General features: G+C 40.6%; 4 protein-coding genes across 6 annotated transcripts; 2 read left to right on the forward strand and 2 right to left on the reverse strand.

Moving 5' to 3' along the window:
- Window positions 1-1,096: 1,096 nt before the first annotated feature.
- On the reverse strand, window positions 1,097-6,916 carry si:ch211-117n7.7 (Monoacylglycerol lipase ABHD12-like). Its single transcript, XM_056396334.1, has 13 exons — window positions 6,719-6,916; window positions 5,183-5,298; window positions 4,982-5,087; window positions 4,719-4,838; window positions 4,533-4,563; window positions 4,383-4,428; window positions 3,941-4,070; window positions 2,720-2,757; window positions 2,551-2,630; window positions 2,368-2,450; window positions 2,163-2,241; window positions 1,901-2,022; window positions 1,097-1,789 (listed from the first exon to the last, which is right to left on the reverse strand). The coding sequence occupies exons 1-13, from the start codon at window positions 6,814-6,816 to the stop codon at window positions 1,768-1,770; spliced, it is 1,071 nt and encodes a 356-aa protein (XP_056252309.1). The 5' UTR covers window positions 6,817-6,916; the 3' UTR covers window positions 1,097-1,767.
- Window positions 6,917-7,195: 279 nt separating this feature from the next.
- Window positions 7,196-14,153, reverse strand: mocos (molybdenum cofactor sulfurase). 2 transcript variants are annotated; one of them, XM_056394538.1, is made up of 15 exons: window positions 13,772-14,153; window positions 13,604-13,693; window positions 13,435-13,501; window positions 12,682-13,326; window positions 12,487-12,563; window positions 12,142-12,341; window positions 11,922-12,038; window positions 11,457-11,837; window positions 11,181-11,343; window positions 10,967-11,054; window positions 10,433-10,557; window positions 9,159-9,255; window positions 8,870-9,011; window positions 8,669-8,773; window positions 7,196-8,580 (listed from the first exon to the last, which is right to left on the reverse strand). In XM_056394538.1, the coding sequence occupies exons 1-15, from the start codon at window positions 13,881-13,883 to the stop codon at window positions 8,476-8,478; spliced, it is 2,514 nt and encodes an 837-aa protein (XP_056250513.1). In that variant the 5' UTR covers window positions 13,884-14,153; the 3' UTR covers window positions 7,196-8,475. The 2 variants fall into 2 exon arrangements, with proteins under 2 accessions (XP_056250513.1, XP_056250515.1); XM_056394540.1 differs by lacking the exons at window positions 8,870-9,011; window positions 9,159-9,255.
- A 1,963-nt stretch (window positions 14,154-16,116) lies between these two features.
- On the forward strand, window positions 16,117-27,771 carry zgc:110045 (uncharacterized protein LOC664755 homolog). Of its 2 annotated transcripts, none has more exons than XM_056394643.1 (13): window positions 16,117-16,610; window positions 19,572-19,682; window positions 19,848-19,871; window positions 19,997-20,029; window positions 20,141-20,257; window positions 20,985-21,116; window positions 21,541-21,669; window positions 22,817-22,906; window positions 23,500-23,541; window positions 23,954-24,029; window positions 24,984-25,036; window positions 25,950-26,119; window positions 26,478-27,771. In XM_056394643.1, the coding sequence occupies exons 2-13, from the start codon at window positions 19,605-19,607 to the stop codon at window positions 26,836-26,838; spliced, it is 1,305 nt and encodes a 434-aa protein (XP_056250618.1). In that variant the 5' UTR covers window positions 16,117-16,610; window positions 19,572-19,604; the 3' UTR covers window positions 26,839-27,771. The 2 variants fall into 2 exon arrangements, with proteins under 2 accessions (XP_056250618.1, XP_056250619.1); XM_056394644.1 differs by having other exon boundaries at window positions 27,410-27,771.
- A 4,100-nt stretch (window positions 27,772-31,871) lies between these two features.
- vwc2 (von Willebrand factor C domain containing 2) lies at window positions 31,872-56,654 on the forward strand. Its single transcript, XM_056396362.1, has 4 exons — window positions 31,872-32,181; window positions 40,008-40,737; window positions 42,055-42,184; window positions 55,799-56,654. The coding sequence occupies exons 2-4, from the start codon at window positions 40,087-40,089 to the stop codon at window positions 55,948-55,950; spliced, it is 933 nt and encodes a 310-aa protein (XP_056252337.1). The 5' UTR covers window positions 31,872-32,181; window positions 40,008-40,086; the 3' UTR covers window positions 55,951-56,654.
- The last annotated feature ends 14,924 nt before the right edge of the window (window positions 56,655-71,578 follow it).

Genomic DNA, 71,578 nt, shown 5'->3' on the forward strand with positions numbered 1-71,578 from the left:
GTGAATCAAACGGCGAATAAAGAAACTGTGTCGGCGCATCGTCCGCAACCTTCAGCCACGTCATCCGACTGCCAAGACTGGAGCTTCACCTCAGCTCTGACAGAGCTGGTGCATGAAACATGATCCCCGCGCAACACAAACGGGTCTATTCACTTTCTGATGAGTCTCCGAATGAGGACAAAGTTGTCTGAGCAATATGGCACTTCTCATGCATTGACGTGTAGTTTAAAGCATTCACAACAACCCCAGCCTTTCATTTTCTGAGTATTGCCATTTTATGTTACCCGGAGGATAATGCCTACAACTTATACCGCTTGTTAAGACCTAATTTTAACATATCTCTCCTATTGCCAGAAACATTAAGGCTTCAGTTTGTGACCCATTAACAAAGTTGTTTGTACACCCTTTATCAGAACCATAACTCATATAATAAAAATGGCGCATGCTCTTTTGAAGACAATGCAGTAGTCTTTGAGGATATCAGTCTATAAAAAGTGGGTTAATAAACACCTATTGTCTTCCAAAGGAGACAGATTCATCTGTGACTTCTTATACGTGCTCCTGAGCTTTAAAAATTATGAAAACTGATATACATGACTGAAACTGAAATTTGAATAAGATTTGAAGTTATCAAAGTAAAAAATCCATTTGGTGTCAGTATCCAGTATATAAATGTACAAGTGTGATAAATTAATCTGGATGGCTTTATTGAAAGTTACATCCTCTGTTCTATTGAGAAACAGTGCACAGTAGACTACATAATATATTACAAGTTAAAGAGGAAACATGGTTCAATAAGAAATGTTAATTAAGATCCTGACATGAACAGAAATCAGCCCAAGGTAAAAGTTTTTTTTTAATTAAGAGAAAACAGCTTTGTGAATATCTGACATAATCAAATTTGTTGTGGGCAAATTCTCTTGATACTGTAGATTTCCACATAATTCTTTACTTTTCGGATTCATAGATGAACCCAGGTGGTTGAATAGATTCAATGCTGCAACAGTGAAGTGAAGTAGTGTTATGTGAAAAATAAAAACGACACCATTACGTTACTGTGTGTTTTCATGTGACATGAAATGAAAGACAGACGTGATGAGCTGCTGACAGTGGATGTCATCAAATTTATTGTAATAAATTGCAACAACATATGAACTGAGATTATTTAAACTTATATGAATGCATTTTATATTCTATAGTTGAATTGACAGAAATCAGAATTTCTAGAATTTGTGTTTTTTCTAGAACCACATTTGTGATAAGAAGTTCAGAGGACAGATGTTTTCCAGCTGTTCTCCCTGTATTATTCTGAAATGTTACTGACATCTCAATGTCTAAAGCCTTGGATTAACAAACTGATTATCTTGTATTATAGATGAGCATTATCATCACACAACAATGCCCAGCAGAGGGCACCTACTGCAGTAATGTCGCATCTTAAACATTTTTAACCAGTTATTTCTAGTTTTGTTAAATCAGAATAAGTTACATTTACAGATTTAAAAAAATCAATAGTTAACAATTTCATGCATCTTAACTGATTGAAAAATAAAAATTTACCATTACTTTTACTTTTACATTTACTATTAGCCTGAACAACTTTGGCATTTGTCTTTAAAATAACAGATGTTCAACACAGACCTTCTGGATCACATATTTATGCAAGATATATGCAGCAGTAAAGACAAAGTAAAACACTGAAATCAAATCAGTGCTCTAACTCTGAAGTGTGGCACGTTTTTCCTGTTTTCAGTCGTCCACCCCACATTACAAAGACATCACAAACTTCCTGCAGAGGAGAAATGACAAGGTGAGATGTACATGTGCAAATCAAACAGGCACAGAGTTACCAACCCGGGATATAATCACTTTAAGTATTATCTGCAAAATGTTTTCTCACTTTAAGATGTCAGGCAGATGGGGGTCTCTGTATAAGCCGTTGTGCAGGTACCCCAGAGAACCGTCAAAAGACACCAGCTTGACTCGCTCTGCATTCTGGGCGCTCGCTGCCACCTCATACATCTGGGAGAGAAAGGCAAAGAAAAAACTATAGCAAAAAGTTATCCCAGAGAGGATAGACCTAATCAGGTACAGCTGCAAGGAAAACACTGCTTCAGTTTACATTGGATTAGATGAAAAGTAGCTTTCTGTGCCAGTAATACCTGCTGAGCAATCTGAATGGGAACCAAGTGATCGTCTTCTGAATGAAGGAAAAGTATCGGGCTCCTCATTTTCTTCAGACTGCAGAAGCACAAAAAAATAAATCACGTCTGTTGTCCGTTGTATTTTACTGCTAGTAACAATATTATTAGCTGATCAATGTTTGTAGTATTTGACTATTGTGTATAGGTTTTCATTAAAGCTTACTTTTCTTCAGAAGGAAAGACAACCTTGTTTTCTGCCCATGGCTCCGGGAAAAAGTAGCCAGTGCCTGGAAACGTCCAGTAATACTTCAAAGAGAGAGAAATACAACATTGTTTATTATTTATTAGCAGGTGCATGAAATGAACAAATCCGATATCAAAAATGGTTTAAGTTAGATGAGTCTACCCAAGTAAAAGGATGAACTGTAATGCGCTCTCGAACACTATTGAATGCGCCCTCCAGGATCACACCATCCAAAGCCACACCTGGAAACAAGAGGAAATAGATATTTTGAAATCTTGAAATAATTTCCCCTTATTTCTATTTGCCATATTGCACTGGTAGAAAAGCCTACCTTGTCCAATCAGTTTCACTGCAGTGTTAGTGGCCACTCTGCACAGAGATATGAGGAGCAACATCTTCAGTTTCTCTAATTGTGTGTATTATTTGAACAGTTATTATTCGCAATTATTTAAACACTTTTCTCTTCGACTACTTCTGACAGTGGCAGGTTTATTGTAGCTGAGGGCAAATTTCAACAATTCCTGTCAAAATGTATGAAGTATTCTACTGATGATAGAGTCAGTTGTTTGGTATAACTGTTAATCACTGTGCAAGCACATGAATAAAAAGTGGCTGATTATAACTAATCAAATACCTGTAGGTGATTTGTTTTTTTGTCACTTATAGTCATAATTTCTACTATTTATTCTAGAAATTGTACTACTGAATATGGTGAGATCTGTCAGTTTCTATCAGGATCTGCCTGTAACACATTGTATTTTTCATCGGCCCAAACTGTGGACGTGACCTACTCGATTTAACACAAAGAACCCTCTCCTTAACCTGCTCCAATCACGAGCCATGTCAGTGTCATGTCAATATCTAAGACAGTCAATTGTGTAGACATGACTAGCTATGAATTAAAGTATAAATGTCGCAGTCTGTTAATTCAAAGTTCCAAGTTCCAGATTTCAAAGAAGAGTAAACTGTTAATGCAACAGCCTTTTTTTTGGTGATTATTTTATTTATGGTTTTTCACATTCAAACCAACACACCCAATACCCAGTACAATTACACAAATTAACAAAAAGGCAATGATTCATATCCTAAACTCCCAAGAAAAAAGTATCAACAAACAAAAAACAGGCATGATAGGAGACTGCCCTGTCCGCCAGGAGAATCAAAGGTTCCCATAAAACCAACAAAAAAAACAAACTGGAGGACTGCCAGAATATCAGTCAGTGCACAGAATAAAACAGAACTTGCACAGAGTAGAGCCAAAACATAGCAGCAAAGCTCGTGGATTATACAGTTAGGTTTTATCAAGCCATGTCAAAAATGGCTGCTGGAACAGATTTTGTGAATTCAGTTTGCTATAATGAATCTGTTCCATCTTAACAATAGAAGGCATCTCATTGAGCCACCTCTTGGAACAAGAGGACGATGGATACTTCCAGTTTACTAATAGTATTTTTTTTGCCGCGTCAATGCCTGCTTTTAACCTGACCTGAGTCATTTTTACTTTTGTGAGTGTGTGTACAATGTTATAGATTGGGAGTCGTTTCCTACTCACCCAGTGCCAAGAGAGTGTCCCCAGATGACAACCAGGCTGTTTCCACTGTGTGCTTTGACCCAGTTGTACAAGTAGAGTGCATCAGTGGTCAGACCAGCCTCAGTCGGTTCCCCAGTGGAATCTCCAAACCCTGCCAAAGTTTCTCATATCAACTACAGCTCACTGTCAGAACACAGAGCTGCTTCACTCTGCCACAAGGTGGCAGTCACTCAGAGGAAAACCTGCACTAGATTCTGACCTAAAGTTGAACTGCTGGCTTTTAACTGCCTTACAACAAACAACTCATCAAGCACAGCCACTCTACTCTACAGTGATCATATGGCTGCAAATGATATTAAATCAATGTGAGAAGGTTGTTTATTACAATCAATAAGAAGGGGAAGAAGCATAGACGTGGAAAACATGTTCAAAAGAAGAGTCATAAATCTTCATTTGCACCAACCTCTGTAGTCAGGCACCAGCACGTGGTAACCAAGTGCACTCAATACCTGTTGACACATAATGCTTATTTGTCATCAGAATGGCTGCTGAGACTTTCATATCTTTATTAGACCGCCAAAAGATTAATATGTTTGTGTTGGTGATCACTCACTTTTGCCACTCCCACCCGATGAGTGGCTGCCCTGTTGAAATGATTCATAAACAACACAAGTGCCAATAAATTAGTGTTTTTCCAAAAATAAAATAAAAAATAAAAATAAGAACAAATATGTCTAGTGGTGTGGAACTAATATTCTCTGCTTCTTCAACTATAATACCAATGCATTATTTATCATACCTTGTGCCTGTGTTTCCATGAAGATATATGAAAACTGGACTTCCATCGTTTAAAGTGTTCTGGTACCATGCCAAGTCCTTCCCTTGAGACTCTTTCCACAGACTTTCAGGGACAGTGTGCCTTGAACAGTTCAAAACAACAAACCAGCTTAGAGACACAACCGATAATTAGATCATTAAAAAACAGGTATTGTCCTTTTCTCTCAGCCTTTCTACACCTATGCTAGGAAAAGAGAAAAAATGCTGAAGTTGGCTTATACTCACCATACGCCAAGGGAGATTCCTTCCTCTGATGTTAAGTACATGTTGATGGTGTGATTAAGGGAGAGATCAGAAGGTCGACTGAGGTCAACAAAGAACGGCAACCTGACTACAAAGAGGAAAAGAAGAGAGGTGGGTCTCCTTTTTTGTGAGCAACCTGAGGATTTACAGTACTTCCAAGAGACAGGCAGGGTATTCACTTACTTCTGTGAGTGTAAACAAGGTGCTGGATTAATTCTGGGCGTATTCTTAGTGAGAAAGGCACCAAAATGAAAATAACAAGAAAGGCCAATACGCCTGTTTTCAGCGAGCATCGGGACCTGAAAACAGGCAGAGAGAGAAATAAAACAATGTGATTACTGACTACCTAATCATTGTCTTACAGATCTTATATCAATAAAGGCTGAGAACCCTCTATGGGGCCTTCAACAATCTCCATGAGGTCTCAGAGTGACTCAAGTGTTTGTTCTAAGTTTTATTACTGAGCCGAACAAAACGAAGAAAAGACTACAATAGACTGAATCACCATATGTTAATTTAACAACAGTTATTATTGATTATTGGTGATGTTAAATCCCCTCTTCAGAGCCAGATCAGCTCAAACTCCCTAATCAACACCTGTCCAATATGAATAAGAGTCACAACTCGACAACACGACTCTCCTCTTCACCCACTTTACACCTGACCTTGGCTCTACCTCTGCTTCATTTCAGCTGCTTCAGCGTCAGGAAAGGGGAAAGGAGGATGGGGGTGTGGTGGGTGACTTTGTTGAACCACCTGTAGCTGCGTGTAGACAAAACCTGAGAAAAACAAGACTCCTGGGACCTTGTGGACAGCAGTTGCCATGGGGAGGGACTGTGAAAATGATGCAGCAGGTGTACATGGGAATGCACACTCAGGCCCATTGGCATGTACTGAGCAGCTCCGCACAGGTCTGACAAGTCTGAGGTTGCAGCCTTAACATGGAAACATTAATGTGGGAGAGTAGATTTTAATAACCTAATAAGAATAGCAGGCTGTCCTTGGAGTCAGTCTTGGCTCCCTGAAGGCAACAGCAGAAAAGGGGATGCTATTCAGACTATTGCTAATTAATGGACAATACATCCCACCCCCTCCATTAACACTCTAATCAGCTAGAAGAGCCCTTTTAGTCGAAGACTGATTTCTCCACGCTGCTGGAGGGGAACCATAAAGGAGGTCGTTTATTCCAGCAGCCATCAGACTGTCGCCTCATCTCTCAAGAGTTAATTCTTATACTTTAATATTCACTTCCAAATCTTTTCTACAAGAGAGTGAGAAACCTCATATCAGAAGTTTGATGAATGCGCAGCTGCAGCGTGATGTAATACTACCTTTGGTTAACTAGACAACCTTAAGTTTAGGTTTACTGCAGAACAGATGTCTGCTCATTCTGCTCAGTTTTACCAAGTACTGCAACTTCAGAAAGTATTCACAGCCCTTCCCTTTGTCACATTTTGCAAGTTTCCCCTTCAACCTACACTGAATAACTCAAACTGACAAATAGAAAACGTGTTTTATGCCACCCATAGTGCCAACTAGGTAACGTTAATCATTATCTATATCCAAAAAAAATGTAACTTGAAGCGAAAGTTAGTGGTAATGAGCACTAAACTCAGACCTACTTCACCCCAGACTATAACAATATTACAACCACCGCATAAATACTCCTTAACTCCCAACAGTTAGTTAACGGTTAGTGAAGTAAGCTAGCTAACTTACGATGCACTCTGGACTCTGTCAGTACTCTGAGCTTCACTGACTCCGGAAGATGAATTATTCTGTTTAACCACCCTTCTCTTCATCGTGTGGGCTAACATAAGTACAAAGGTAAGATACACATCAGTACACAAGCACTTCTTCTGACACTTAGTTAGTAGCTAACAAGAGCTTTATCAAAGTAGTTGAGTCGCAAGGAAGAGGCGGGACCTGTGATTGTTAAGGTAGCACTGTTTACATATATTCGTTTAGTACAATACATGGTGCAAATGACGCTACCTTAAATAGGGCACAGTATACACGTAATAAGCTAAAGCATACTTAAACTAAACATACTTAAAGTTATGTGACACATAACACAATTATAGTAGATGTTTTATTATACAAATCACATCATAAAATTATACATGGAAATATATATACGACGCAATGTCTTCTGGTGTTTTATTTAATTTAAAATCAAGTACTTTGCAAGGTTCTGGAAATCAATTCATTTTATTTCACACATTAAATGTTCATAGTAAAATATTAATAAATCAAACACACATACATCACTGATTAAAAACAATTAGAAACTTCTCAGCAACAATCATTGTTAGAGTGCACACACTGCTGCACCAGCGCAAGAGTCTGAGGTAGAGAGGTGGCATATTAAAAAAAACAACCAGAGCAGATGAGTCACCGAAGGAGCTGATGAGTATGAAAATTATGTGAATCATATCCGATGGCCTATGAAGTCACCAGATCTCAACCAAATCGGGATTGGGTGGTGACGTGTTAGACAGCACTGTCCACCACTGTCATCGAAATACCACATAACACCACATTAGATAGGCATTTACTTTTACTTAATTTGTCATCCGTCTATATTTTTTGTTCAGCTTTTGTCTAGGAGGCCTCGGGCACACACATACTGACAAACATGCTATTAGCAGTACGAAACATTGGGATACACAGCATCCACCTCGTCTCACTCTTGTAACTGCACCATAGGTGAACATATAGGACCAATTTAACTGCAAGACCTTGACAGATCATTTGAGCACACACGTACTTAATGTACAAACATGTCAAGCTGAACATATAATTTCTGGTGGCGAAGATGTCTAACCTCACTGTTTTTCTCAGGAATTACAAATTTTCTATCTTCTACATCAAATTATTATGGTTTCTGACAAACTATTATGTCCATGTCAGCATCACTTTGGGAGCATACACTGAGCGCTGAGTGTCTGGTAGCCTTTTTTTTTTTCATTACAAGGAGCAATATGTCTCAGATCTCTGGCAGCAGCAACAGTGTTGTGTTTGGAATAAATAGCAATATAAACCTCCATGGGGAGAAACAGTGGAAGAACTGTCTGGGAGGTTAACTTGAACAGTGATTAAAGCATCAAGCCTGACATGTTTTGGCTAAAATAACAGTAACAAATTCAATTTCTAATTTTGTCATGCAATTAATGCTTCACATCTACTTTACTCCACACACTTTAAAAACATCACCATGGGAGAAAAATCCAGAAATCTAATTAATTTCCCATCAAAACAGACTGAGATTGAATAAAATCTGAACACTCAGGCACGAAAAGGATGCTTGAGAGGACAAAAGACATCAGGGCGACACAGACAGAAAAGAGCAGTATCTACAGAAACACCCCACAGTGTATGACAGTTGATCTTTAGGACATGCAGTGCAGAAATGACTGCTACATCAAATATGTTGACAAAATAAATAAAAGAGGATGTTGATGCAGATGACCACTTCAAGAACCCTTTGACTCTGGCTTAATGAGGGAGCCAACAGAGAGGACGCTGGCTGCAGGGGAACCCTTTGGTAGCTGATGGGTCAGGTACACACCAAAGGTCACCTAAAGATCCACAAAATAACAGGTAAAGGGATTATTTTCTTTCATGCTCATGCACCACTACACAAGCACACAAATGTTTTGGACTGACCTTCCCACTGCGGTAAGCTGACAGGGACATCAGTGGCTCTTTTGTTTTGCTCCCAGTTTCCTGGTCTACTCCAACCATCTGGCACCTTCCACACTGACCTGCAACCTTTGGGTTAATCACACAGGGAGCACATTCGTTTTTGAGAAATCCGCTTTTAATGCATCTGAAGATTTCATCATTTATCTCAAAGTGTCAGCTCACCACGAATTGAGTGTTGCCAATAATCAAGTGTGACCAATTATCTTCCTCAAATGGTTCTACTCCAGTGATGACTAAATTGGCTCGGAAGCGGCTAATGACATTCTGTGTGTCAAGGAGCTGATTGCCCTCAGAATAGTCCTGCCTGAGAAAAGGGAATGTGGAAATTGCACGTTAGTTTTCTACCCCGACGTAAATGATCTACTGTAATGTAAATGTACAGGCGTCAACACATCCGGATGTTTCTCTGTGGAGCACTGCTTATTTTGAATAACTCATTATGTGTTCAAACCTGCTGCTCATTTCTTTCTGAATGAGCTCCACACTGGCACGACTGATCATGAGATACTGAGCTTCATTCACCAGGGAGAGGGACGCGGAGGTGGCAGCTAGAAGGGAAAGACTTTATATTACCCCAGCGATTTATTTGTTTTCAGCAAAACATTCTGATCTCTCGTTTTGAACAATGTGCCTCCCCAAAGAGCCTTCAAATTGAGTTTCTACTGTAATACAGAGAGAGAGGAAAATTTGTGACTTCAGTGAATTTATCATTGTTGATGTTCAATGTTCAACATTCAACACACATGAATAACAGTTGAGCGATGGTGGTCCAATCTTCTATCATCAGGTATGTAACTTTCAAGCTGACAAGTGATGAATTGTGTAATTGAATTGAAAAGCTCCACAACGGCTTGATTGGATTATTTTGTCAAATATCAATATACAGTATATTGTGATATAGTAAGTATTCAGGAAATTCAATTTGGAAACAGTTTATGGCAGCTCTGACTTCACAGCTCCTTCAGAGCCAGACAACATTATACAACTTTTTTTACCCATAACACTGAGCTAGATGTATAAATGCGTTGTATAGATGCATTCATGCTATCTATTTTAATTATTAGTATCACTTATCCTTTTTTTTTTTTTACCTTTTTCAACCATTTATTGCTTTAAGTTATTTCAACCATTCAGCCATCACTTATAGCCATATCTACCATGTATCGATTAATGTTAGCTAATTATTTGAACCATTTCCTCATTGATTTTAGCTATTTAAACAATTTAGCCATTACTTTTAGCAAACTGTTCCAACTATTGAGCCATTTTGTTTTACTATAGTAATCATTTAGCCATTAGTTGTAGTCATCTATTGTAACCATTTACCCATTAAGTTAAGACAGCTGTCACAACAGGTGGTGTTCAGGTGTTAAAAGCTGAACCTGTGTAGGGATATTTTAATGAAATTGTCATTTCCAGGAACAAGTAAGAACCACTCCAATATGTCATGTCATATGTCATATGTCATATCAACCAACCTCAGCCTCAAGTTCTCATTTGCTTTTACATCATAAACTATTTCTCGAAAACATCTTAACTTGCAAAAACAGAAAAATATGACATTTCTAATTTCCGAATTACCACCAGCATGGAATGGAAAGTCACAGCCACAAAAAGGACTATTTGCAAGAAATGTGACCTTGTATTGCTCATGTACAGTATAACAGATGACTCCAGGGTAAAGGAAGAAGAGCCAGGCTGAACAGGTACGATGCTTATATATACCTCCGCTAGGCCTCTTCTTGACGTCTCGGGTGAAATAAGGACTTTGTCTTATCAGGCGGCATGGCTGTCCAAGGAAGTCTGATAGCCATGATGCAGCCTCATCCCCACAGTCGACAGTCTCCACCCTGGGGGAAGGAGGAGGATTATATTCAGGAGGCCCCGAGGGAAATCTACTGAGTTTGATGTTGCTTACTATTTGGTGCGACATCTAATCCAAAAATGACTGGATGAATGTTTTTTTTATCCTGTGACTCGTCATGCGGGTATCCGTCAGAGGACATTAATGTCATCTCTTGGTCATTGTTTGTTTTTCCATTTAAAAATGGTAAAAAAAAAACAAAAAAACAGGAATTTCATATGAAATCGAGAGAGAGAGAGAGAGGCCACATAAAGTCATCCACTGTAGAAATGTAGTGTCAAGAACAATGGAGCGAGAGAATGCATTGATATGAGTGAAAAATATGGAACAAATGAAATGTGTGACAGTATTTCCTGCAGCTGCTACTTTTAGATGTTTTAACATTGCCGGCTCACCTGTCACCACAAACTTTACTCTGACACACCCGGTAGCTTGGATGCTTTTGAGCGTTGTTTTCCAAGGGAACAGAAATGGTATCCATCCCTGCAGGGCAATGAAAAAAAATCCTTTCACAAAGAGAATTTATAGCAGAAAAAAAATGACTGACTGAAATTTCGTTTGGTTAAGTGGTGTTTTTATTTTCAGTGCGCCGCTGACAGACAGTCTGACCTGATGCCTGCAGGAGCAATTTGTTTGAGGGCAGGTGGACTTGTGGGCGAATGAGGCATAAACGTGTCTCTCTCTTCTGACTCAGGCACACGCCGTTTCCATTCACCACCATCCAGCCTCTGTCATATAGTAAACCCAGCGGTCCCACTGGCCAGTCGTGGACCTGCATGAAGAACAGCACAGAGTCGAAATCAAAACAGAGAGAGGGAACAAAATAGGAGAGACAGCGATGGAAAAAAAAAGTGATGGAGAGATAGCGTTGTGTTGTGCTCAAACCTCATATGCTGCACATGATTTGATGGGATATATGTAGATATTGGTGAGAGTATAAGCCTCCCCGTGGCTGTTTGAGTCTCGGTGTCCAAATCCCTTCAGTGATGCTGCTGTGGGCTCCTTCTCATCTACTTTACATATTTCTCCATTAGTCAATTTGATAGGAGGATCTTCATTTGAGTCCTCGGATGCTGCTGTTGTTGTTTTTAGCTTCTGGAGTCTCACTTGATCCACCGTGACCGGTTTCTCTACAAAGCACTCAGCAACAAAGTTCAGGAACTTTTGACAGTCTTCAAATGTCGACATGTAGCCAAAGGACACGCGAACAGATCCGGTCGGCTGGCTGTCCACCAGGTCGATGCTGTCTCCACAGACGTGGCCGGCCTTGAAGAGAAGAAGACAATTTTGTGTTTTACCTATCCTGCCCTTAACAGAGTTTGACATTTTTCCTATCCCTTGATCTCATACCTGCAGGTTTCTCTTCATCTGCTGATTGGTGATCCCGAGGAAAGACTGACAGGCCCCGGTGTTGCAGAAGCAGCCCGTGCGCACGTGAATATTGTACAGACTGGCCATTCGGTCCACCTGAGGAAAACAGAGTGATTGTGGGAATATTCACAAGCGTTGCCTAGGCATAAACGAGCAGTGATGAAACTCTTGTGAAATAGAAATAAGTCCCTGAATGTACCTGAGAATACCCAATTATCTGTCCATGAGAATCCATGAGGTTGAAGTTTAGGATTGCGCCCTGTGTGCCTGGACTCTCAAACTGGCCTTCAGTGTAGATTCGAGCCACTGGTCTCCCGTTGCCATGGCAAAGACTTGACAGCAGCATGTAAGTGTAGCGTGCCAAGCCAAAGGTGTGCTGTTGGATGTTGTGCATGCCCCCTGAAGGCAAAAAGGGATAAGGATTGGGGACGCTGCTGATGTTAACCTGAATCAGCTTATCATTATGAACAACCTGCGTATGCATTATGACTACTAAATGGGGGTGTTAAAGTTTTTCTATGAATGAGCATGCTCATTTACATACCTGTGATCTTGTAAAGAGCGTCAAAACTGTGATTTAGAGCAATAATGTCCAAGAAAGAGACAGTCCCATCTTCAAACCTGTATCAGGGAGAACGAAGAAGAAAACATTGCATTTTAGAAGACGGATGCAGGAGCTACACAGCCTCTGTGAGCTGAGAGAATATCTAGGATTTGGCAGGCTTGTACAGTACTTCACCTGTCAGAAATGTTTGCTGAATGCACATAATAATCTTCTCCAGAAAGGTAAGCTGCTGCTGTGCCTCCTCCAAAATAAGTCTTTTTTAGCATGCCTGCTGCGTCGTTACGGACAAGAAGGGCCCCCAGCCCTGTAGGGAAGCCAAACATCTTGTAGAAGGAGATGGGAATGAAATCAGCGGGGCAGTCTTGTAGGTTTAGAGGGGAACAGCTGACATGAGAGGCAGCATCCAGCAGCACAAGCCAGCGGCCTCGGTGGTCACATGCTGGGTAAAGGCGTCTCGCCTGGATGCCTTTCACATGGCTAAGGGGATACTTCCTCCCAGAGAAGTTGCTCTGTGCTGGGTAGCAGAAGAGGTGCGGCGTCTGGCAAATAACATCTTCACCTTGAGCCACATCCTTTGCCCTGTTTTCCACCTCCTGCGGGGAGACAGGCAGCACAACTGCTCCCCGGCTAGAAGTCAGTCCTCGTATGCCAACTGCAGAGGTATGGCAGTCAGTGAGATAGCAGAAGTGACTCCCCGCCTCGCCTTCAGTCTGCCGCCTCCAGGGAAAGCTCTCGGCCACTAATTTGAGAGCGGCTGTACATCCAGAAGTGAAAATCACAGAGTACTCCTCCGAGGGGGCGTTAAAATGCTGCAATACCCTGTAAGAAAATGTTCTGCTTTTTACTCATATGAACCATCAAAGTACAAGTCAAAGTTTTCACAGGGGCCCATTATGAGGGTTTCTGAGGCCATGAATGGACGTTTACCTGTATCTGACCCTCTCTATGGTGTCATGTGTCAGTCTGCTGCTGGGGTTATAGCTGTGAGGATTTCCTATTGGGGAAAATAACAAGACTTATTACAAGGCTTTAAATTTAATGTTTGAATGAAACATAAAGAGCCACATAAAATCACACTCAATGTGACTCCCCTCACCATAAACGTTCCTTGTAATGTCCAAGCTGTAGTCCCTGACGAGAGACTCTGGGTACAGAGTAGTTCCTGCATGATCCAGATATGTTATTCCTGTTTACAATGAAAAGAGCAGCCATTAGCGACCACTAACCCTGTCACTGTCTGCTCAGGGCTGGACATAATCATTACCTTTAATTCGTGTGAACTCCTGCTCGACCACTTCCTCTAAATCCGCCTCATAACCGTAGTGAGTCCAAACCTGCTGGAAAGTTTCAAAAGTGCAGAGTTTTTGGAAATCCATCGACCCTGAGAGCTACAGAGCACACCGCGGGACTGCTGATGCCACAGCCATTTCAACACACACAAACCACCGTCCTGTCCTCATTGATATTTTGCTGGGTCTAAGTCTAAGCTTTATAGTCCTCGTCTGTCTGAAGTCCGGCTGTTTGCTGGTAGGGGGGCGGTTACACGGCCGTGATAGCACATAACAAGTTATAACTTAGTCCTTGACTGACTGAGGACACTCAGCTGGGAGGAAACCACAGAGCTTGTTGAGTCGACTATAGCTGAAACTCAGCTGCTATAAACGTTTTACCGTCATGTGACAAGCTAGTTTTTTTTATTTTTAGCTTTCTCCTCTTGTCAGTGTGTCAGGAATATAAACAGTGAGCTAACAGCAGCTAACATGGCTAAAGAGCATATATGAATAACAACAGATGAAGTTATTTTAAAAAGTTAGTAAGATAACTTATTATTTCACTCATTATTTCTTTATGGACATATATTCTGATAAATATATGTCTCACAAACATTTAATACTTATAAACGTGTCACAGAAATACAATAATATTTAATAAACATATTTAATGCTGTGCAGTATATAGTATTTAACATGTATTGATTTGTTGATTTATTGTTGTGATTTTAAGCATTTTAAAATATGACTATTCATTAGTTTCTAAGGTATGTTGAATTTATTCAGTCTTTAACAGCTGCTCTTGGTCTTAAACCTGAAGACTGACATTTTATTTATCAGTAATTCATTAATTCACATTTGATTCCTTTAATCAAAGAATAACAGGGATTGTATTGAAACCCGGAGAAGTAAATGTATCTGGTGTCTCCAGATGTCTGATAGACATAAAGTTAAGCACAAATGTTGATGAAAGAACCACATGAACATTATATTTATCCTTCACAGCCCTTTAGCATGATTGCATTGTTGCATTGACATTTATACTGCTTTAACTGATTTTATCAAATGTCTTAGTAATCACATCACAGTAACCCCACCACATATAGTCCACATTTTATCCTCATTGACACACAATGTGCATAAAGGAGTTAATTAGGACGGCTGGTGTTCAAAATCTTATTAAAAAATATTGATTAGTTCACATTATTCCAGTGTAATGATTACTTTATGTCAAGCTGCTAGACCTGCTGTGTTATTAAAGCCAAAGACAGATAATGATGAAATAACCATGAGTGTATCACATTTATCCTTCTACATTCTTTGAATTTTGCTAAAAATGTAGTGCAACAATGACTCAGTTTCTTTTCATTTTTCAGGATGTTCCTAATTTGAAATGTACCCTGCTTTCAGTAACAGTAATCGATTACACCAACAGGTAATCACTTCACACTAATCCCATTACATGTAATCCCTGACTCTTTAACCTCACTGACACACAAGGTACATGAAGGGGAGAAAATTAGTCACAAGTGATTTGTATAAAATGCATGATCACCTCATGAGCTCTGAAAGGAGAGTACCGGGTCAGACACCGTGTCACTGACAACTCTGACGGCTTTGTTGTAGTTCTGAGTCTGTTTGCAATTCGGACACAGAAAATCACACTGTTGTACAAGTTTTATTATACTTTTCTGAACTTTTATTGACCTTCATTCCCTAACCTCAAATCCTAACATGACCTAGGCTTAACCCCCGAAAAAGTCCCTTAAAACATGAAGAATACCCACACTTAAAGGGATTATCTTCATCTGTCTGCTTTCATGAAGACATCCAGCCCTTTAAATCACAGAAATACAACTTGGAAGTTGTATTGAAATCCTAGTTGAGAAGTGAATATAATGTGGCCTGCTTAGATGTCTGATAGACAGCCATGAGGCTGACAGCAGCCATCATTGTCTCCGTGCAACGCACTGAATAGTAATTAAATATGCCACTTATGCTTCACTGATTCATTTCCTTCACAATTTCGAAGCTCAGCTGAATACATTTTTCAGTGCAGAAGGGCTGTATTGTATCCAGTATGGCCTCATTACGAGGGCAGAAGGGCTTGGTGTGGGGGAGGGCCGAGGCAGTGACGGGGGGAGAAGCACCCCATGAAGACATTGTGTTTAACATCACTAAATAACTCAAACGCCACATTGTCCTTCCCAGCCCTCAATTAGTCGGGTTCCTTGTACAAAGCACCGATTTCATACAGGGAGATTTATTTTTAGAGAAAATCCGGCCCTGTGCAGGCAGGAAGCTCTCTGAAAATCTAATGAAGAACACAGCAGTCATGCAGAGTTGTTAGTCACAGAGCAACATTGGTTAACAAAGCTTCCCTTCAGTGTCTCTGTGTGTATTTCTGATGACTGCAAAAGGCTAGACCTTCGCGTTTTTTTTGTTGTTGTGGTGGTGGCTGTAACTGTAGCTTGCTCTATCTATGCATGCTGGACAGTGTCCAGGCAAAGAGCCTCTCTGCCCTGCCCTCAGGCCTCTCCAGCTTGTGGATCTCCGTGCGGAGGAACACCTCTTTGGTGGCTGTGACAGGGAGAATTAGGCAAGAGATGCGGGTTCACTTGCCCTGCGTAGGGGCTTATCTTGGGCTAAGCTGAGGGACTAATAGCAAAGCCAGCCTCCGCTCCAGCCAGTCTGAGGGCACAGGGAGCCATCTGTCCACTCCGTGGATAACTAACAAAGGGGGCAAACATTGAAGACGGACCACAAAGTAAAAGGCTGTTCATTTTGGAGATATCAGAAATAAAGAAGAGGAGCAAGTATTCTCTTTATAAGGTCAGTACGTTATACTTATCATGCATTATAGGCCCTTCACTAAGAGAGAGAAGGGTCAGACTGGTCAGTTTCTGTTAACAGTGTTGCTGCAGGACTATAGTAATGTTGGGGTTTAGCCAGACAGGAAGTTCAAGTGTAACTTTTAATACAGCTTTCTTGTTTTGCTTTGTTCATTTAAAGGGAGCTGAACTAGGTGAGGCTTTGTTTTAATACATTACTCCTGACACCCATTAGGTTAAATTAATTTGAGCTGCTTGTTTTTCTGCTGTGTTGTAAACGCACTTTGCTGCGCTCATAAATTCAGAGATCGGTCGGGCTAGAATTAATATTGCATTAAACCAGACATGTGATGTATCTCCAATACTGTAACCCTTGTGTTGAGGGAGGAATGCCATGCTGCAAGGCCCCATGCTTATAGTCTAATATGTGGTGGCTCACAAATAGTTATAAATAGAATAGAATAAATAGTTAGACATAGAACAACAGTTTAGATAATCAAGAAGCAATTAAAATCTATCATTATGTTGAAGGTAAAATATCTGGCATGAAATATATGGAATTTCTTTTTGAATTCATGTCTTTTAAAGAGCATTTTTCCTAAAGCACTATTCTATATGATAATGTACAATACAATAATCTTTGGTGTTAAAAAATTCTTTGTGTTCCCCTCAAATTTGAATATATTTTCAAACGAAACTCCTCAAGTAATCCACTTAGACATTGTTCTCCCGTTCCCTCAAGGATTAATGCCCCGTTTTTTTTTCATTGTCTGAAACACGTTCCTGCCTGTCACTTCTGTGGGAGCTGGGTTCCTGTAGATTATCTGTTTTATCATGTGCACTCTGTGGGTGCTGTTGTGCACCAGTGTTTTGTTCGGAAGTCTTGAGTGGGCGCTGACATGCTAGAGGTGACAGAAATGGGTCAAAAGGGTCTTAGCATTAACTAAACAAATCCTGGCCTATAGGATTAGACAGAGATGTTGCTGTTTATTTGATGTACTCACTGTAACTTTATAATGATACACGGAGAAGGAGAATAGCTGTGGGTCTTGTTAGCAGAGAGACACCCTCCACTTATTCACAATATTGTTTGGATTAAGTCCTTCAGCTCAGTCTGGTATTATCAACACTGGAATGTGCTAGAACAATATCTTATTGTAAACTCAGCTGAGGGAAAGCCATGTTTTATTTGCCCATGATCACACTGATGCTGCCACATGTCATTCGACGACTACTGACAATTGTGTTGTTATCAGAGTTAGCATGCTGGAGGCAAACTCATTCATTTTTGGTCTTTTACCTTTTTTTAGGTGTGGGATGGCGGCAGAGAGTTTTGTATTTATTGATTTGTGTGAGTATCTAAGCTGGGGTCTGTGGGAGGGTCAAAGGTCATGTATTAAAGATGGAGTTCAGCCTTTGAGGAAATAGCTTGTTCGTTTTCTTGCTGAGAGTAAAATGTTATAAGATGTTACAATTTTGTAGTTTAACTTTGTTCAGAGTAGTGTCAGCTTCTCCCCCTGTCTCCAGCCTTTATACTAAGATAAACTAACCGGCTCTCTTTAGCTTCATATTTAGCATATACACATGAGAGTAGTATCTCTCTACCTAACTCTCCATCAGGAAGCAGATAAGTGTGATTTCCCACAATGTTGAACTATTGCTTGAAAAAAATATGTCATAGTGTTAAAACCCTGGAGTAGGATTGAATTAAACTCTGGATTAACTGGAAATACCTCATACACACGCGCCAATAGCGTGTCGCCATGTTCCCTCCTCCCCTTTGAAATCGCCAAGGTTTCAGCAAGTAAATCTAGCATTTGCATGAAGCCAACGTGACCAGCTACTCAGCTGCTACATAATCCGGGCAACCCCTGGTTAAATGATATTTTTTCATTTAGTTTATTGAGTGTATTCATTCATCTGTTTTCTGTGTAAAGTGGCTCTCAAAGACTGAGCTTCATCATTCCTGGTATTAATGAATGTCATCAATGGTAAAAGCATAATCAGAATCATGATGATCTAATAAACAAGGTGACCTTGGTCCTTTATAGTTAAACTCTATAGTTTTCTCTGTCTATTATGGTGCAGTAAGCTGCCTACACTTTTTTTTTTTTGTTCTGCAAATACAACCAATTGGATACGCGGCCACAACAGAGCCGACATTGTGTGGTGTGCTGTTATATTAAGAGACAGTCACACACACATCACTTGATCCTCAGGCCTCCACGGCACCAGTGGCTTCCTTAGTATCTTATCTAATCCGAGGGAGTCACACAACTTGTATTTAGCCGGAACTAAAGACACCGTCCCATGTGAAGATTGCACCTAGTGATAGGCTTATCTTCCCCCGCTCACTACCACACCATCAGAAGACAAACAACTATGGTCTACAACTCTTCAGAGAGCATCAGCCCCCTGATAAATTCTTTAAAAAAAAGACAAATTGGCTCCTTATAGCAGCATAAAAGCAACTGTTCCAACTTTGTAGTATTTTCCAGTTACTTTACATTCTCCATAGTTAAAGTAATGATCCATAACATTTTCAAATAGAGATCTCTTTTATTGCTGCTGCAGCTGCAGCTGCAGACTGGTTTAACAATGATGATGCTGCTAACACGATAGCTTTAACATTTGCAGTGTCTGGGTGCTGTTCCCCAGGAAAATCTTGTTGAGCACAGTGAATAATACATTTCACATTTGTAGCAGTTTGACTGTAAAACACAGAAGAAGAGCAGGCTAGTTAGCATAACAAAAATAAGGCTGCAAGTTTATTTAAACTTTTGAAGTGCAATACTTTCCACTCTTGAGAGTTTGACTTTATAATAAAATTCATTAAAACACACTTGGATCTTGCAGAGAACACGTCTTCAGCTTTACAGATAATTTCCAGAACCACCTGAACTACCAGAGCGGGGGTTATTATGCATGGGGACTGTCTAAGATGATTTCTTTCTTTTTGCAGAGTGTTTGCTTTAAAGCTTGGAGAACAGAGAGGATGTCAGACAAGGAAGAAATGGCTTCAGATGGGAGCCTGAATGTTACACTGACGCTGAGACTGCTAATGCATGGAAAGGTAATTCACAGATGTGGTATTTGTAGTAATAGCCTAATCGTCTGGTAATGGCATGCAGTTGCTGTTAAAAGGATTACATCCTGCTCCAAATGTGAAGAGCTGTTAAGAGAAAATCTTGTGTGTTGCCTCTTGTGTGTTCAAGCATTGTTATCTTTTCATTCACAGGAAGTTGGCAGCATAATTGGGAAGGTAGATTTATTTTACAATCCATCAAAATGTATTTATTCACTCTGCCTTTCTTCTGGTTGTCTATTTTTTTTCTTCTCATAAAACTAATCAGGCCTCCTGTTTTATCATTTCTTACATGATTCCAGAAAGGAGAAACGGTAAAGAAAATGAGGGAGGAGGTGAGAATTCACTTTGACATCCATAATGTGGAATCATATAGAATTTAATGTGCCCTGGCAGATCAATTACAACTAATCAAAGCTGGAGTTATTGTGGGTGTGTGTTTCCAGAGTGGCGCTCGCATCAACATATCAGAGGGATCGTCTCCTGAGAGAATAGTCACCATCACAGGACCTACAGAGGGCATCTTCAGAGCTTTCTCCATGATCGCACAGAAGTTTGAAGAGGTACAACAAAACACAAAAGCAAGATACTCCACAGCAACGTTAAAGGTCCAATATTTTACACTGTGTTTTATTTGAAGTGTTGATCCATAAGAAGATATATTTGTGGTTTTAAGGACCAAAAACCATCTCAATGTAGTTTTACATCTCTCAGGCTTCTCTGAGCTCTAGTAACATAAGCTCAATGAGCCAATCAGAAGAGAGGATCCCAGTTTCTCCTCTTATTGGCTGACTGGTTTGTGAGTGATCTAATAAAAATTTCACGTAAACAGTTAGAGAAACCAAATTGTCTAAGGTTGGATGGTGGGTCCATGTGGGCAGGGCTTGGGGCGTGGTTGAGAGCGGTGACTGCTTTGTTGTGACATCACAAAGTTACAGAAGTCCTGACGGCTGGTTTTAAGGCTCAGTTTCTGAATACAGACTGTGTACATTTCTCTGTGGACTGAGGCTTTGACACTTTCACAGTATTAATATAGAGCCTAGACCTGATGTATAATCAAACAACACAGGTACATCTCACTAAATACAATATGGGTCCTTTAAATCATTAATAAAACTCTATTGTTTTACACAAGAATTTAATAGAGATCCTTTGAAGACATTGTCTGAAATCTGAAGGACAGTGAATGCACCTTTTCCTCAAAAAAGACTTGTCAGATGAAGCTGACATTTTTACACCCTGTGCTTTAAAAAAAACAAAAAAACAACATATTTTTGAATTCTCCCTCAGGACATTACTGCAGCAATGACAAACAGCAACGTGACAAGCAAACCACCTGTGACACTTCGTCTGGTTTTCCCAGGGAGCCAATGTGGCTCACTGATTGGCAAAGGAGGCTCAAAGATCAAAGAGATCAGAGAAGTAAGTGTCCTTTTCCTTTTTTTATTTTCTATCAGGAAGTTGTTTTTCTGCACCCAAACACGCACAGAAACGCTCCTCCTCAGGACCCTGACACCTCAAGTATCAAACACTCCAGTCAAACTTTTCTTATTCCTTGCCGCCTTTAAATGTGTGTGTTTTTTTGGTTGCTGCTCATGAAAATCCCACTGATTATGCCTGTAAAGATCAGAGGAGGCTGAATACCCGTTCTGAATGGACAATATTTGTGTGCACCTCTTCAAATATTGGAGCACACATTGCTATTTGGCTTGCAGCTGCTCCCTGCATGTCAAAATGTGTTTGGGGTAATTTGCGGGTGCTTGAAACAGCATTTCAATTTGGGTGATGGTGCGCTCTTTTCAGCAATAAATAGCCTTTGTTTCTTCTGCTGTCTGGCGATGTGAAGACCACAGGCGCTCAGGTTCAGGTGGCAGGAGACATGCTGCCGGACTCTACAGAGAGGGCTGTCACAATCTCCGGCACTCCACAGGCCATCACTCAGTGTGTAAGACACATCTGTTCTGTCATGCTGGAGGTAAGCACTGTCAGACAGCAGATGATCTTCACATTTAGCAGCTCTGTTTAGGTGTCAAGTATGCCACATTTGTTTAGGCTGTGGTTAAAGGTGTTCAGTAGCACATTTAGGATATTTTAAACCTGAGCAATACTGAGCGGTAATACTTTAACCTAACCTATGTCAACCCTTATTTGCATATAAAATAAAAACATAAATGTAAAAAATATACACGAAACCTATTAGAAGTTGGAACAATTTCATATATTGACATGGACAGTATGTCTAACCCATACAAATATGTATGTTCATGTATGTATGCTTACAGTTTTAGACATAAGTTACATAGGTATATAGAATGTATCTTGTTTTTATAACCTTGCATATATAAATTCAATATAACATAAAACATATATGGACACAACATGTTATACGGTAAAAATATTCATCATATAGATATGTTTTAATATACTATATGTACATATACAAATTTTACTATAGGTTTTTCATATATGTTCTAGACTTATATCTTTAATATATCCAGACGATGAATATATGTGATAATAATATATCCCCTGATATGTGACATATATGGCAACATCCCTCTTGATATCGGGACATATATACCATACATATATATTACATTTCTTTATGGGGATAAACAAACAATCCCGCATTATAACCAGTTTGCAATCCCATTTGGCTGTTTATTTTCCACTAATATGTGGATATATTATTTTAAATAAAATCATAATTACTATTTTTGTAGGTGTAGTTGAGTTACCCGTTGTAATTGTAGAAGCACCACTTGGAAGGGAAAAACTGAAGTATAGTATGCTATAATTTTGTTCATAGTGATTCATATAAACTTGAACATGTAGGTAAAATTAGTTCCTTTATATTAGCATCCTAATACTAACGTTAGAAAAGGAATGTGAATTATGATGCAAGCCCAGTTGACTTCTTTGAAAATTGTCAAAAACTTTCCGGTGTATTCACAGTTGTATCATGAGGTTCTTTAGTCCAAGGTTTCACTGACAATGAATGGGATATAAAAAGATAGTGCAAGTGATATAAAAAGGCATATAAAATAGCAAAGGTTGTTTTCTCAGCTGTAGCAGTGAATAAATTCTTTCTCCCTTTTTGCTTGGCACGACTGTGTCTGTAGTCTCCACCAAAAGGAGCGACTATTCCCTACCGTCCCAAGGCTATACCTGCAGGAGCCCATGCAGTATTAGCACCGCAGCACTCTGCACAGGTAAGTAGACACATGGGGGCTATTTAGCTCTGATTTTAGCCTCTTTCTGAAAAACATAACAATTGAATAGGCTCCTTATTTGGTGGGATCTCAGAGTCACACCACTAGAGGGACACATCTGTGTAATGCTGTGAGCAGAAAGATGAGGTAATGATGTTATTAAAAGAGTATCAAGCCAAGCTGTAATGTGCCAGTGATATGAATAACAGTCATTTACATTAATAATCCCCCTGCAGTGTGAAATCTGAACGATGTCGTGACTAAAGCTCATGTTTTCCATGAGCTGGCTAGCCGCTGTCCCGAATTTGGCACAGTCTGTCCTGACCTATCAGACATCTGTTTATGTTATTGGATTTCTGGCCATGGTCAAAGAGGGGGAAAAACAGCAGATGACATTTAGATAAAATTCCATCAAATCTATACACATCAGAGCTATGGAAAAGAGAGCAGGGGTGGGTTTTCAGACATGCAGTCACTGCATTGAGGTTGCTCTTCACACTCTGTGTGTGATAAATTCACATTTGAAGTGACGTGTTTCAACATGTCTGCACCTCTCAATCACATCACCACATCTCTTCTCTCACTCTGTCCAGGCATTTGCAATTCCAGGGCAGTATGCTTTTGCGCATCAAGATGTAAGTATGATCATTTGATTGACTGACATCAGCCCTATTGACCTACTCCTGCCCACTCCCTCCAAGCCACCACTACGCCCTCTGTGTACCCTACTCTGCAAAGATGAAACTTCAGTAATCTGTTGACATTACTAACTCTAACACACGGTAGCAGCATGCGTTGATTGAAATGAAATCTGAGATCGTAAGAGTTCATGATCAGTTGTAGCTTTGTAGCCTGAGAGATGTGACTGTATTTTTCAGAAGACTAGCTTGAGAAGCCAGCATGCCTTTCTGAAGGAAATGAATCTCTTTCACACTGACACCATCTGTGATGTTTGTGAACTTCACATTGGCTCTGTATTGTAGCTGTCAGCTCCTCTGAAATAATCCAGTTTGATTGGTTAGCTCTAACTTCCTTCCTACCCTGCAGTTGACCAAGCTTCACCAGTTGGCTATGCAGCATATCCCCCTCCCTTCCCTTGGGCAGAGCAACCCTACCTTCCCTGGTACGTACCCACGGCTCCCCAGGGAAGTCCATCTATCCCTCTGTCTTCACTCCTTTTTGAATCACACCATCAAAACATCCCTGTCACTACAAAAAGAATCAAGGATGTCTCCATTGTTTCAGACTTTCTCACAGGTATTTGTAGAAGATGGCTCTAAATAGATGTACATATATCCAAAAAGATCTGCTATTTTGCAGTGATATTTGCAATAAAATGAAAGAGAAAAGAATAATGAATAGAATAGTGATGTTAAGCCAACAAACTAGTTTATTATCAACAATCTTGAAAGTTAGTGACTGAAATATTTATAATCCAAAAGAGTAGGTGACAGATTAAAGCAGACAGTATGATACAAAAGATGGAATACAAAAGAAAAAGAGACTCGTCTGAGAGGGAAATGTGAAAAATGACAGAAAATATTTACACTTTAGTAAATATTTAATCATTTTTCACAATTTCTCACATCCTCCCAAAATTTCAGCTCAGCTCCATTTGCCCCAGTTCCCTTCTTCCAAAATAAAACAGATCCTAATCTCTTGACCCCATCCTTCACCTCTGCAGCGTTTCTCCTTCAAATCTAACATCGTCTTGGCCAGACCATCCCTGACCTCAACCACCCCATCTACTCATATATTTTACCACAACTAACTAAGAACGAAACATTACATTATGATTACATTGGCTGGACTGGTGTGATAAAACTAATGAAACCTGTTCATTTTATTTAAAAAGTAGTTTTTCCAATTACAGTAATGTGAATAGAATGTGTGTAGGATACATATATACAATGTAGGTGTCTAACAAGGAATATTTTTCTGCCATATGTAATTAACATGTCCCTAATTTAGCTGTATAACAGTTATAAACTAGACAAAGTAGGGCAACTTGTCATGCAGTGAAAGTGGAAGCCATTAGCACCATACTGTTGTTAGCGTTCCTTGTCCTACTTTGCAGGATTGGATGCATCTGCCCCCACAAGTTCACAAGAGCTGGCAATACCTAATGATGTAAGTGCCACATTGTTTGTATTCCTCCAGCACTAAAACTCACACTGATAATCCTCATGCCACTGACTTCATTAGCACTTTCTGGGAGGACAGCTATAATGAGGAATTTATGGACACTAGTGTTGCGCCTTCTTAGCTACAGAGAGTAATTTATCCCTTGTCTCTAACTTAAATTACTGTGGGGCTATTATCGTAGTGCTAGCATTACCAGTAGTAGCCTGTTGTAGCTTGAAAAAGACAAAAATATTAATGTAACCTCAGTGTTTCTAAGGCTCTATAGCAGCCTATTAGCTGTTAGACATTAACCTTATATAAGAATAGTTTAAGCTATGCTAGGTCAGCAAAACAGATGTCTTAGATAAAAATGTTTTATATTCATATAGAATTACACATACTACAACCTAACCTCTGCCATAAATTGATACCACCCTTATGTCTGTATGGTAAATGTGATCGTGGAGCCAGCAGCCGTTAGCTTAGCTGAACATAATATAACATTTGTTTAATCCACACAAAGACTGAGGTGTAAAAACAGATTAAACGAAGGAGAGATAATGCAAAGCTAAGCTAATGGGCTGCTGGTAGTAGCTTCAGATTTAGCCTACAGACATGAGAGTGCTATCAGTCTTGACATCTAACTCTCAGCAGGAAACGGTTTCACAATAATAAGTTAGTGAAGTCAGTGATCTAGTGACGATATTCAAAATATCATGAGTTTGCATTCAATGAGATGTTATAATTACAACATGTTGTTTTAGTAATGTGGCTATAAAGCATCATGCAGATGTTTTCTATGCTAGGAATATGGTTTTTCCACTGTAGAAATCTTGCTTCCAGATGCTGGTTTAAAATCTAATTCCTGAAAAACATGGAAACATGAACTGTCTTGTTATTCACGTTTCTCCACTTCTAGTTTATTGGCTGCATAATTGGAAGACAAGGCAGTAAGATCAATGAGATTCGTCAGGTCTCTGGAGCTCACATCAAAATTGCCAGTGCCACTGATGGCTCAGCCATGCGCCAAGTCACGATCACAGGCTCACCAGCCAGCATCAGCGTGGCCCAGTACCTCATCAACGCCAGGTAAGACATTACGCAGGGCAGCCACGTCCAGCAGGTCTTCACATCACAGCCTGATGATAAGAAAGCCAAACACCAAGCTATTGTATGAGGGCAGAGTTATTGTGCTCAGGGTGAGGCTGGATTTGTTCCATCTCACTGCTTCGTTCTCTTGACTGCATTAAAATCCTTATTGTCTCTGCTTTTTAACACATTCCTTCTTTGATTCTTATGTTTTCTCCTCTTTCTCACCTCCCTTCTCCTTTGTCTCACCCGTTCATCCCCTTTTCATTTTCCACTCTCTTCTCTTTAACCCCTCACCGTCTCAACTTCCCCCTCCCCTTCCCTTCCCTTCCCTTCCTCCGAACGTCACGACCTGCAGCTTAGAGATGGCTAAATACACCATGCAGGCTGCTTCCTCAGCGACCCCAGTTGACTTCAACATGAGCTTCTCTCAGTCCGCTCCCACTGCCTCCACTGCTGCTACCTCTATGGCCGTCCTGGCGGCCACCACCCCAGCCCCAACCACCATTAACGTCCACTCTCCTTCCACCTTACCAACCATCCAAAACCCACACTATGCCGTCCCCGTTTCCAGTCTTCTTGGCATGAAAACTCTCCCTGTCCTGGCTGTCCACCCAGCAGCCGCCTCCAGCCTAACACAGGGTTTATCCCCTTACACCGCAAAAATGTCAACCTCCGGCGTCAAAAAATCAGATAGGCAGAAGTTTGCTCCGTATTGATGTCTGCTTTTTAAAGCGTAGCCAGTGTAAATGACTGGTAAGACATTATTGAAATATGTCAATTTAACATTAAGGGTATAGCTTACACCAACGTGTGTAAGTTTTGCCAGTGTAGCACTTGTTTTCCATAAATCAGGAGGATATTAAAAACATGCTGAAAGGATGGTGGTATCAAAGCAAACATGTCCTCATTAATTAAACAGGCAGCGGAGGTGAATATTAACTCAGCGCATTATCTCACGGACATGCATAACAATTAATGTGGGTAACTCAGGCTTGTATTAGTATCCTAGAAAAAGATATTTTTTCAAATGGATTCATGTCACAGAGCTTTATATGAAGACTTACACCATGAGATGTGTTTTCCATGATGCAAATATTGACTTAGTTTTCTATCTGTGTAACTAGTTTACAATCAGTTTTTGTTAGAGAATGCAAACTAGTATCTCAAGACGTGGTGCTTTGTTGGCAGCAGGCTGTTAAATTGTTTGTCTTGTACATTAGAAGTCAGTATGTAAAGTATTTTTGCTCCACTCTTCTGTCATATTTCCCCCCTTTTCCTTCACTATAGGCTCTCATCAGTGCTAACAGGCTTGGGTGTCCTGTAGTAGCGCTGCACTGTTGCAGTTCTGATGGGATTATCCTAAAGCCACATTGGATTCTAGTGGATTTCACTCTACACAGTAATCCTGTAGAGCGGGACCGGCCTAACTAACTCATTTATTGTTTCTGTACACTGGCGTGTTTCTTGTTTATTCTCCAACCTAAATGAGTGGAGTGCTTCAACTTTCAGCATCTGAAATGGACGCTGAGCAATTATTGTACTGAATGATTTATTCATGTGTTTCTGGTGAGGACCCCCCACCCCCCACCCCCCCTAAACAAGGCAGATTTGTTATATTTGCTGATGAAATGACTTTGAAATAAATGGGACTTTTTATGAATGAAGATTTGGTTGTTTTGTTGTAATTTGTTAATGTAGAAAATCTTTTGCCTTTTTGCTTAAGTCTATTACCCCTATATACAAACATCAGCTCTGAGGATTTATGCATTGTTTAATCTGAAGCGGCTTTAAGTTTAATTGTATATACATCAGGACCACCAGCATTTAAGCTTTTTTCTTTAAAATGTCATGTGGGCTCAAGTTTGTGAACACAGGCTGTGTGCATTTCTCTGTGGACTGAGCACTTTGATACTTTCACAGTATTAATATAGAACCTAGACCTGCTTTATAATCAAACAACACATGGACATCTACTTTTATACATATACGAGACAAACACAAGTTTGGTAGACTTTGTATCATTGCAGCGGATAAGGAATTTGAGCCCCTGTTACGATATGATATTTTTTGAATTTCACATTTTATTGTTGCAAATCCTTGAGATATGGGCAAACTGAATACAAACAAACTGAGGGAACATTTTCCCAAGTTTTTGTCTGACCTGTAGAAACCCAAAGACTAGACACTGCATACTGTGAGACTTACAGCAATCAGATACTTTTCTCCATATTTTAATGGTTTTTCTCCGAAGAGAAAATGTGCCTCCACAGACTGCACATGTAAAACATTAAACAGCAGTGATGCTGAAATATAGACAACAATAGAGAGCAGTAACAGCAGCCATTACACGTTTGCAGCACACAGATGTATAGCGATTTTGGCAGGTGTACAAAGACAGCTCTGCACAGGCTGGTTCATGGTGTTGTGGATGCAGTTTGTTGATGGCAGAGTGCACAAAGCTCCTGCCCAAACAAACTTTTCCCTCCTGCGCTCTCCCGAAAAACAGAAGCAAACTTGGCCTAACCTCACAGTAAATATTCAACACAGGCTGTGGCAAAATTCTCACAGGTCCGGAAAAAGAACGACTTAACCTCCAGATGTCCACTCAAGCATACAGCTAATGGGCAGGTAGGGCACAGTCTAGTCACTCCTTGTTCCTCTCTGTCCTTTACCCCTTTTTTACCCCTGCCCCTCTGACTTCAGCCACAACCCCCCCACCCCCCACCCCCCACCACACCCCCCACCCCCCTCACTGTAAAAACCAGGAGGTGGGCACTTCTGTTCTGCCCGATCAGTGGAGTATGGGGTAGCGAGCCACATGGGCCATTTCCACATCAGGTCTGGAAATGCTGAAGTGGAGATAATCAATAGTTAATGGGGGCAGAAATGTAATGACAGTGAAGGATGACATTTCAACCTCGGGGAAAGTGAGGCAGCAGAGAACAGTGCTACATGTATGCTTATGTGTGCCCAGGGCAGTCATGAGTTCACAGCCAGACTCTAATGCTATATTAATGATTTCCTTTTTCAACCTGACACAGGCAGGAGTGAGGGACCCATTTTGGGAGCCTGCTGCCATCATGCAGTTTTGAAAAGCAATTTGGAGGTAAATAAGTAAATAAATAAACTTTTCTTTTTTGGGAGCATAACCAGGTGAAAGATTGTAGCAAATTGGGAGACAGGGCTGTCTCTCAATCCCTGATGAAAAATCACTGCAATACTCTATAAATATTCCTCAAGGGACAGACTCACATATCTTTTACTTTGTCTCTGGTATTCCCTCAGTAGTTTTCCACAGAATTTCTATTGGCCAGTGTAAGGTTTCATACCTATAACACCTATAACAGTGTTATTATGATCTTCTTAAAAGAACTTATCATGTTATAGTATCTACTATATATGTACTTGTGTTTCTTTGATAGAGGTGAAGCTCTTAATCAGCCGTGCTGTAGCTTGCCTGTGTGCATGCAGGCCTGGAAAACTGAGGACAATGACACACTCAGCATTGCTTTCTGTTCTTGTTCATTTGGGGTTTTAGCTCCCTGAGGGGAGTTTTCATTCTACCGGTGGTGCAAGAGGTAAGAGTATAGCAACACCACTGTATTAAATATAGCCTAGTCTATTGCAAACAGAAGTCATGCATTCAAAATTACCCAGCAAAAGTACAGCAAAGTGTAAAGAAAGGTAAAGGAAGTGCAGGGAAAGTGGTCCGTCAGAGTTATAATCTATATTATAATACTGAATTACTATTATCGAGGCATTAATTTATAATGTAGCTGGGAAAGGTGGAGCTCATTCTAATTAATGGGTGGTTTAATTTATTGTATAACGACGTGTCATATTTTATTTTCTAATTCTTAAGCTTTTAGCCACGCTGTGGTTGGTGAGTGCTCAGCTGTGCTGCCCACTGAGATATCTCAACAACTATCAGATGAACCACTGTGGCGTTCTGCACAGACATTCATGGACCAAAGATGATGATTAATCATGACGATGATATTTCTTCTAGCAGAAAACAAGTCGAAATTTCAATTTGTCCAATTTTGGTTTATGACTTAAGTAAAGTAAATAAAGTACAAATTTGCATGTGGTTATTTTCCGCCGCTGCATTTTACAGCACACATATCTTGACTACTTTAAAATAAAAAAATTATACATAAAAGCATTTCTCTGCCAGAATGTTATTCCTGCTAGTGAAGAGACTTTGACCTTCATTTCACTTAATAAAACACAAAGTGTAATTGAACAGTAAAATATGAAAATTTTAATAATAAAAACAAACGAGACCTTTCATTGCTGCTGGTCCAAGTGACGTGCAGATGGTGATGGATGCTGCGCGTGTGTGTTTGCGTTTGTGTTTTTATATCCTGGTGGGGACGTCAACCTGAATACACAGGACTGTGGCTCAGGAGGCAGAGCGGGTCGTCCACTAATCAGAAGCGAGGTTTGATCCCTGGCCCCTCCTGTCCACATGGCAAGGTGTCCTTGGGCAAGATGCTGAACCCCAAATTGTCTCTGATGGCTGTGATGTATGAATGTGCGTATAGGTGAATGGGTGAATGCGGCATGTATTGTAAAGAGCTTTGAGTGGTCGATAAGACTAGAAAAGCACAATATAAGTGCAATCCATTTACTATTACACACTAACCCATGGCAGAGACATCTGAGAAAGGAGACTGTGCACTTACAATCATTTCCCTTTAACCGTGTCATGCGGGTTTCTCCACCTCCTTCCCCCTCTAGGAGACCAGCAACTGGTCTGCATCTATTCCCTCCAATGGGAGAAGTGAACGTGATCACAGATTTTATGGTTCTTTTGCCCCATAGTCACCGAAATAAATATCCATTTTCCCACAAGCCACAGATCTTCCGAACATCCTGACATTAAAATGGCATTTTTCAGACGGATCAGGAGAAAACGTACTTTATTAGAGACGTCTCTGTCTCAACACAGATCTCTCTTCTCTCTGTCGGTTCTGTTTCTGGTTTCACTTTTAGAGGGACCTGCACATGCAAGCATGAATTAAAAGTTAAAACTGAAATAAAACAAATGTTTCTTTGCTTAAAAATACTATTATTGTTATTATTGTTTAACAGTTTTTGGAGGGGAAACAGAGTATTAGACTGATATGATCTTGTACTGAATTGATCAGATATTAAGCTAGTAGATAAAACAAGAGCTATCTATCTATCAGGCATGTAGTTGTGAAGGTTAGGGTAAGTGAAACAAGTCAGTGTGTGTGTGTGTGTGTGTGTGTGTGTGTTTGTGGCTGGGTGTGGGGGGTGTGTGTGTGTGGGGGGGGGGGGGGCTGCTAGGAGACTCATGACCACAGTGTCTGCAGAATCCTGGCTGCGGCCCTGAATGAGTCTTGATGTATCTCACTCAGGTGGCCTGTTACACTGACAGTTATGTGGGCCCGCATTTTCTAATTCCCTGCTTGTTTAATGTGCTTTGGTCTTTTCTCATTCGGCAACAAATTATCCAGGGACCGAGCCGTGTCACGGAAACGACTTCCTAATTCGAAATAATGAAGTAAAGTCGTTAATCACAGCAGCGCGCGAACCTTATGAACCGACCTGTGAAACATCCATTCGGCTAATTGACTGCCTGTTGTTCCCCCCCAGTTTGCTCCATCTAGTGGCCTCTCGGCTGAACGTGGCGTCGGAGCGCTACCCCCCCCCCCCCCTCCTCCTCCTCCTCCTCCTCCTCCTCCTCCTCCACCTCCTCCCATTTATTAAATTATTTATTTCTGGTCACCGTGAGAAACAAAGTGCCAGTATAGAGCAGGAACATCAGCAGCAGCAGCGCGGCAGTTGCGAACAGCGGCGGTTCGCGGGAGACGGAGCGCTCTCACTCTCTGTGGCGATTAAAGTTGAGCTGATGACCTGCGAGCATCCTCCGGGGAAACTGTGCATTTGACCGGTTTAACGAGCGTCAGTTTCCATCTCCTCACTACAGATCATTTGTTGCTGCCTTAGCTCCGCTGCCCAACAGTCCGAAGGCTGTGTGTGTGAAGCCGGCGCGTTGACGGATACGGACACACTCCCGAGGATCACAGGTGAATAATCTCAGTGTTGCTGCGTGTGTGTGTGTGTGTGCGTGTGTGTGTGTAGGGAGGGGGGCTGCAGTGTTTTTATTCGTGCATGTTACACTAAATTGCTTCAATGCTCAGGTTTCTCATCAACTTTGGGAGTGAGCTGCTTCCGTGCGAGATCTCACTCACTCAAGGTTACAGTAAAAACCTGCCTGAAAATGAAAATGCATCCATCACCTATATGCTCATACGAGCTTGATGTGGTGAACTAATGCAGGAGAAGGCTGTTGCACCTGTGGAGGCTGCATGTGTTCCAGTGTAAGTGAAGCTGTGTTGGTATTTGGATGTAACTAGGACTAAGGGATGTTCTGAGAAGCTTCAGAGGGATTTGACAGGCTGCACAAAGACTGTCTGCTTACACACTTCAGGATGCAACAACCAGCCAACACAGCCTCAAACAGTGGACCAGGCAGCCCAGCGCATTAAACAATGTATGCATCATTAAATGAATTCAGTGTCCAGCAAAGTAGGTGGTTGCGTGGTGACAGTGTCTAGAGAAAAATATGCTTTTTTTTATTTTTATTTATTTATTAATTTTTTTGATGATTGTTGTTTTATCAGTCGCTCAAGTGGGAGATTTATTCATGCTTTCATTTAAATGTCAATACATATCTGGGTGTGACAGACAAGACTTTGGCATGAGTCAAAAAGGCTACATCATCATCACCGCCATCATCATCTTTTCATCATCTTTCCTCACTATAATGTGTTTTCTGCCTCAGACTTTTCCTGGCAGGCTTTGTGTAGGAGCAAATTCTCACCTTGTTCCACCGCACATAATCTTAAGATTATATGACAGTTTTGCAGGGGCCCTTGGTTTTGCATTGCATGTTTAGGCAAACTTTCTTTTGATTTGGGTCACTCGTAGGATTTACAGTCAGAGGATAAAATTCAATTAGACAGCCCTGCAGCAATCTTTACTCACTGGCAGATGGCTTAATACTTCTGGATCCTGCCTTAGTGTCCCTTATTGCTCTAACTGGATTTCATCATTTCACGCTGTTTATCTGTATAAAAAACGAGTTTTTAAACGTGGCATCATTATTTCAATACTTTCTCAGCCCTGTCAGATCCAAGCCCACTAGCCTCCGCTGTCTAAACATTTCACATCTCGTCCCCTGTGATCTGCTTTGTCATAAATTGAAGTAGACCTCAAAGTAAATTGTTGCACTTCCCCCATGTGTTGTCGATGGCATGTTGGGATGTTGGAACGGTGTAAGTAGGAGAATCTGTAATGTGCAATAAATGCAGGGCACACAGCGGTGAGGGCATATTGTCTGTCTGAGTTAATTCCAGTCCTGAGGAGATGGTTTTCCTCTCAGTGACATCCAGTTTGAGTTTTACAGAGGGACATCGCAGGAGTTGTTTTCTTTTCTCCAAGACATTGTGGATGTGATGTTTGCTTGTTTTTGGAGGCTCATTGCCAGACTTACATTGTGCATGGCCTTAAACAGACATCAAAACAAGAAGGATGCTGGGAGCCTCGCTGCTGCTGCTGCTGCTGCTGCTGCTGCTGCTGTATCACTTTCTCTGCTGCATCACTTTTTCAGTCAGATCAAATTTGCCTATTTATTCTTTTAAATACAGCTCATTTTTTTATGAAGAGCAAATGGTAATTAGAAATAAACAAATAGACAAAAAAAACAAAAAAAAAACATCCTTGCTCGGGTGTGGAAAATTCCTGGAGATGAGAGCACTGCCACAGTACATTTGGCCCTATTTATAGCATGATTGTGTGAGTGAAACAGCTATTAACCTCCCTGGAAGAAACCTTTCTGAGTGACATCAGACAAGACAGCAAGAGGCAGGTCAACCTTAACACATCTTAACCGCCTCGCTGTTTACTTTTGAAGCCATGCCAATTCAATCTGTGAGAATAATAGTATCTTATTAGTCAAGGTGGAGCTAAAATTTGACTCTGAGCTCAGGTTGTTGTGTCATGACTTATGGGCCTTATTCTCTCTGCTGGGTAATGAAAACGACAATAATTTATGAGTCATAAATCAATGTGATGGTGAGCATCATTGAACCGTGAACTAACAGCAGGTTGAGTCCTTGCTTGATTAATCATTGTTGCTGCACCTCAGTGGTCAAGTCGGCTGTGTTCAATGGCCTGAGATGTAAACAGAACTTTGGCCTTTGACAGAGGGATTCATATCTACGTTAATGACTGAACCCGCTCCCGCTGCCAAACACTGAGGCTAATGTTGACTTCATTCTCTCTAGCGCAGGAAGCAACAGCAACATTTAAATGTCAGTGGAAAGTGGAAACGATTTTCTGTGTGCAGGAAATCAAGCTGGAGAGCTTCCTGAAGCAGGAACAGGTCACATTTAAGGAGGAGGGGAGGAGATTTCTAATGTATGGTCCAGTTCATATCACAGTCTGGTCACTGTGAATATTTAATAGGAGATGTAATCTTTTACACTGTTACTGGATTTTGCGCCAGCATAAGGTATCTGTAAAACTCACCTCATTTCTAGTTATTCAGTTTTTACCCAGAAATGGATCCCCATTGACAAAACCCAGACTGAGTGCTGCTTTTGAATGCATGAGTAAAAATACACAGAGGTAAAAATCCAAATTAACTTTAATTGCAAATTTTACACACCATTTATGCAGTTGTAGAGCCCCTGACATTAGGTCAAAACTTTAGTAATTGTTTTTGTTCTCCTTAAATATTTTTTCTGACCTTATTTAAACCTCATTAGTACAAGAAAAATCAATGTGCAAACCCTTTCCTTTACCATAAACTAAGGATAAAAACCACAAGACATGGAAAAACACATGAAAAAAAGGCAACATTTCATGTTGTATATGTTATCTGGGCCGTGCATGAAAAAATATATGTTTCATTTCTTTGACAAAAATCATTCACAGGCAAAAATGTACATTATATCACCCATTTCCCCTCGGGGACAATAAATAAACTAACTAAGTAACATATAGTGACATTATGAATGTTTGAGTTCAGTAAGACCACAACAAAGAGTTAGACCTCATGCAACAAACTCCAATAACAGAAGTCCAAACGCTCCTATTTGGGTTTTTGAACCACAGCTGTAGAGCATATTAAAACCTGTATTTAACTATGTGTTATAGTTTATTTATTACTCACTTAAGGGTTGGCTTCCTCAATGATACTGACTTCTGTTTTTTGAGTATGTTTTTTAATATTGTATTTCATGGAAATCTGCCTCCCCTGCTGCTGAGTTTCCGGCGGGGGTCCCCCTGCTGGTTGACCTGTCAGACCTGAGGTTTGAACTGACAACTTCCACATCTGTGGTCTGAGCTCAGACTGACCGTACAGCAGGCTGGCTCCGTCCAGGAGGAGTGAGAAAATGAAACTCACTCGATATCATCTTTGAATATATGAGCAGAGATGTTTTAGTAATATGTATAATTAAGACCTATAGATCTTTTACTCCGAGGGTGTGTAGCTGTGTGTGTAGTTGTGTTTGCCAACACACTCTAAATAACGTCTCGCAGCATCATTATTTAGTAATCAAAAATCAATTAAAGAACACCATTAGATTACATTTTAGCACAGTATTAAAGCTAGGTGGAGGTCTTGGTTTTGTAGAACTTATTTTGATGCATGTTTAACCACGGGACCCATGGTGGGGTAATACAAATTGCATGGTGTTGCATTTTAAAATTGACCTGATTTAAGCTGAATTTGCTGCATTGTTCTCATATATATTTCTTTTTTAATTGGCCATTTTTGGCAGGACTTACGTGCCATTTTAGCACTTTATGTGACTCAATAATGGCTCGGACCACTTCAGTGTTTGGAGCCGTGCAGAGCCCTGTCACTAGCCGAATAACAAGAAAACCACATGACCGCTTAACTGTGCACGGTGAAAAAAGGTGACTGTTCTTCAAGACAAAAATATACAGCTATTTCTCCCAAGCATTAATTAGTGTTTGTTTTCCAGAGATAATTATCTGGAGCTGACAAGTGTTAATTGAGAGTTTTTCCACTTACAGTGCTGATTTTGTTTGCTCTGAAGTGGGTGTTCAAATGTGTCAGAAGTGTGAATAAACTCAGTGATGATGGCTTATATAAACTCTAGTATGCTGCTGATTGATGGCTGCAACCAGTAGTTAGTCTAAGGCTTCAGCGAGCACGGGCCATTTCAGGTCACACCTGTGCAGAGTTTAAGAGTCTGACTGTGGCTTATTCAAGCTTTGCTGGTAAAAACACAGAGTTGCTACATGAGGTTTGGGTCCTAAAAGAGATTTTTACAGACCCATGGTTGCAGTTTATCACAAATTATGCACTCATTACACTCAAATTAATATTTGCCTGGGTAACAGTCCATAACACAGGCTTGTGCCTAATGCTTCAGATATGTATAGTGAGACATTGTATCGCATCTTTATGTCAGTTCATTGCTGTGTTTTTTTTTATTGTTTTGTTTTTTTGTTTTTTGCTTCCTGACAGAATGCCTTTGCAAGTATTCAAGATAGAGCAGTGAAGCAAAAAAACAGAATTCTCTGCAGGGCTGGGGGCGAAAGATAAATCCATGACCTTTCGCCAAATGCCTTATATGCAACACTATAAATGTAGGAAAGTTGCAATACCTTGAACCTGAGTGTTAAGAAGAAGTACCCGCAAAGGCATCTTGAAAATGTTCAGTGGTATTGGACCATTACACCAGAAGGGACTTATTTGTGTTCCAGTCTAGCCTTTAAAATCCCATGGCATTTGAGATACACATTATGCTGTGTGGCTGAGAATTAATTAGACAGACATTTAGAAAATATGTGATCTGTATTAAAGATGGCATTAAGATGCAATGAATGTAGCAAATGATTTAATTTGCACATCCAGAGAATACACATGTGGTTGTAAAGATTTTAATGCACAGCTGGTGTTATTGTATATTTTTCTTATTGTTAGGTGCCATGAAAAGGCTAAACTAACAGTCTGTAAGTCTGTCTCAGTACCTCATTCATTCTTGCTGAAGACATAATTCTTGTAAAACAGGTCACATATTTCTGTTTTCAAGAGGTCTCTGTATTTTATAAAACAGCTGTGCACTGCAGTTTTAAGGATTAGTTATTCAGAGAGTAAATAGTGCATTTTTGAGGGGACTATTTTCAGCCATGGATTAATACACATCTGGTGCTGTAGTGAGTATTGACGCCACTGTAAGCGGATTGTTAGCAACACCTCGATTCTTTTTTCTGTTTTGTTGGGTGGAAAAATAATTTAAGAGGCTTGAGTCTATTTCTCTGCTTATTATTGTCTGTACCGGTCAGCCTGCTCGGCTCAGTGAGATCCAGCTCACAAGAGAAGAAGTTATTTTAGCTATCTTATTTGTGCTATTTCATGTTGCATGACCAATTTCACAATGTAAAATTAGCATTTAGTTGTTATACTTCACAACACACACAACATGTTCACACTGGAAGATTTTGATATAAATTTGCTACAATGTGCAAAGATGCAACAACCAATGAAGTCGGAGTTACCAGGAGGTGGTTTGGGTGAAGGGAAAGCACATCACTATCACGCCAAAGACAAGGGTTTGCATCCAGAGTCCCATCTGTGGTTAGGTTCATGCAGGTTTTATGTAAATGAGCTATTTTTAAGTTAATGCTACACAGCCGGCATTAGCATTTTCAGCTGTTCACTCACCAGTCTAGAAGAACACCAAGAGCTGTCTCCAGTGGTGGAAAGTAATGTTGCTAGCTGGTTAGCATGCAAATAAGCTAGCTATCTATCGATCAGATATTTTGTCTAAAATTTTACTGATATGTTCAGTATCAACATATTTGCGACTTACCAGATATGTAAATTAACAACATATCCTCATTATGTCTGTAGAAAATGTTTCCCGCAAAATGTTTTTTCTGGTGCATTTAAGTTGTATAAACTTAAATTCTAGGAGACAGGGTTGACTACTCCATATATGGCAAACTGAATCACACACTGTACAAACCCTGTTACATTTGGAAGTGACTCACCATAACCTACATTGTGTGTGTTCACTGTAATGAGGGAAGGTGTTAGCAAGTACAACAGTGTGGCTCACGATGTGTTTCTGGACAACAATGGAGCTCCATGGCAGAGGAAAAAAGATATAGCTTAACACTTGTTAGTAGGATCAGTTTGCTGCTGGTTGTGATCTTTTCATTGGATCTGTTGACAGTGAGAAAAATGCATATCTATTGGCAGACTTATCCTTTAGGATGCTGCGGTGCCACGGCTAGTTTGTGCCCAACCAGAGCTCAGTGTGACGGAGAGCACGGCAGCAGCAGTATCTGTGTGACAGCTAGTAACAGCTGTTAAGGTGGAGAGGTGAAGCTGAGAAAAGCCAAATGAGGTCCTTTTACTAATGAGGCTTGGTCTCATCTCTCTCGCTCTCCCCTTCTCTCCCTCTCTCCCTCTCTCAGCTGCAGCAGCATTATCGGTATGCACCTCGTTCTGCTTCCTCTCAGTTCCACAGCAGCTCCAAGGATTCTGCCTCAAACATAGCAATTCAGCCAAAACACCGCTCAAATACCGGTGGCGTGCCAGAAGTCAATTTTAGCCTTTTTTCCCTCAGAATGGATCAGATTTCCTAAATATCAAAATGTATAACTTAAAACACATGTAGGGACTCTGGCATCATAGTTGAACACAGAATTAGTGTCCCAACATGATGTCGGCTGTATCTGCATATTACCACACTAATCATGTTTACTTCCTGTTTACTTAGTGCTCGGTTGCTTATCACTTTCTGTTTAGTGCTCCTAATTGCTCTGCTGAAAATTAGCTGTGTTCATTGAGGTTGACAAATTAATCAATATGGTGAACTACTCTTAAACAAGCCCAGGCAGGACTTTACAGTTAATTGAAGTGTCAGTCAATACGGTGTAATCTCACCTTCCTTTCAAAAGAAGCTATAAATGTCAACACAACTGAAGCCTGTTAAACGGAGCTCGGCGACGACACCAAACATTTGGAGTGAGGGAAATGAATGGAAGTAGGCCACCACAAGCAGCAAAGCATCATAGCAAGGCATTTGAATTTCAAGACGCCGCAGTAAATCAAGTTAAGCAAGAGAATGAAACAAAAACATTGACTAAAGCTTTTTCAAAAATGTGCAGCCTCTGCAACGTCTGCTGTTGAGCATGGGATTTCACTCGCTTGAGCTGCTGTATATTGACTCCTCAGAACTGTAAAGAAAGTGATGTGCTTTTATTTTGTTTAATAGAAAACAATGAGGAATTTAGTGGGCTCTGTTTAAAGGAAGTTTTGATGCATATTCGGTTCACGGCGAAGGCTTCAGCAGATCTGGCTTCATTTTGAAATTGATATGCCTACTTCTGTCAGCTATAGTAAATTCATCTTCCCAGACTAGAATTATGTTCTATTTTCAGATCAATTTCTGCTTTTGTACACTTGACTGTGATTCATTTAAATAAAGCAGACATTGATCCCACTGCTTTGTTCCGTAAGAGGAGCAGGAGTTTAAGAGTGTTAGATTCAGGTCCTCCTTTGGTGATTTTCCTCTTACTCTGTCACTGCTGTGACCAATTGATGCGGGGAAGTATTACAGTACGAAGCAGTATTGATTTCCTAACACAGCCCTATGAATAGTCCCTGTCCGAAGGATCCAATTCACTGCTCCTATGGCTTGCGTCACACTCAGTGGGATGTTTGCTCGACATGATTGAACAGTGCTCTGAAGTGGCCCGAATTTCTTGCACTGCTCTACTAAATGAGACAAACCCCACACCTGGGATAAGAAGTGACAAAATACTGAGCACATAACCCCAGTTTAATTTCTCTTTCCAGATGGACTGGCTCACACCTGAGATGTGAAGTGTGTTATGTGAGCCAAGGTGTTTTCCCACCTCGCTGGTGGTGGGGAGAGATGCTGCACTTCGTTGCCATGACAGCAGAAGTTCTCTTTGTTCTCGGGTTCCTGATGAGTGGCGCTCAGTGTAATCCTATAGCGACCTTACCAGTGAGCCGAGAACGTCTGGAAAGGGTGTTGACCCAAGCCAGGGAGGACAAACATCAGGACAAGCAGGCCCCAGAGGAGCCGCTGGGATATGGCGCTCAGCAGCGGCCAGAGGAAATCAATACTTTGAGCCCCAACAGGACTGTCGTGAGCCGCACCAGGCCAAACCTCAACTCCCAGGCACAGGGATCTAAGGGCGGGAAGTCCCAGGAGCTGTGGAGCGAACAGGACAGCCTGAACCAAATAGACGAGGGCCCCACTAGTGACGTCACCCTCTCCCTGGACGCCATCGACGAGTACGCCTACCCAGACTACAGAGGCAAAGGCTGTATGGACGAGAGCGGCTTTGTGTTCGCCATCGGAGAGCAGTTCACCCCGGGCCCCTCGACGTGCCCTTGCCTCTGCACAGACGAGGGCCCTCTGTGCACCAAGCCAGAATGTCCCAAGGTTCACCCTCGCTGCATTAAAGTGGACACTAGCCAATGCTGCCCACAGTGCAAAGAGAAAAAGAACTACTGCGAGTTTCGGGGCAAGATCTACGCCTCGCTTGAAGAGTTTAAGGTGAGCCCATTAACTGCATTCACTCAATTTTTGACATGCTCAAACTTGAAAGAAGTGCTGACAGAACACTCCTCGCCATTCAATGGAGTTTATCACAGGCGCTACACAGAAACTAGTTACCTTGCCTTGCAGCATGCAAGCGAGCAGGCAGGCAGATTTATAATGGCAAAGGTCAGCACTTGTCTTTTTTTCTCACACAACGCCGGCATATTACCAGAGGCTGAATTTAGCAGTGCAGCTTCAGCAGAGTGTTTCCATATTCAGTTTGTTGATACACATGATAGAATTAGAGTTATAGTAATGTTACAACTCTGGAAGAGCATGCTCCTACATGTGGGTGTTTATGAAGAGACACAGAGACACACCAGCGAAATCTTGAATGTTTTATCCTCTGACACTTCTTTGAAAAGCTCGACTCAGGATTGCACCACAATCTTGGTGTTATGTGTCACATGAGAAACTACATTTACTAGCGCCTAATGCCTCTCTGTAAGTTGGTGAGTGTCTCAGCAGGAGGTTAAAGCTAATATGGAATTTTCTTCTCCCAACACGTGGTGTTAGCGACAGCTCTATGTCAAGTCTTTTCTGAGGGAAATCTACAGAAATCTCACTAGCAGCATACATCAGCCTTTGTACTGTGAGTGTGTGTATGTGTGTGTGTATATGTGTGTGTGGGGGGGTGGGGGTGGGGGTGGGCTGCTTTGAAACTAAGCAACAGGCAGGTTTTTTTTTGCTTGATTGCTAAGTTCTGGGGCACTGCACTAAGTGCTGCCTCGCTCCATTTTTCACAGTGAAGTGCTGTGCGGAGGCGCAAGCCTCCACTATCTGCAGCAACACTGGTAGAATTAACCTTTGCTCTCTTGTTAAGACTAAAGGTGTACAGCTTTATGCAAGCAGCTGCCAAATGAAGCCTTTCATGGGAAATGTAGGAGCTGCATATAATTCCAAACGTATACAATCAGTCCCAGCCATTGTCCCTCATTTGTTCTATTTCAGGACATGAAGGAACACTTGGATAACCGACTTATTTCTATCATTCTCTGTTCATGCAGAAAGAAAATTGGAAGCATCTTTCTTTTGTTTCCCATTCCTATTGATTTCTCCATATTGCCTGATTGGATAGTGAAGCTGTGGAGAGACAGAACAGTGAAAAAAGAGAGAGACAGACACTGAGACAAACAAAGAGCCAGAGTCAAAGATAGCAAGAAATTAATTAAGCGGAGAAGTCTGTTCCTCTGAAGACTGTTTCTCTACGTGTGTATCTGTGTGTGAACTGTTTATGAGGGTGTTAATAACTATTTCTTCTCTGTTATCCAGGTGTCTCCATGTGAGAAGTGCCGGTGTGAGCCAAGTGGGGAGGTGTTGTGTTCGGTGGCGGCTTGCCCTCAGACAGAGTGCGTGGACCCGGAGTACGAGCCGGATCAGTGCTGTCCCATCTGCAAGAGCGGTGAGTAGAAGTGAAGTGGTGAACACTGTATTCCAGTACAACCAGTCTGCTTGTGCTAGCTCCACCACAGCAGAGTCAGTGTCAGATGTTTTAGCTCAAGGGCACCTCAGCAGGAGTTACGAGGGCAAGGTAGCACAAATCATTTCGCTGACGCAAAGAACGCAGCGTGCTGCACTGCAGTGTTTGCAGTCTGTTTCTATATCAGATTTCATATTTGTAATCATGTAAGCAATGAGATCTAAGTCACACCAAAAATATGGTTAATAAGTCATGAGTTATGGAAAAAAACATTAACTCGTGTCTTAATGTCATATAATTACTTAGTTTATCTGATGGAGGCTGCAGCGTATGTTCCAAATCCGTCACTGCTGTCTGGTAGAGATTTGAGGTCTGCTCGGGTTTTTTGCTGTGAGGGGCTGTGAGTGTATGATCCTATTGGTTTGAGAGCTCCGGCCCATCTGAGAAGGAATTCTGCGGCTCAGAGTCGATTATCTGAAGTTGTTTCGGATGATTCCAGACAGCATGTCCTAGATTATGTCCCCTTGTTTTCTTGGTGTGACTCTAATGCAACATGGCAATGTCAGCAACATTGCTTCCTTCAGCAAAAAGAATGATGACTTGCGATATGTATCTGACTTGGAATCTTAAAGTGGTGCAGGCTGTCTGCTATAAACAAGAGCAAGCAATCTGCATGAGGAGGGGAAAATGCATCCCTGTGACAGAGACAAGATATACAGTGCACTCCACATTAAAATACTTCGTCTGTATGAGACACTTATTAGACGACAGAACAGCTAATATCATTTTTGAGTAAAAATGTAAGCAAGATGTTTGGATATTTCATGCTGTCTGTTCAAACTGAGCATTTATACATTAAATGATGAACACAAGATAATTAGATATAACAGAATGTCCAAGTGAAATTACAAAACCAACTGTTTTGCATAGAAATTCATCTTTAAAAGAAAAAAGAAATATGTCACAACACCACAACACCTTCTTACGCATATGTCTACCATCTGCTTGGTTCATTATAATTACACCCAGAATATCACATTAGGGTAATTCATGTTTCACTTTAGGCTCATAAAACATTATAGACCTAAGCATTTGCGTGTAATGAATGTTCGTGACTGGTTATCAATCAAAGGTTTTCCCACTCATATTAAAATCCCGTCTCACAACGTCCAGAGATAACAAGTCGAAAACATTGGCAGTCATGAAGCGTTACATGCTCTATTAATATTTGCCTGCTGTAATCTTGGGGAATACACGCTGGTCCTTTGTTCCCTTTTTGCTGTTCACCCACTTTTTATATATGCACATATTGATCATGCTGAGAGTGCTTTGTGCCGAGTTTTGGGCAGTGCTCCATATTTTCCCCTGTGCAATGCCCAGTGGATTTGCTGTGGGTTGCGTTCGCAGGCACATCAGTCAAGGAGACAGATGTAGATACAGTACAGTATGTGCAGGGATGTGGCAGACTTGAGGAGAACATGCATCTGCAGTCAAAAGTCCCACCAAATCCGCAGGCTCATTCAGCCGATGAGGATTTTCAGTTTTAGGACGGCATCAGTCCCTATTACCATAAGATTACCACACATTACCATTCACCAGACAGAGCTCACTAAGTCTAAGAGGCTAAGTTACCTGACCACAACTAACACTCTCACAGTCTCAGCTGGAAATACTTGAATTATTGTAGTCCTATGGGATTCTGCAGTTAAAGGGGCATTACACTGACTTTACACGTTAAGATCAGTTTACTCATGTCGAGGAGTGGGCTACTTCTCAGCCTGTGAAAACAGTTGTGTAATGTCTTTTGTGGCTGTGGAGGAGCTGTCGAAACCTGCGCTATAAACTGGGGGCCTGGAGTTTGAAATCTGTCTGCTTTTATCAGTCAGAGACGGTTTAATAAGAGTTGCGAAATGAGAGCAGCTGCTGGTTCTAGAAGTACTTTTCCCCCCGCTTTAAATCCCTATTTCAAGTTTTTCTTTTAATGATATCCTCAATGTACCCCAACACAGAGAAGCTGGAGCCTCCTGGATAATGTAACAGTACTAGGGGTTTATGCTATGGCTATCAGTTTGAATTATTTCATCATTGTTTCTGAGTGATAGCGTGTTTTCCGTCAATGTGGCATCACAGATGGCTCTAAATACTATAACAACCAAGAGCCTTGGCAACTGTTGCCGTGGTGGAGAAGCCAGGCAGAGGCTCAAATCAAAATGGACTTAAATTAAAAACACTTTGTTGTCGAGTTTGTGAACAAAACACAGTCCAGTAGGTGCTGAATTAACAAAATTGGCGCCGGATCAAAAGTAAATTAATTTAAACTCCAGACTTTTAAGTTTCTCAGCAACATAGCCTTTAGCTGTCACCCACAGTTAGCCGTGCCAGCGGATTCTAAGCTTGGAGACTTCTGACATCTTGCCAAAATGCACCTTGGGAGTTCTTCTTTGATTTTTTTTTTTTTTAATGTACACAGGATTATACCTTTGACTGACAGTTACCTAACACTAGCTGTGGTCCAATTCAGGGATGACTCTGATGGCCACACCTTCATACGTGGCCTCCAAGGGAATGCGGCCATCAGAGTCATCGTAGGCCGTGAAGGCCGAACTGAAATTAACTTTGTGTCACCAGTTTTCGCCCATACCGTTGCATCACAAAGCTTGGCAACACATAACTTGATGTGCCGTTAGCTGTTCAACTGAGCCGACACCCAATACTAACATTTAACAGTGTAATCCTCAGGCTCTCTGTTTGCTGCCATATTATTTTCATTATGAATCTTGGGATAGGTTGGGCCATGACGGATCCACTTGTTAGAGCCTTTGTTGCCCAGAAAAGAAAGACTCATTTCCCACCAATCTGATAGTCACGCCGCTGTGACGCAGTCCGTCTTCGAATGCAGCCTCTGAAGGATGTGGCCCCTGAATTGGGCCACAGCTGCTGTCAGTGAGAAGATGAACTGCACTTTTTCTTCTGGAACCAGGGGGACCTGACAAAGCTCCTCCCACTTAACAAATCTATTAAAAAACCCATCAAGTTGCATCATGGGAATTGTACGCTGCAGTGTATTTATAGCTTGAACAACAGGGACTGAAAGTCAAGCTCTCGTGGTTTTTAATTCTGTCTTGTGTGAACCCCCTCAGATTTATGGAAGTGAAATACTAGATTGCTCCATTGCCCCTTAAGCTGGCTCCTATTATTATACACCTGTATGGCACTTAGCTATAATTAGAAGTCTGCTCCTACATCGTCATGCATCCTCTGTCAGCTCAGTCTCACACTCTTTTAGAGTATCAACAGGAGCACAGTGGTATTTATGAAAATGCAGAAATAGCCTTTAGCAGCTTTTACAGTTGATTTGTGCAGCAGTCAGACTACTGTGTTTTTAAAGCTGCAGTAGGTGAAATTTATATGTTAATAATAAATAGAGTTTTAAATTTGTGCCAACTTCCTTTGTTGTTTCTCTGACTCCTGCTGTTTTTCTCATATTTCACATTGATATCAGAGCTCCAACTTTTAATTAAGCAGAGTTGAGTATGTTTTTATCAGTGTGTGTTTAACAATCTCCTGTTGGACGGAGAATATTTCTGGCTCTGATTTGATGAACAGTGCTGGCAGGACTGTCGCTGTGTAAACATGAGGTGTAAACACTCTCTGCAATCACCAGACATCTTTGTGAGCGTCACCTTCCACCTGCTGGAGAGAATGGAGGTATCTGTCAGGGCTTCATCCATCAAAAATAATGAAGCTTTGAAGACTTAATTATCACAAATATGCATTTGCATTTGCATGTAAGACACCAAACAATAAACAACAGGCAGACTGGACCTACCTCCCTCCATCTAAGGGGGGCGAAGAGAGAGGGCGTGTCTCTCCTCAGCGGACAGACTCCAATCCACAACGGTCTGGGGGTTATTCAAGACAGGGCAGGACACAAAAAATATTAACGAAAAAAAGCCTGGATATTAAAGACTGTATGGTTGTATGCTGGTTTCCAGGTAATATATAAACACCGTGGGTGTGTGGTCAGGCACAATGAGACACCAGGAGAAGTCCAATCCCATCCAGTGATGATTTATTGCAGTCTTTTAGGATAATATGTACAGGTAGGTACGAGGTCTAGACCATGAAGGTGAACAACTATTGATGCTTGTTTTTTATCTTTTTATCTGCTTGCACCTCCGTCACTCTCCCCACCTTCACTACGTAAATACAGCAATGATTATCAAAATGGTTGATAATATGATTATTTCTATATTGCTGTATGCAAATGTGAATTTGTGAATATATTATATGTTGTTATTGTTATAAGGACGTTGTACATGATATTCGCTATTACCATATTATTATTATTATTGTTATTATTATTATTGTTATTATTATGATTATTATTATTAACACTCTACCATGCACACACACACAACACCAATCTTCATCCCTAGATATTACTACTACTACTTGTTTAAACATATTAAAGTATGAAGTACATAGGGGAAACTATTAGACTATTTAAGTAATGGAAGATACATCAAGGAGACATAAGCATTAACAGGTGAGACATCATCCCAAGCTCGTGTCAGCATCAAAACGATTATACATTGAGTTTCACTTTGTCTTTTATTCATGATGCTTCTTTGGCAGGTTTTTACAGACGCTGTGATTTAAATGATGAGGATCAATGATTGTCAACTCCCACCTCGCCACTGTTGATCACGCAGAACTCAATACAAGACAGCGCCGCCGTGGTGGTGGCTCGCTGATGAAATACTGATGATGTAAAATAAGGTTACTGGAGGTCGTCGGAGAGTTCCTCCTCTGGTTCTGTTGTTTGTCTTGTCTACAGATGTTGTTTGAGGTGCAAGACAGATGTTAAGACCTCCCAGGAACTCAAAGTGCCACATCAAAGCTCAGCTCATTAATGGGAACGAATTAAATACTCATCCAGATGTGTCGTGCTACCATACAAGGATAGTGTGTCTTGGAGTTTAAGAGTGTAAAAGTATAAGAAAGAAATGAAAAAGGAAAGAAAATGGAATAAATGAAGTGAAAGACTAAAGCAGATCTGTAAAGAGAAAAACTGAGCTTTGGTTTCTCATTCAACAAGTCATCCCTGCTGTCTTTTACCCTCATTTCCCAGCTAACAGCCCTCTTTACCATTTTCCTCACTATTGATATAAATCACAATGAAGTATTTCAATGTTTGATAAGTTCATCAATTATGCACAGGCATTATCTTGGCCTTTTCAGGCATGCAAAATCAATGCTTATGGCAGAGCACCCTGTCTCAGATGTGTTATTCAGCTTGTATGCGAGGAGACACTTGGGGAAGAGCCAGGGGAGGAAGATGAAAGTGAGAGGTATCGCTTACATCCACCCCAGACAGTTGTTCATGAATATCAAAGAACAGCTGTGAATAGAGGCAGGTTCTCATCATTTTTTACTCATTATCTTAAAGCAGTGGAACACATTGCAATTAAATAGTTTCATACCCCCCTAAAGTTTGTGACTATCATTTGCTTGCCTCCATAAAGTTTAATTAAACAATATTGATTCATCCAAAGAACACCTAGTCAATACCAGTCAAAGAGGAGAGGAAGGAAAACATGCTCTATACTTTAGTTTTTCTTTTTCCTGCTGTCAATGTATTTGAGATGTTATTTTTCTTTCTTTGACATATAGGTATAAAAGATATAGAAGTGTTTGTTGTAAATTATAAGCCAAGTTTTCTCTCTCTTTCAGCATCTGCTTTTGAAGAATGGTCTGGGAAAAAAAAAATCAATGCAGGAGAAGCCTCTCTCCTTGGCACCTCGGCCGTGGCTCCCTCCCTCTCGTCCTTTGCTCTTGCAGGGTATCGCCTTGGCAACGCATGAGGAAACAAGCGGTGCTCTTCAAGACTTAGACATTAGGGTCAACACTAATCTGGGGGGGATGTGATAAACAGTCTGAACTGGGGCCAAAATCACTTCAAATAGAGCAACACGAGACATGGTAGCCTGGTTGCCAAGAGGGATAGAGCCTCATTTAAATTAAGAGAGGCATGATTCATAGAGGGTTGTTTAAGACGTGACAGGTTTTTTTAAAAGGAACACAATAAGAGAAAACAAACACACACACACGAGTGAAAGGGAAGCTGTTTATATGAATGTGAAATGATGTGGTTGGTCCATCTGAAGCAGCCTCCATCTCACCCTGACAACACAGATAAGGAGTAGTGCAGTAAACAGAGCCCCAGTCAATGAATGCAAAAATTAGTGCTTGTTTGTAACAGACTCTTTGCAAAGCCCTGCAGTCCCTATTTACTGTTGCTACGCCTGTCAAGCTTTTCGTTCTTACATGTTACAATGATAAAATAGTTAATTTACCATTACCATTTTTTTTAAACAGTCGATCTTCAATTTCACCCAGAAGTCAAAGGTCCCATATTGTATAAAGGTAGATGTCCATGTGTTGTTTGATTATACAGCAGGTCTAGCTTCTATATTAATACTGTGAAAGTATCAAAGCCTCAGTCCACAGAGAAATGCACACAGCCTGTATTCAGACACTGAGCCTTAAAACCAGCCGTCAGGACTTCTGTAACTTTGTGATGTCACAACAAAGCAGTCACTGCTCCAACCTTGTAGGATTTGGTTTCTTTGAGTGTTTACCTGAAATCTGCTATATTTTTATTTGGATCACTCAGAAAACAGTGAGCGGAGAGGATCAGAGCCTCCTCTCTTCTGATTGGCTCACCAACCTGTTGTTACTAGAGCTCCAGAGAGAAGCCTGAGGAAGGAGATGTAAAACTACATTGAGGTGGTTTTTGGTTTTTAAAACCACAAATATATCTTCTTATGGATGTCAAAACTAAAATAAAAATAAAACAAATAAAACACTGGAAAAGTGTAAAAATATGGGACCTTTAACAAAAGTATGCTTATTTCTAGACAACTGTGAACTGTGACTTTCTGTCTGAAATTAAGACTGTCACAGATTTGATCACATGTAGCTCAGGTTACTGCCAAAACTCACTGAGCTGGTTGAGAAATCCAGTTGACCTTTTAGTCTTTCCAGCCGACTTGTTTTGAAATGAAAAAAATAAACCAGGAGATCCACTAATAATCACCACATTTAAGGGTAAAGTTACTTCAAAGGACAGAGACGTGGTGACGGTCAGGGTTCACTGTAAAACCTCCAGGATGAGAGTATTTTCAACAAAGCGGCATAGAAATGTCTGGCGCCTTCCTTTTGAAGGTTTCATGATTGTAGTCTGTTCCAATTCAGTCATCATCTAATATGCAAGAACTCGGTCCAAGATGTGATCCCATAGATACCCCATCTGTTTGAGTATAGCATTTATTATTACAGGAGAATATTCGTTTAGTGCATGCATCCTTAATGAGCTTTTACAAAGCATCTATCTTGATGTTTGTTGAGATCCTGTTCCCGCTGTAGATCCTCCTTAAGATCACCCTCTCCAATGGTACATTAGTGAACAGAGACTGAACTGTATCATCTTCATGAAGGTGTGTTGGTTTATCCTTAATTGGCAGCATCAAAGCAGTATTGTGAAGTATGTTCATTTGTCGCCACAGGAGCAGATATAAGGGGTTTGCCTTTGGGGATGCCCTCATCACCTTCAATTAAATACTACAAGGGTGGTGGATACAATCGAAATCGCCGTTACAATCGATTGCCATGCTTATTTGGAATGATATCACAAGGCGAGAAAACCCAGCTCAATGGAAACACAGACCATTCACAATTATGTTTTGTTGACTTTTCTAAAAGATCCCTTCTAATTTGCGCAAAATTATAATGGAAATATTTCCTTGTATGATCATAAATAAGATCTTAAAAATTTGTGTTCTCAAAAACCTTTGGGTGATACCAAGTACTGTTGTTTTAAAACATGGATCCATCTGTGGAAAAATTGGAAACAGATCCTAAAGAGATCTCTTTCAAAAATTAAGAAAAATCTAAGCAAGGAGAATAAGTGATAACAATATGGGACTGTGTGAAGATATTTTTTACTATATATCCCCAAATGATGTTCACAAGTTATGTCCTGTCTTCCCGTGTCCCGGTTGTAATGCGGATTGTATAGCTGCCTGATTCCAGATTAAGATTAAGATTAAGATTTGCTGTCAGCGGATATAAACCTTGAACAGTGGTTTACGTCATGTTGTGATCACTGTTGGTTCATTTGTGTTGTCGCTGTTAAATCTCACAAGCTGTGTGTGTGAGCTCATCAGCCTAATTGACATACCTGAGCTGTCAGCTGGCACACCTGCTATTTATCTGCTGCTGCTTGCTCGTCCCCTCTGACTCCTCCTGCTGATGGTTTTAAAGCAAACCGTGAGAGAACTGCCTGCTCTTATACGGCTACATGAATTATATAATACAAAAAAAGAGAGTGAGGTTAAAGCTGCATGTTCCCAAAGCTGCAAAAACTAGATAGACTGTTCAATTTATTACTTAAACCTTTTGCTCTGGGTTTGAAAGGCTAACCAAAGACACAGCCCTCCAAATTCTGAAGATACATAATATTGCTGTTATTAGAGCCTTTTTCACACTGCTTTAAAGTTGCATGTGGAAAAATCGATAACCTGACAGGCCTGTTGCTAAGCCACGATTGGACAATCACTGTTTAGGAGCAGTGTTAATTAACAGTACAATTATTGCTTCTTTTTTAAATATCGGTTTGTTTCAATCTGTTGTTACACGTTACACACAGACTGTGGGTTATGATATAATCAGGAATAATAACTAGGTGTACACTGATTTCATTTATTAGATAAACTGGAAATGGGAAAGTAGGACATTTTGCATCATCTAATGAATTTACAAAAGATTAAAATGAGTTTTTCCCCATCTTTCACCCTTTCCAGTCTCACTGCTGTTTTATTATCTAAAGGCCATTTGCCATTACTGGGCTTCGTAGTTATGTTAACAACAGAGAAAGGTCTCTCAAATGAAGGTAATGGTTAGTCACATTATGACTTAGCAATTAGATTACTACTGGGTAACTGAATGGTTTTTGGCTTTGGTCTGCTTATTAGAGGTTATTTTCTTAATTTTCCTCTGAATAAAAGTCACTGCTAATGTCACATCCAAATACATTTTTCACAATACAGAAATAAGAGAGTAACAAAACTAAACAGGAAGGTGTCATTGACGTCAGGGCTGTTTATGAGGTTTAAGTAAATGACGATCTTCTAGTAAAGCCTATCACCTGGACACCGCTGTGCTGACTGGCGAGGGTTTGTGGCTCTGTCGCTGTGAAGGACATCGGTTATGACAGTCGTGCTACTTGTGTGCAGCTGGGTTGTTCAGCCACAAAGATGATCATTGGGAACAGTAGCTGGAGACAACATATGCAAACAAACATTCACATGAAGTGGCACTTTCATAAAGAACCCAGTGTCTGTAGCTTTTGTGTGAGGCGGGCCGTATTTAAAAGACTGAACCTGTTTCACCTGAACCTGAAACAAATTATTCATATTGTTCTTAAATCATAGTCCCTCCCTGCAAAAGTTCTCCTACTTCCTGTCTTTGGAAAGCAAGGTCATTTTAATTCTGCATTTATAATGCAAATGTACTCAAAAAATGCATTAAGATGAGTGATTTCTGCTATTCTTCTTTTTCCATTACCTTATAATGGAGCCCTGCAAGTTTATAACATTTCAGAATGAAGGGGTGTGATGATTGGGATGTGTCCTCATTTCCCTGTCTATTATCTGGCACTGCTACAGAGCCAAAAGCCACAGGTGCTAATGGCTATCTTTTTCACACACTGCCCGTGCCAACTTCTAACATGCTGTAGTGACAGTTTGAGTCCAACTGTTCATGCACATGCACAGTCCATTTGTTTCTGCCTCTTCGGGTGTCGTTGAAAAGCTCTTGTGAAGCCTGATGTGCCTATAAAAATCTCTTCCTGCCACAGAGAGCGAGAGGCAGAGAAAGACAGAGAGTGATGGTGAGATGGGGATATATTATATTAATGAAGCAATGACAAAAAGGTGGGTGTGATATGACTGGCAGAATAATAGGGTGATGGCAATGAGTAAGCACAGTGGCGCCGAATCCATGCATAAATTAACACAAACGAGTGTCATGCAACCGTGAATGTCTGGCTGACAGGCTGTGGTTTAATCCCAGCTCCAGGAAGTACTTTTGATTTATTTTGTAAAGTGCATGATTATTTTTCATATTTTTCTCTCCCAGCATATCCTTGACATATGCGTCTTTTATTCGACACACTGTGTTCTAAATGCTGCTAATGATGATGAATCAGTAGCGACAGCAGCGCGGGACACAGGATGAGTTGTTATTCAGATAGGGTGTGTGTGTGTTCATCTGAAGACTTATAAATGTGTTAGGGTTGACATTTTGACAGGCCTCGGCAAACTGTTCACATTGATTGATGTGCCAGCACGCTCCTTCTGGTGTGCTGCCGTCCAATGAAATGCGGTGGCTGCAGCTGAAAGACTCCCCATTTATCAGGATCTTAATTATACAACAGAGTGGCTCAAGACCTTGTTAGTCTAAGGGAAATAGCCATTGTTATGCTATACCTGATGTTGTGGAACAATTCCCTCAGTGTTTATATTTTACCATGCAGCTTTAGAGATAATGGGTGATTTATGGGGACTTTTTTCCAGCCAGTGGTTGAGGACGGAGGCACTTTGACTAAACAAAAGCTTCCCATCACACCTAGTACCAAAGAAGGTGATTCTGTAGGTGACAAAAGGTGCACATTTATGTTTGCCATCGTGGGATTTCTGTGCCCACAATGTCATATGAAAGGGAGGAACGAAGCAAGCCGGGCTCCCGTGGTAGCTCTTTTTTTTTTTTTCTCTCGGCTACTCATAATTCTTAACAACCTTTACCTAACATCAAAATTTCCATTAGTGAGCCGAGTTCCTCAAAAATAATAATAATAAAAACAACAGTCTCCTAAAACTGTTGATTAATTTTGTTTTTTATGCACAATTCCACTGTGTATTCCCACCTTGAAGTTCAGTAAAATTTCTGATTCACTTGTGGTGTAAGGAATACCTCTCATGTGCACACCTCAAATTGAGTCTTAATGAAAACAAAAAGGCTTGGGTTGAATGTTTGAATCCCAGAACGAGACGGTGAAAGAGATAACCATGTGAATCGGTCCTTAAGAATTCAGCGCAATCACTGTAATCCCAGGATTCATCTCTTCCCTGATGAGAGCTCGATCTTCCAGAATGAAAATACTCCTCTACATAAACCGTAAGCGGTTGCCCAGTGGTATGAAGAGCATGGTAATGATGGCCAATGCTTATTTTGATAGGCAGGTAGAAAGCCAATTGATGATTCATGGCACCTTTAAAGGGACCCCAGTGAAAACTCATTCACTCTATAAATGTGCTCAGCATTGGTTTCATCCTGAATTAAATCCTGTCAGAATTGGCCACTGACACCACCAGCGATAGCCTGTTCATAAATCCTGATGCTTGTGTAGCTGTTATTTTTCTGTGCCTCTTACATTCACATAACCAGAACACTATTTTGGGAACGAATCAATGAAAGCCCAGATGTGAGAGCCCATTTTCCACTGAGAGAAATGAAATGAAGGGCAGCGCATTCAGTCTCTCGTGTTCATTATCTTTTTTTTTTGACTGACTACATTCAAGCTCACTGAGATGTCATGAAACTATCTTAAAGAAACAAAATAGGACGTCTAACCGTGCTGAACTCCATATGGAAATTTGGTCACTGCAGCAGATATGACATCTAAAAGCAGCAATAAAAGAATAACTTAAGTCCTGTCCTACTTTCGAACAAGCTTGTGTCCCATTGGCCTTTGTTCCGCACTGTATTTTCATAGATAGAAGAAGACTTGCAGCTCGGGTCGTAGACTAGAATAACATTATTAAAACCTTGTTATTGATCGTTCCAAAACAACAATATAAAATGCAACTTTTGTTGTATCCATGAGGTGAACCTGAACCTAAACTTGAATGTGACTCTGTGCTCAGTGTAATGGCATTAATCAGAGCCAGGTAACTGCAGCTGCTCAGCAAGAACATTTGGTAAACTCAAAATTCAGTGAACTCTGGTCAAATGAAAAAACCCAGTATTCATGGTGGTGGATGCAGTGAGTTAGCTAACCGACTTATAGGCTAATAGTTCAGTAACTAGCTAACTGAGATGTTGCTATTTCTAGACTGCACAAGTCAGTAGAAATAAAGGCACAAATCTTTTCAACATTAGCTTGTGTCCTCAGTTAGCACCCTGTTAAATTAGCGAGAAACACTCCTTATCAGTAATGTCACTTTGACAGCTTTCGCGATGCTGACAGTAGCTAACTTTAGCTAACTTTAGCTACTGTGGCAGAGATATACCAGAGTATAATTGGGTTAACTAGTGTTTTGTTGTTTTATTGGACTTACGCTTGTTTATATATTTTAACACATCATTCATTAATGTTCACACCATCTATGGGGACTATAACCTATAACGACAAAATAAAAAAAAAAACAAGATCGTTTTTCCTTCTTTCAGAGTGAGCACAATGCATGATGGTATATATTGCTTAGAGACGATCGGTACTACACTATTTTTTTCACAATGCATTGTTGGATACTATGACTTCACTATATAGGGTGTTGTAATTCTCACTATACATTTGAACAGCACTATAATCCCTATATAGTAGACTATATAGGGAGTAGTGGGTGATTTCAGACACACACAGTATCAAAGGTTGTGGCATAAAGTAATAGTTTTGTCCAGGACTTAATGAGTGTGCAGTGTAATACTCTTTTAGTCTTGGTCAACTTATCGATTCACATTAAGGGTGTCAAGATATACCAGTACTGACAATAACTGGGATATTAAAAAAAAATGCAACATTAATATTGTGTTAATAATACACATATGATAATATCACGATGGCAAGTGTTAAGCCTTGTGGATTTTCTGTTTATCAATTAATCTGGTTGCCTTTTCACCATCCATGAAGTGTGATTGTTTGTCGTTACAGCTATAGTTACAGACTCTCTAATTCATTTGACAAAAAAGAGACAGATTTACTGTCACTTAGTGGCTTTATAGACTGAAAAGAGCAAGCAAGTTTTTCTAACGACACAATGGCAGGATTTTCAGGTTGTTGCGCTTCATAAATCACCTGCGTCCGGACTGACAAGGGTGTCTGTGAATTCGTGGAATTTTAAACTGATTGGGATCCTTCGGGCAGCACAAAAGAATGTGACATTGAATTGTGTGTTCAGACCTTAAACTGCATTTCAACACAATGAACAGTGTCCTTGGTGGATCTAGTACAATGACTGTGTATATGCAGTCATTGGTCTAGTGGTAGAAAATGTCACAGAGGAGTGTAACATGGGTATGTCTTCTTTAAAATTACTCAAACACCGACGTATGGATGATTTTCTTTGTATCTGTGCACATCTCAGAATTTGAACAATAAATTATTTGACAAAGCAAAGCAAATCACACATTTTCAGTGTTCAGAGCCCGACCTCAATAACGTGACATGTCAAATGATGCCAGCAACACAAAAGAAACATATTGAAAAGATATAAAGTCCATCTGAATCTGTTTTTCTTCTACTACCCACAGGGCCAAATTGCTACGCGGACACGGCAGTCATACCGGCCGGCCGAGAGGTGAAGATTGATGAGTGCACAATCTGCTACTGCACATACGAGGAGGGTACATGGCAGATTGAGCGTCAGGCCACCTGCAGTAAGAATGAGTGCCAGCGGAGCTAGAGCCTGGCACGTTGAAAGGGGGACATTGGCACGTAACACCAGCGCCAACCCGCATGTAAACTCTCGGCCTTTCACCCAGTCTACTGGACATCAGGGTCGGACAGCAACCCTCGATCATTTCAGCATTTATACTCTAGTCACTCTGGCAGTACAGAAAAAAAAATGCTTTTATGAAAGTTTATAATCTACACACAGAATATCTATTTATCTATGTATTAAATTATTTATGAATATATACATATAGGGGTCATTAATGCTGAACTAGTGAAAAAATATTTTTTATAGCCTCTGTATTTTAATAAGCAATGTATTGGACCAGAGGTCAATAAAACAACAGAATGTATAGAACACACACAGCTGTCTTTGGAGGTTAAAACCTCAATGTCTTGACATGTGGTGTCATCCGACAAATCCTGACACCTGCCCCTCTACCACCAAAGTGCAGACTAGACTTTGTGCGATCAATTTGAGAGTGACGGGAAAAGATTTGCTGTGCAGGACGATCAAGTGCAGAGTTAAAAACAACGAGGAACAGAGAGAAATTCAAGAGGACTTGACTGTTTCCTGATTTCTTTTATCTTTTTTGGATGTTCAGATGTGTTTTTGATTTTAAAGTGCTTTTTTGTATTTCTCTTGGTACTGTGTATTCATGTTTCAAATAAATGCCAATCTGTGCTCGATAAATGCTCAAATGATACCTCTCAGCTGAAGGTCTTCATGGTTAATCTTTGCTGAAAGGTTGGCGTTTTACATTTTCTGACTTCTAATTGAATAAAATGTTCACAATTTCAATTGAATCATCAAGTAATACTGAGATGGAAAGATCAACCCAGATCCTTCCTTCAGAATAAATGATTTGGCATTTCAGATATCACAGGTAACCTTTGAGTGTGACAAAGTCGAACAAATCCACTCTTTAGATGCAAGCATTTTTCAGTTTTGAAGTACTAGGATGAGCAGTGTTTGTGGGAAAGCTACAGGTAAATATTTAATGAGTTGTCAAGAGGATATTAACTTATTTAGTAATGCTGTGGTTTCATTTCCAGTAGCTATACGCATAACAATATAAACAAGAGTGAGATTACAGACTCTCCACAGTTGCCTCTGGATTTTCAACTCCATTAATAAAGACTGGACACTCCAATGGCATTGATCCCAATTTACTTCCAAAATTTAGAAACTGAAAGGTCATGTGGCTTGTAGCATATTTCTTCTTGTCTACATCCTCAATTTGGGGATGAGGACTAATGACTGCATGTGTCTGGCAGAGCGTTGGGACCTATTGACCAGCAGATGAGAGTGACAATGACAATAATTTAAGCCCAGGTTCTGGACACTGAAGTGCAGGCTGTGATAACTGGATGCAGATGTTGCGTTCCTGTTATCTTTTGCATTAGCAGAGTGGCGCTCTCTGTGCCACCTTTTGCAATGTGCTGGCCACGCCGCAAAACTCTTTGATCAGGGGGTTGCCAGACAACGATGCTGCATCTCCAGCAGTGAAACGTGCCTGTCAGCCAGCCGGCAGGATTGAGGTAAATAAGCCTAAATGCATGTACATGCTACGTGACAGGTTTCTCTCAGAGCAGCGGGGGAGCGGTGGCACAGATCTATTAAGGGTTTCTGGTCAGCCTTAACTCCTCCGTTTCTATGACTGTAAGTGTCCTTTCAAACCAAACTCGTTCATTCAAGGAAAAAAAGGACCTTTGCTTATGCATACAATTGGTGAATGAATGTGGGATTTTTCTCCTGTCCACCACCACCTTCTTCTATTTAGAGGTATTACTGCAGCGTCATCACTATATTCCTTCATTTTACAAGCTAATCCTCATTATGGCTAGTTTCCCAAGCAGCCTATGTGCGGTGTCTCAGCCTGTTAAGTAAGGATTCTGACCAGGGATGTTATCTGTCACCCACATTCGCTCTGTCCAGGTCATTAATGCTCACAATTGGCTTTAGATCAGTGCATATCCCAGCAGTTATTCAAGATCAACTCTGTGTGTGATTTAACAGAAGAGAGCCTTGATTAAGATTGCCTATAAAGTCTACTCATCAGAAACAAGGCTGGGTCTTTTACTTCGACATAAAACTCCCAGTAGTAGTAAGCATTGAAAATCCTTCAAAGACAGGCCATTAATTAGACACATCTGTTGGAGAAGCCCATGCGAGATTCCAATGCGCCCCAATCCTGCAACTATGTAATTAGGCTGCTGCCCTGTTGTGGACAATGTGTACTGCTGCACTGCGATGAGATGTGTTCATATTAAAATAGGTGATGAAATTCATTATTCATTTATAGCAATCGTCCAGCTCTGGCATTTGAAATGAAAACATCACAAGCTTTGAGAGACCCTCCGGTCAACAAAGGAAAGTTGAAAGCACCATCAGCATGCAGTTTCACAATAGGACCTTTATTAGCTCAAAAATAGAAAACAAAAAGTCCTCCAGAGCTCTTTGCCCTAAATGACAGATGAAAACTAAGGCACGGCTTACAGCTTTGTTAAGACAAAATTCCTCTAGTATAGGGACTTACATACTTGTATGAAGTTTGCAAACAGAGTTAATCTTTGTAAAATACCATTAACCCTTCAACACATTTCCCATCTAATTACTCCATCAATTAAATCATAAAGGAGTCATTTGTAAGTTTAGCTATTGCTACATAGCCGACGTAAGCATTAGCAGCTGTTTACTCACCTGTCTATAGGAAGTGTTGTGAGTTCAGCGTCAAACTTTTTTTTTACTCACCGGGAGCTGTCTCCAGATGTGGAAAGCCTTTCATGTTTCACTTCCTGTACTGAAGCTAGTATGGTAACCATTAGCCCTGGCCCATTCTGATTGTCTCAACACTTTCCGATACCGAGTCACTAGCGTCAGTCTGCCCTGAAGAAGTGGCGCTGCTCAGAGGGCATATTATTATCTCTTGTCTTAAAAAACAGAATGATGGCTGAAGCTTTGGGCAAGACTGGTAAGTAAACGGCTATTCATGCTAACTTAAAGATAGCTCCTTTAAACTTGTTAGCATTGTCACTGTTGGCATGGTAACATGATGATGCATAATTTATCTTAAAGCCTCACAAAACACCCAGCCTAGACTTTCAGACTTGCTTTACAGATCTTCTGATGACAGTAACTCTGAAATGAAGATGTTTGATAATGATGATTTCATTTTTGTGCTACACAATCAATCAGATGACAGTAAAAAGAGGACCCCTGTGCTCCTATATCTTATGTTTTAAAAGGTTTACAAACAACATTATTTGAATTTGTACCTCAGTCTGTGTTACTTAATACCCATGCATTTGAAGGTTAAACTAAATAGCTAACACATTCTAAGACTTACCATATGGTTTCCTATGAAACTTCAGGCAACAAGTTTGTCTTACATTTGAACGACACAGTGCTCAGAAACAGACTTAATAATAACCGACTTTTCCCCCATGGCTGTTGTATTTTTTTATCAATATATAGTGTTTTGGATTTCTGACATCAGCCTATTCCTCCCTTTTTGACAACTTTGATGTTTCTCAACCAATCATTTATTGAAAAAAGTTGCAATCAGTTTGCTACACATGCTTGAGGGAGATACAGAGCTGAAAATTCCCAATTTCTTCAAAAGGCAGTTGATTAATTCCTTTAATGCACTGAGTGAAATTTGTAAAGCCTTATTGGATCTTCTGAAATGATAATAAATCCCTTCTTATTGTTTTATGAAAATGATGTCATGTTTTGTTACAAAATATGAAAACACAAACAATTTCACAATATGAATGCTTTTGCAGCTTGGACCACTTGAAAGTTCAGTATAAAAAGAGGCTGTTTGAGTGAAGCTTTAGATCAAACCACTTCAGTGTCAACTTCAATCTAAAGTTTTGAAAGCACAGGTTTACTTTCATGATTTTCCATATGAAATGTAAGCCTACGTTAATGGCCCTATCTGTCTGCAGTCTTATGAAATGCATTAAAAGCTTTGTGAGACAATGATTTGACAGAGGTGGAAATGCTCTATGAGCCCATAATACAGGGAACTAAGAAAAGGTTCAAAGTGCAGCCTACCTGCATCCACACCAGGCAGTGTTAGTGAACACTACATTGAGATTTCACTTGCCCATTACGCTTTAATGACCTACCTTCTCATTCATTAGATGTGAGTAATTATGTCGGATTTCGTTTTTTATCGCGCATTTATCTTCAGACATGAAAAAATAGATGACAGCTGAAGGTTATGAATATTTGATGTCGCATTTGCAGCATTTATTTCAATTTCTAAGGCAGCACTGAGCTTTTAACCGGGATTACTTTAAATAAAAGAGGGCTCGTTATCTGTTAGTGCATTTAGACTTTCTGGTTAATATGGAACTGTTATCAGCAGCGGTTCATTAGTAGATTTCCGATTCTTCTTTCACAGAGCCAGGCCCTTTGAATTTCTGCTGTGAGAATACAGAGTTTAAATACCAGCCCTGTGTTCCTCTCATGGCGACTATTCGTCTAAATTCCTCTGTTCAGAACATTAATTTCACTGGACAGCTGCTAAATGTTGGTAAAATGCTTTGAGGATTCTATTTGCACCTTCTGAAATGATTTCTAAGCACATCACCTCAAATCCATTAAATCCCACTTTGAATCTCTTGACAGTTCTGCGAGTCATCCTCGGAGCTACATGTAACATTCCCATGTGATTACGACGCTCCTTGATCAATCTGAGTGAATCACTTCATGATTGAGCGCCTGAGTCTCCAGAGTCTGGAGCCTGAAATTGTCCTTTATAGATTTGGTATTATATCTCCAACACTCCTCTCTGCCATTAGCCAGACATTCACATTTTCAATTTCACCCCTCTGCCTTGTCTTGCCTCCAGATGAGGGTGATACTCAATGTTAAAGGCTTGAATTGTCTTCCCATTCATATATCTGTGGAGCACATCTAACCCAGTGACTGATGTGGTTCGATTAACTACAACTGGGTTTTAAGGGGACAGGATATGGGAAGCAAACAACTAACTTGGCTTTGCTTTAGTGTTAAAAAGTAATCTAAGCCTGGCAGAAAGCAAATCCCCTATTTTCTCTAAATGACATGGGTTGGATAGACGACTTCAGCTTCAATCTGGCCCTATCCATCACAGGCTGTTATGGGCCAGGTAGGTGAGTGATAAGGCTTAGAGCATTTTGGAGGACAGCGGTTCAGCATTTCATCCACAACAGGCAGCCTACGTCAATGTGACCTGCTTGCTGAACACTTTTCAGGGGGTTGGGGGTGGGGTGGAGGGGTTCAATTCAGCAGAGGACTGCTGAGCCTCGCACATCTGCATAAGTTGCTGTCAAACTGGAGATAGCATTGTGGATTGTTAGGTTATCATAAAAGAAACAGCTTTTGTCTCAGCCCTGTGGAATACTAAGTTTTTTGTATTTGCAATACAACATTCATCCTGCAGAATTCTTTTTTTTTTTTTGCCTTGGCGCGTGTGTGGTAATTCATCATCCAGGTCTTGATACATACTGTGTGAGTGTCCGGTGAATGTGTAAGCGACTGGCTCACATGCTGCTGTACATTCCCCTGGGGTATTTGGATATGAAAAGTGAAAAGAGACCTCAATGCAAACAACACTGCAGAATCAGTTTTTTGCTTCTTTTTTTTTTTTTTGTCCTCTCAAAGAACATGAAACGCCCCAACCCCAGCAGAGAGGAAATGGAGGTTGAAGCTGTGGCTTCTTTACTATGTTTAAGTTTCAAAAGCGGGTAATTTCACTTTGGTCAGAGGGAATAGAAACAGCCAAGGTGGGCAATGTGCTGGTGTGTGGTTTAATAATGGAAACCAAGGTCTCGAGGGACAAGTCCATCTGTCTGAGCAACAGGGAAAGTCCATTACCCTCAGTGTTTTTTTGCGTAATGCAACGTCTTATTCGTAATTGAAAATCAGAGGTGTGTTATTGCACATAGATCAGGTCTAAAGCTGAAAAGTGGAGTGGTTACCTGTGGCCACTGTCAGACACCTCGAGACAGAGCCAGAAATATCTCTAAAAGTAGAAATGATCTAAAACAGTGCTTCCGAGCTACTCTTTATTTGTCCGATGAACGCACACCCTATAAGATGGACCCTTCATCAACACCATCCTTCATGATTTTAAAGTGGATGTTAAGTAACACTACAGCAAAGTGGGTATTACAATTATTTTTTTTTTGGTACAATTGAATCTATTTTAGGTTGATTTGCTGAACTTAGCTTTTCTGACTTCTCCTTAGAGGCAGAAGCTCAACCCTTAAACAATTTATATATAACTTTTAGCTATTTTAAGAGTTTATTCTTCACTTTCGGCTGTCTATTCTAAATGTTGATGTATTCATTGTAGCTAACCTTTTCAACTGTGTGTTACTTTTTTTATCCATTACTCCTAGCTAGCTTACCCTGCTACATTTCAGCCGTTTATCCATTACTTTTTAACCAATTACAGGTTTGTGTTTTGGTTAACTGCTTTAAGTATTTATCCATTCATTTTAGTTCATTATTCCACCTGTTTATCTGTTACAAAGGTAAGTGTTAAAAAAAGAAGCTTTGATCACCAATAGCTGAAAAAATAACATGAATTTCATCAATAAAAAATATGATTCATTTAAAGATTCTCTGTAGCAATGTAATTAAATAAAGTTAATGCACACACGTCCTACATGAGCCCCAACTATTGTTGTTTGCTTACAAACGCCGTGTTGGAACAGACTGTTATTACACAGTCAAACATTGCTTGGGAAATATTGCACAGCAGGAAGTGTGTATTGCTGTCAGACTGGCCAGACAGAGGCAACTGATAAAGGAAGTCAGACTAGTTAGTCAGAGGTTCGTCCTACAGCAAGACGATGACCCTATGAACATACCTCCAGGGTTACCTGGCAGAAAAGGGCGAGACAGCGGCTTCACATGATGGAAGAGCTGCACGGTCTCCTGGCTCTCCAGACGAGCTGGTGTGAGATGAACTAGATGAACTTTCTCAACAGTATTTCCATGCAAGAAATAAGTGTGTTCAGCTGCTGAACAAGTCAGAAATTTCAAGTAATTCAGTTCAACAAAAGATTTCCAGGATTCCTTTTTTATTTGTTCTATTCTTTAATTTCAGAGTACACCAAATCTTTAAACTGCATCCATTTGAATAACAACAGTAAAACTTGAGGTGCTCTAAACTTTTTGACCAGTATGTAATTATTTCAACTGTTGACTTTGGGCCAATTATTTCAAAGTTTATCCTTCACTTTTAGCTGACTATTTTAAATTCTCTGCTCGCTAACCAGCTTTCATGCAGTCTCTTTGGCAAAACACCAGCCACACACCAATTTGTAATCCTTATTGGATGTTTATTTTCCTCCCAAAAACAAGCATATGAATATATATTTATTAAATCAAATCACATTTTCTATTTTTCTTAATTACTCCAGATACAACACAGTCGCTGCATGCACCCTGTCAGCTGCAGAGGAAATTCCTCTGTGGGGATCTAAAACACCAGCTGGACACCATGTTTACAATGGTGGTTATATGTATCCATGCATGTAAAATGGTTTAAGTAGTTGATTTTAAATAGTGACAAATATGCCAAACCTTAGTCATTTCCCTAATTGCTTGCTTGTTGATTATTTCTGAACAGCACTTGTGTTCATTTGCATTTATCTTCCCTTTCATACTTAATAGTCTTCCATTTTCGGAAGTTCATGGGTGTGCTTCCTTGTAAACTAATTAATTACTGTAATGATGTGAGACCTGAAAAGGTGACTCACATTACAGTGAGATATGTTTCCCCTCACCAGATATTCTCTGTGCAGCCAGTGGCTTCTCTTCCAAAAGAGGACAGCCACTGTTATCCCAACTTACACATGATTTACAGCTGCTTGTGTATCTGCTGTAGTCAACATATTCATCACTGAAAGTGACATTGCATTATGCTGACTCTCCCCTGGGGAATGTTAACATTAAACATCATGCTCATGCAGCATCATGATAGCCCAGAGGGTGCTTTGCGGGGGAAGACTGTGTGTGAAAACTTCCATATTAAAAGCATTATAAAGAGCAGATTTTTCACTCCCACCTCCCTCATGAAAAATGTACAGCGGCATATTCATTACTTCATTGAGCTAACTGAGTGTGACAAGCAGAGAGCTGCAGCAACCGAGGGCAGGAAAGCAGCACTACAATAAAGCCTTCGGCCACTCTCTGAGGACATGGCTACCCCCGCCGCTCATGGGAGCTTCATCTCTCCACTCTGTTTGGATTTTTCCAAATGGGTGAGAGTGCCGCACACAGCATGAGAGAGAGTTCACTTCAGCCAATTTGCCCTCTAATCTAATGCGTGCGTGGTCATCGGGCAATAATCAATTCACTGCTTTTACAGTGTGATGAATATGACCCACGAGCTATGACTTAGGGCCCTTATGCTATAAATATGGTCATGCATTTTCATCAGTTTACAACAGATACAGACATAATCTCAGAAGTGGCTGCATTAAGACACGCATGGGGCTCTTTGTGTGAAGTGTGCTGTATATCATGCACACAAAGAGACAGCTGGATATAACTTTTGAGATGTATAACCCTACAGGTATCTGCAGGTGGCTAATGCATCAAAGCTTTATATAGAAATAACGTGAATAATTGCAAACATTAATCTATCATCGGTTCCCCTTTATCTGCTTAATTTCTTGAAGTGCTGATTCCCTAACAGTTTGTGATAAATGATGCTGTCTGTTTATATTTTGGAGCATCCTCTCCACTCTTGGATGATCCATTCCCTGTGCCTGGCAGCCGTATCTCCTCCCGGCCCTGCCTGTCTGATCCCGAGGTGTCATCCTGGGTCACCCTCAGCGCTGTTGTCTGATTAACTAAAATAATGTCCCGCCCAGAGCAGCATCAGCCCATATTGTCTTCAGCCACAACACTCCACATGTGACTTTGCTTTGATGACCCTCTGCAGCGGCTGCAGCTGCAGCAGCAACAACAACAATGCCTCTTAATCCAGAGCAACAGTTTCTCTCAGATGAATGCAGTCTGCGCAAATTAGCTGCTGTTGCTGCTGCTGCTGCTGCTGCACTGTAGCATTGGGTCCCGGCACCATGGGCAAGATGTGAGATTTAAATAATTTCTGAGACTGTGGAGGAGTCTAGAGAATGGCAGACAAGCTGACTAATAACACAGGATTCAGTAACAAGGGCTGCTCCAATGGTAATGACTCCTCACTCCAGAAATATCTGGTTCCCTGCAAGAAACACAGTCGAATTTGGTATTTCAAGTCCTGCAACAACAACAAATAGACCCCTGAAATAATTGGGATACAAAGCATAGGAGGGATTTAATTTTGGTGTGGGGAGGAATTTCTGATATAGGAATAATTAATGGACTCCAAATGCAATAAATCATCTGGACCTCTGGAACTATATAACCTTATTTATTACAACTGTATGACTTTTACATTCAGCACACCTCTCCTGAGACCTCATGAGATTGATGCAACAAATGGCATGTTTTTTATCTGGAGAGCGATTTCAAGAGGAGCCCACATCAGATCTTCACAAGTGTCATTTGTGCTCTCCTTTTGTGGAAGAACACTGTGTGGGAGTCGGGCATATTCACCACTCGGCTATCAGAATAACTCTAATTAGGCTATTTTTAACACATCCTTTTCAACACGCTCTTGGGTGTTTACATTTGCTAATGACAGCCTGAGTAAAAATCATCTATCAGCAGTCATCACCGTCATCGTCACTAACACGTTAACATGAACTCTCTCCCAAGAAAAATGCCACCTAACCAGGGCGCCTTCACTATTTATACACAGCATGCATGTGTAGCAGCAGTGTGCATATATATTTATTGTGCATACTTACATTTGCACATTAGATTTCAGAAAACTAATTAATAGGCACTGAGGCACATAGTGTTTGGTGTTGTTTTTGCTCCAGTGACTTAAGACAGTTCTTTCATGCACCAGATTACACCCTTTGTAAAGACATTTTTTTTGCATTCATGTGATTTACATATTTTTCATTTAGTTTATTGTCAACCATAAAAACACAGTGTACATTTGGAGTTTCCCTGTCAACAAATACCATGCCTGGTTATTAAAATACCTTGTTTACCCTACATACACAGAGAAAAGTCATTTTAATATTTCTCCGGGGGATTGAAGTGTCTGAGCTATTCAACACTGGGTTTATGGTCACCTTGCTTTTCAGTAATGGTATTTTAAGCTCATGATGTATCACTACAATTTTACATTCGGGACATATATTTTTTGCTGTGATATTTGTGGGCTATCATTCAATTCATAAGGGACAGGACGGCATTCACAGGCGTTTCTAGTTTTGCTATCTGACAATTCAGGCTCTACTACTCCATCTAGTGGTCCAGTGGCAGAAAACCAGACAACTGCAAATTTCTACACAGATGTGAAGAGGTTTTTTTTCCCTTGCTTTCTTTTCTTTTTTTTTTGTTGAAATAAAGAATTCCGTACCCATCAGACTCTCTGGAGGGTCAGTCCACTGAACCCTGAGGCGAGGCCAAGTCTCTTCATTATTATTTGCCACAAAAACACATTTGTGTGGAGTAATATTCCACAGACAATTGGCGCCTCTGACTACTGGCAAAACATTTATATTTGGTTAGTGTGATAAATTAGTAGTTGCAGGTTGCTAAAATATAGCAGCTCAAAGGAGACATTATTAATCTTGAATGCTCCCCTGAGGTGAATCATTGTGTGTGTAGCGTCCAAAATAGATACCAGGGGATGATTATTAGGTCGCTGCTCTCCATTATCAAAGCAAGTACAGAATAGATGTTCACACATGAATGTTTTACTCAGGGATGTGGAGCTGCACACCTCCACAGACAGCAGGTCATGGCCTCTCTGCATGTCAGTAATGTGAGCAGCAGCCAACAAAGACAGTCTCTGGGCAACCAGCGCTCACTTGATTATTATGCCTGAGAGCAGATCCACGACCTGCTCCGTCTCTTACACACACATAAACACATACACATACAACCTCTGCGAGTTTCTCCACTGGCAACAATGATGGCGGTTTTGGATTCCTTCAAGCCTTTCTCTGCAGAGCTACATGTCATCAGGTGCCTGAGCACCAGTTTGAACTGGACTAGACTCAAACCTGGATGTGAAAACTCTCCTTTTGCTAGATTTTACTCCCCCTGCACGTCCCCCTGCCGGATCCTTGCTGTGGGCCCAGAGTGGAGGTGGACATGGGGGGAAGGGGGTCAAAGGTCAACAGAAATTCATAGATTTCCATCATCTGGCCTCTGCTCTCTCCACGTATCAGGGAGGGGCCACAAATAGCCCCAAACCCCTCGGGTGTCTGTCTAGACCTAAGAACTACAGGAGGATCCCTGGTACGGTCTTGAGAGACTCAGACAGACAACAGATAAGGCAGTATAATAATGATTATATATTAATGTTTATTAATATTTATATCTGCTGCCTATCATAATTTATATCAGATGTCGTTATGAAGTTGGATCACTTTTTCTTAATCAAAGCAATACCCAGAGAAGGAGTTTGGTGAGGTAATGAAGTAGTGTGCTTAGCTTGATTCTCTAGAACTTAAAATCCAGACGTCTGATGAATAAAATCCTTCATCCAGTTTAAATGTATGGTTAAAAATGACCAAGATCTAAAAAGTGTAAAAAAAAAATCGAACTTAAAAGTAGAAAAAAATCATTTTGAGGTTTCTGGTAGACAACAACAACGCTGACACACTTGCAAAAGGAATATGACGCCACTGAGAGGCGACCAAATGAAACAGAATGTCACCTTGATTAAAGTGGAGGATTTCTCTAGGTTTGAAAATTGCTGTAAACATTTGGGATAATGTAAGAACACAACTCAAAATATATTGGTCATACACAGGCCGTTTTTTTTTGTTATTTTTTGCACGGTTTTTTTACCTTTGTTTGATAGGGAAAGTGGAGAGAGACAGGAATATGGGGGCGAGATATGCCGTAAAGGGTGCGCTGCCCGGGAGTCAAGCTGCGGACCTGCTCAGGGATCAGTATGCCCATATGATACGTGCCCTAACCCCTCAGCCACTGGGACTCCCGTTTTTAGACATTTTAGTGCAGAAAAGTGACACATTATACGTTTAACCAAATTATCAGAAACAAACTGACACTCTCACTCACCTATGAAGGTATTATTGGAGCAAAACAACTGAGCACCTGTGACAGTGGAATTTGTAGCTGTAGAAAAGTCACACATGTGTAAGCATGGCTAGCGATGAAACCAGGAGTGCTAGTCGGTGTCTGCATGTCTTGGAAAACACTGTAATAATGCTGCCATTTGCAGTCTGCTGTGTGCTTTTTTACTTAACGGGTACTTGATACACAATTCACAGAGTGGGAGGAATGAGGGGTCAATAGGGACACATGGCTGATGGTTGCCTCAGGGCTTCCTCAGTAATCTGGCATTGAGCCAGCAATTACTAATGTGCATAGTTATAGTTCCTAATTTGACTTTATCCCAGAGAATTTATCATCTTCCTGTCATCGTAAGGTTCAACCAGGTCTGATGAAGTTCAGCCAAACTCGTGGACATCTTCTATAGAAGGAACGCGCAGCAGTCTCCCTGATAAACACACTGGGTTTCCTACTGAAATGCATTACAAAACAGCATTCATTTACTTGGTAGAATTCATATTCCATACACACTGTACACACAAACCCCAAAAGATATTTGTTGACATTTCCTTCATTTTTCCTCTTTAACTATCGGAGCATAAAAACACTCACTTAATGCATTCAGTCTACAGCGCAGACAATGCAAACATTTGGTTGAGCTAAAGCTGGACTGGTTTCTGTTGAATGAATCACTTCACTAACAAAACATCACATATTAAATCCATAAACAAACGCACCACACATGTTAAAGCTTCACATCATCCTACCATTATGTGGGCAGATGTTCACTTTGAAAACATAATCATACTTTATTATTTTGTTTCTCAGCCAGCTAATTGAAGTAATCATAATTACTTTGACATACGTTATTATGGTTTAGGAGCTTTACAGCACTCAGTTGCATTGAAGAGTTTAACAGTGTTGTTTCAATAAATGGAGGTTTGACTGATGTCTGTATATAAAGTGTCTGAGACGTGGGAGGAGAGAGGTGAACGCAATGCAGCTCACTGATGCGTTAAAACATCAAACCGTCTGATGGACTCATTCACTTAAGAGGTCTGTATTTTTGTCTTTACTTTAGCGATGGTAATTTCAGTCTGCTGCTCAGTCGGTCCACCACTTGGGTCCAGACTGAAATATTTCAACAACTATTGGGTGGATTGCCATTAAATTTGGTTCAGACATGCGTGATCCCGAGAGGATGAATCCTGATGACTCTGGCGAAACCTGACTCTCAAACCACGGCTCAGCTCCAATCCTGACTGTGGCATGTAGCTGGAGAGAACAGTGAAAAATAGATAGGTCTGAGGAAATTTTCAGTTTAGTTCAGTGAAGTAAAAAGTTGTTTTTTTCAGTTAGACGACCATGAGTTAGGGTGCCCTATATTTCCATTGTGTGTGAGCCTCTGTGGAATCGGAGTGTTGAAGCTGGTGCGTCCAAATCCATGAAGTTGCTGCTAGACTCCTTCACCTGCAGCACAGTGGTGGTCGGGTAAAAACTCGTCCAACCAACCTGCATACCAGACATTTAACTTATTGTTTGTTGCTCGCTCAAATGTTCACAAATAACAGAACATGACTATGACCAGAAAATACATTTCACAAGACAATAGTTTCTGCAAGAAATCTTTCACAACACAAAATCACACATCTCAAAACTCTACACTGCTGAGTTTTTATCAAGCACAACACCTTTCTCCGATGATGAAATGAGTGCGCTGACATCACTTTTAAGCTAGCACTGGAAAAGAAAACACAGTCACCAGAGAACACTCATCAAAAACACATTTTAATGTGGTCCTTCTTAATCCTTTGGTAACACAACAGTTTTCAGATCCCAACACAGTTTGTCACAGCGTACAACATACATATCAAATCATATCATATCAAAACAGTTTTCAAAACGGGGCTGTTTTTCTGAGCTCAATATAAGCTGCCAGCCTAGAACTACAAGCACAGCAACGATACATATGACCCTGTAGAATATACTAAAGATAAACTTCATGTGAATAGCACTTTTCAAAACACAGTTTCAAAGTGCTGTACAGAACAGGATAAAGTAATAGACACAGTCAAGATAAAAAAAACAACAGAAACATAAGCATAAATGAAAACATGGAACAACAGCTATTTCTCAGTGTGAGTAATGGGAAACAGATAAAATGAAAGCGATAAAAGAGGGAGAAAATCTACATGTATACCACTGAAAAACTATATATAAAAAAGCCTTCCTGTAAAAGTAAGTTTTGAGAAGTGATTTAAAGGAAATGAGTGTGTGAAATCCCTCACGTAAAGAGTTCCACAGTTTCAGGACTCTAGTGAAAAAAGGCTGTTTTCCTTTTGTAGCCATGCAGGCAGTAGGAACAGTTGCCGTATGTTCAGGCGACGGAAAGCGGCGGGAGCTGTTGCAGTTTGTAAGCGCACTGACAGAGATGATGTCAGTGAAACACACAGCTAGCAAGTTTGTTCAGAGTGCTGATTTGCATGCTATGGCGCTAGTTAGGATGCAGTTCCCTCCTATTTATCATAGACTACACTTCACCAACTCACCTGGAACACCTACAATGTCAGACACCATTGTCCATGCAATGGTTTTTTAATTTTTTATTTAAGTCCCTTTAAACAAATAGGGACACGTCATAAAGGACGGGGACACCCACCGCTGCAGTTATCAAAATCTCCTCCATTGTGCTTGGCAACAAATGTCTACATGGTTGTGTTCTCTAGTGTTCTTCAGTGCGGAGCACTTCTACATCATGATTGGTTGCCACAGAAACGTATCATAGCTCATTACCATAAAGTTGCCTGGACTTCTACTTCTTCTGATGCCCAACAGTTCAACAACCTGGAGGTCAGAACACAGTGACCTTTAATTGTCTCCCTTTAATGATAATAAAGCTAAACAAAGTTCACCTCCCACGTCATTCATTATGTGTAGTCCACACACAGTGTCATTTTGCTTTGAGGGTTATTGAGATTGAATAGGTTTGATTTTGTGCTCCAGTGATGTCATCAGGGAACAGTGTGTCATCTTGTTGTGTTAATTACTGCTCAATGAAATCATGCAGATGAACTGTAGCTTTGCTTAAAGCTGCGGGGAAGAATAAGCTCTCCATTTAATAAGCTGTCTGGTATACTTTGTGCAACAAAGGGGGCTGTTTAAGAATTCAAATTAAAGCAAATAACGTTGGTGAAACAAGTTAATCAATTACACTCAAGGCACTTGGTTCAGATGTTTAACGGCCAGTATGACCCATTCATTTGCAGGCGTTAGTTGGTTGGGATACAAAGTTACCCCGGCACTTGAAAGCATCAGAAACGACCCCGGAGCAAATGGCTGACCCAGTGTGTGAGCGTCCCTCATTGAAGTGCTACAACAGGTGACCTTGGTTGTGGCATGTGAGCCATGGAGAGCAAAACCATCACTGCCAAAGCTGGAGCTTGACTATTGGTTGGACTGACCATGGGCCAGCTTT

The sequence above is a fragment of the Seriola aureovittata genome, chromosome 14, assembly GCF_021018895.1.
Source record: "Seriola aureovittata isolate HTS-2021-v1 ecotype China chromosome 14, ASM2101889v1, whole genome shotgun sequence".
Lineage (NCBI taxonomy): Eukaryota > Metazoa > Chordata > Actinopteri > Carangiformes > Carangidae > Seriola > Seriola aureovittata.

Coding starts and splice junctions, on each gene's coding strand:
- si:ch211-117n7.7 (XM_056396334.1), bottom strand. CDS start 6,816: ATGTTAGCCCACACGATGAAGAGAAGGGTGGTTAAACAGAATAATTCA. Junction 2,631..2,719: donor AGTGAAACTGATTGGACAAG/GTAGGCTTTTCT, acceptor TCTTGTTTCCAG/GTGTGGCTTTGGATGGTGTG. Junction 1,790..1,900: donor CATCTGCCTGACATCTTAAA/GTGAGAAAACAT, acceptor TCTCCTCTGCAG/GAAGTTTGTGATGTCTTTGT.
- mocos (XM_056394538.1), bottom strand. CDS start 13,883: ATGGATTTCCAAAAACTCTGCACTTTTGAAACTTTCCAGCAGGTTTGG. Junction 13,694..13,771: donor GGAGTTCACACGAATTAAAG/GTAATGATTATG, acceptor CATTGTAAACAG/GAATAACATATCTGGATCAT. Junction 11,055..11,180: donor ATTGCTCCTGCAGGCATCAG/GTCAGACTGTCT, acceptor ATTGCCCTGCAG/GGATGGATACCATTTCTGTT.
- zgc:110045 (XM_056394643.1), top strand. CDS start 19,605: ATGTCAGACAAGGAAGAAATGGCTTCAGATGGGAGCCTGAATGTTACA. Junction 23,542..23,953: donor ATGCTTTTGCGCATCAAGAT/GTAAGTATGATC, acceptor CCTACCCTGCAG/TTGACCAAGCTTCACCAGTT. Junction 26,120..26,477: donor CAGTACCTCATCAACGCCAG/GTAAGACATTAC, acceptor CACGACCTGCAG/CTTAGAGATGGCTAAATACA.
- vwc2 (XM_056396362.1), top strand. CDS start 40,087: ATGCTGCACTTCGTTGCCATGACAGCAGAAGTTCTCTTTGTTCTCGGG. Junction 40,738..42,054: donor CCTCGCTTGAAGAGTTTAAG/GTGAGCCCATTA, acceptor TCTGTTATCCAG/GTGTCTCCATGTGAGAAGTG. Junction 42,185..55,798: donor CTGTCCCATCTGCAAGAGCG/GTGAGTAGAAGT, acceptor TACTACCCACAG/GGCCAAATTGCTACGCGGAC.